Here is a 72,089-nt window from a genome sequence, read left to right as displayed (position 1 = left end):
ATTGCTAAAGTATTGGAGTCGTTCGTGCTATAGCCTTGCTGTCTAGTTTGTTTTTTTGGGCGTGAGAGAGTCGTCTATATTTCTGTTTTGCATTAGATTTGTCTTGGTTTCGTTATTATCTCATATACTAACTTGTTTCGTTATGCTCCATGTGAAACTCTGTTTGAGTCCGTTTGGGACTCTACCCTTGGTTCTTACATTTCGGGAGAGCCTCGAAAGCTCAGAAATTGGGGTCAAGTCAACCCATATAGGCGAAACTTGCCAGAATCGGAATCGCGAAGATTGAAGAATTTGAAGAAATCATTTAGAAATTTCTTTAGTTTTTGTTTTGTATTTTATTTGTAATGGGCATAAGCCCTTGTTGTTTTATTTTCTTGTAATATTTTTGTATGCTTAGATAGGACAGGTAAAAATGGGTCGAAACCCAAAAACAGGTGGGTCCAAGTTTCGGTCAAGGCGAACAGGACCCGAAAACATGGACCCAAATCTCTCTCTCTCTCTCTCTTTACTATTTGCTTATGTTTTGTTTCAAATGCCGTTAACATAGGGTTAGAAACTCCAACCCCGTCGAAACGCCTCTCTACTTTTATCAAGATTAAAATTTAAAATTGAAGCTTTGTAAAACGATTGATGTTGAAATTTGAAGTTTTGTTTAGAATTGAAGTTTGAGAGAGTTTAACTTTAATAAGAATCATAAAACAATAAATATCGTAAAATTAGTAAAAATTGTCTAGGTAAACTTTAAATAAGTTTAATTTCGAAACAGATTTGCAAAAATTGCAAGATAAACAATACATATTCAAAACTTGTAAAATTGGCGTAAAAATCTTAAGAAGTTCAAAAATTCGCAAATCTTTAAAACAAAAATAGTCAAATAGTTAATCGCCGGAAAACCATAGTAAACGGAGTGTCTTAGGTGCTTTCTTTTTCAAAACCTTCCTAAGACGCTAATAGGAATCTCGAACCCCTTTAAATATTTTCAAGACAATTTTTTCTGTTTAAGTTGTTTTGGAAATGAGTTTTCTTGATTTTTCCTTAAAAATTAAGTGGCGACTCCTAAAAGTCAAAAATACCCTTAAAATAAAACAAACTCTTTTCGAAATATATTTTTTGATAAAACAGAAATGGCGACTCCGCTAGGGAATTTGGAGGATTCTAACCCTAGGATTAACATATTTGATTATTTGTGATTAATTATTTAAGTGTTTAAATTCTTTAGATTTTTAAACTGTTGCATGCATAACATACATACTTCCGTCAAACGACACTTATTACATTTCCACTAAAGGACGATTATGCGGGTTCGCAGTCGTTCGTTAACCAAAAATCTTCTCGGGGCACCCTGACGAGTGTAGTTGACTACTTGATAGTCAACGATCGTTAATTGTCCCAGCCCAAGTAGTCTGCTTTGGTTTCCCATTCCACTCTAAATACAACCCACTCTTAGTCAAACTAGGATAGAGCGGAACCCAAATCCCGAAATAATAGTGCATTGGCCTAAGACGACCTGACACCCAAGGAGTGTCGGGCCCATTAGAAAATTCCACCTTGAGTCCAAAGAGCCTACGGCTCGATAGGACGTTCATGTTTGTTGTTTAAATTTAAAGGATGTATTGCGTGTTTAACTAGGTATTGTATTGGGGGATTGAAAATTAACTAGTTGTATGTTTTTGTAGATGTCAAGTCAGTTCCTTCACTTCAAAATGGTCACCCAGGCGCCCGATATTCTTCGAGTATGGTGGGGTAATCTTAAAGAGTGTCAGAAGCGAGAAATCTCGATTTACTTGGGTCATCTACCTTCGATAATGAACTTCAAGGTATGACCCACTTTTATCGAGGTCATCACTCGATTTTGGGATGATGAGAAGATGGTCTTCCGATTTGGAGACGTCGAAATAACACTCACACTAGAAGAAATCAAAGACTGCCTTGACTCAATTGGGACGTGTGGAAAAAGGAAAAAGCGTCCCGATCATCACATTCTCCTGCCAGATAGGCCAACCAAGACTGAACTAAGAGACATATTATTCCTAGTGAATGCAAATTGGTTAGAGACCCACGACATTACATTAATGAGATTTTTCGAGAGATGGGGGCACGACAATTATTTTAGACTATTCCCGAACGAATTCCCTGATCACAGTACTTGGAGGCAAACTCAAGCTATCGCTTTCTCTGCATGCCTCTTGGGAATTATGGTGTTCCCTAAAGATGAAGGAAGAGAAATCGACACCCGAGTAGTGATGGTAGTGAATGACATGTTCAGAGGAGTCGGTAGAAAATCTAAAGAAAAGAAATACTGCTGCTTGGCCCCAGTCATCATGTCCGACATTTACCGATCCTTGAGTCTGTGCAAGAACGGGTTCTCGTTTTTCCAAGGTTGCAACATCTTACTCCAATGGTGATTGACGGAACATTTGTGTAAAAGAGACAACCCCCAGCCACAGGAGTTGGCCGAACCGAGTCAAACAAGTCCTCTCGATAATTACGAGTTCTACTTGAGTATCCGTAAATTTCCAATTCATACCACCAGGGACGCGTGGGCAAGGGTATTTTATAATTTGAAAGAAGGAGACATACAGTGGGTTTTACCGAGCTTGAAGTCTCAGATGATAGCAGCCCAAGGGGCCAAACTGCCATTCTTAGTCCTTTCCGGCATCAGAAGACTGCGTCCTTACAACCCGACGAGAGTGGTGCGACAATTTGGAAAGTCCAAATCATACCCGTCCAAGGAGATGCCAACCCTTTCATAGTCGATTACAACGAGAAGGACAAAATACCTTTCGCTAAAATTATCCTCCAGGAATGGGCCGGACGTGTCAACATGAAGTGGGAGGTTACCGAAGACAGGTATGGAGCTGGGTATGTTGACGAATACAAGACATGGTTGCACAATGATTTGCATGGTGTAGTGGATCCAACACCACGTACGGGTCGGAAAATCGAAGACGTGCAGACAAGGCTTCAGATTAACGCATACCTTTTTCAGCAAGAGTGGGACCGAAGGGAGCACGAATTTCTTAAGAAAGAACAAGAATTTCAACAAAAGGAACGAGAGTACCAGCTTCGGGAATTGGAAAATCAGAGGGCTTTGGCTGTGACGTCACAAGAATTAGCTGACACAAGGACTTGTCTGGTGCGTTTGGACACTATTCTGGATGAGCAGATGAACACCTTACGAGCCATACCGACATCTTCCAAAGCTGCATTTGGTGAGCCATACGTGTTCACCAGTAAGTGCATTATCCGAGAAGAAGTGGAAAGGCCAGAAGAAGAGCTGGATCATCGACCCTTTAATTCCCCTGCGTGGGATTGATTTTATATGTGTATTTGCACTACATCCCCTTCCTAAGATATATCCCGTTTGATTTTGATTGTGTAATGAACGCTATGATATCTAGTGAAATTTGTTTCGGGGGTACAATTACTTGTTTAAACGGCGCAATACATCCTTCAGATCGCTAGGCCTACCCTTGGCACAAAAGGGTCACATGCATGTTTAGGACTCGATATATGTGTTTAAATGTTTTATGTTGTGTCGCTTTGAATGAGGATATCGTAAACCCACTTCTAGCCAAAGTTCCAAAGAGTATACAGAAGTCACTATTACAAATGTTCGACCAAAATTCCCAAGTCTCAAGTTTCTCACTCAAAAGTCCATCTCCCACTACAAATCCTAAATACCGCTTTATCATCTCAGGAAAGGTGAATCACCACTATGGACAGAGGCAAGAACGTCCAGACAGAGCTCACTGAGGAGGAATTACGAAGAAAGATCGACCGAATCACTCGAGAGATTCAGAAGGTCAAGGAGGAAGGGCTCAAAGTAGACATGACCACGGCAATCTACAAAGCTGTGGTCATGACTTTGGATGAAGATCTGGCGTCGCAGATGAAAATAAAGAAGGAGGTTGAGATGGAAACCAAAAGCCTAAGAAGAAGGTTAGACATTCTTCGTTTGGAGGCGCACGAAGTAAAGGCGAGAGAAGCGAAGATAGATATTGAGACCGCCGTATTGTTGGCTAGAAGTGCGGCACTCAATGAGGAGTTGACGACCCGCAGCAACTCAAAGGGCGGAAAATACCTCGCCCGTGATCAGGGAGCAGATAACAGTGGCCCCGACCGTGAAGTAATTGAGGAAGACGATGAGGAGGAAATCGTCTATAAGCCTCCATTTCCGACTGTTTGAAAGGAAGGGAATGACGCAGCCACAAGACGAGAAATCGCCAAAATGTTGTTCTAGGAATCCAATGTTGTTTTTCAATTCCCTTGTGATCGCAATGAAAGAATGAATGAAAAGATCCGAACTACGTTGGGCCTGAATTCTCCTTGTGAGATACGTAGGCAGCTTTTCCCGGCCTAGCCCCTATAGCTAAAAATTTTCATTCTCCTCCATGTTTCGGAGATACGAAGATAAGATCAACGGGCATCAAAAAGCAGATGCAAGAAGACCATAGCTCAATGTGATTCGGACTTCCCGAGATGACGCCAAAACAAGCAAATTCCTGTTTTTAAAAAAATATATTTCCATCCTCATTCGTGGGTTAAAATATCCTCAAACAAAGCGACTTGTGTGTTTTTCTGTTTTTGTGCGATATCATGTATTTTGTACTCTGAACATGCACTAACAAATTTGCCTTTGAGTTGTTTCACCTCTCAGGTACCTTTTACTGATCTGTGTCGATAAAGCTGGAAGATCACCCCTACTTCACCAGATCAAAAGGTCCCATAGATTTCTTCCCCGGACCAAACACAAATACAGACATGGGAGACAACAATGAAGAAGTCCGCCTCACCGATGTCGTGGTGGCTCAGCTCACCGTGGCAGAGCAGAACGAGCTTATTGCGCAGCTGATGCACCAAATAGCTAACATGAGGGTCGAGATACAACGAAGGCAGGACACGCCTCCACCCGGATTCGGCCCCAACTTTATCGACGCAAGACCTCCTACGTACTTCCTCTCGTCCAACTTGGATCCTACTCAGCACCGTCCATCGACGCCCGTGCACAACCCGTCCGGGATAGATATGACAAGCCAAAAACCCCAATACGCTTCAGTATCCTATCAAACTCCCTCACCACTTCCGAACAACCCTCCACAAATGCCACCACACCCCCAAAATACTTTAACAGCCCCACCACCCCAAAATCAGAGCCAAAATCCCACTGCCTTCACCTCCCAAACACCATATCCCCACTTAACCCAAAATACCAATCCCTAAAATTATCAAACTGCACAGAACGTCCCAAGCCCTTCCATAGCTCCACCCCTCCCCAAAAGAACCACATTCCAAGTCCCCGTCCCGGCCGAGCATGAGGTGCATGGCTCCGAGTTGGACCATTATGAGGAGTAAGAAATAGAGTGGAGGGCGAGGGAAGAAGTAAAGTTAGACATAAAGGAGGAGATCAAAAGAGAAATGAAAGAATTGCAATGCACTCCAGACGTCGCCGGTTAAGCTAGGCAGAACTATGCATCCACCAAGACTTGAACCTGCCTGAAGGGTTCAAGATCCCGAAGTTTGATACCTTTGGAGGGGTGGGCAACCCCATGGCACACCTAAGAGCGTACTGTGACCAACACGTGGGAGTTGGCAAAGATGAAGCCTTGCTGATGAGGTTGTTTAGCCGGAGTTTGTATGGTGAAGCCCTGGAATGGTTCACGTTGCACAAAACTCGACAATGGCCCATTTGGAGCGCATTGGCTAAAGATTTCATGGATAGGTTTGCGTACAACGTCGAGATAGTCCCTGATCGGTACTCCTTGGAGAAGATGAAGCAGAAATCCACAAAGAGCTATCAGGAATTTGCATACAGTTGGAAGAAAGAGGCAGCGAGGGTGAGGCCTCCGATGACGGAGAAAGAGATTGCAGAGGTGTTCGTACGGGTGAAGGAGCCCGAGTACTACGACTGAATCATCTTGTTAATCGGTGCCAAGTTTGTCGAGATAGTCAAAGTGGGTGAGACTATCGAAGATAGCCTGAAGTCGGGGAAAATAGCCCGAGTGTCTGCATTGCCTGGGTCTTCCGGACTTATGAGGAAGAAGAGAGAAGAGGTTTCCGCCATTTCATATGGGGGAAGAAAGGTCCCCAGAAACTTACCACGCCCTCAAGACCGCTCCAAGCCTCCACCAAAGTCTCACCAAGCCTATCGCCCACAATTCCATCCCTCCGGCCACTACAATGTCACCCCCACTTATCCAGATTCCCATATTTTGTCGTATCAGAATCCACCCCCAATTTCCCAAAATTTTCCCTCCGTATATCCAAATTACCGTCCCTCCCCCTTACCAGAATGTCTCTCCCAGCTGCGCTAATGTACAGCCAAGCTATCGAGCACCTTCTCCTGCATATCAAATACAAACTCCAGCATATCAAAGCCCTATCCCAAATTACCAAGATCCAATGCCAAACTACCAAATAAATCCCTACCCCAGAACCCAAGCTCCACGCCCAAATGCCCGCAGTTATCAACAAGTCCCTCCCCCTCAACAGACCGGGTATGATCCCCCTCGCCCCAGGTTTGAGAAGAAGCCCTCCAGAAGCTTCACCGCGTTGGCTGAAAGCAGAAGTAAATTGTTCGAAAGATTATCCGCGGCCGGATACATCCACCCTGTGGGGCCTAAGCCCGTGGATGTCAATTCCAGATTCTACAGACCGGAGCAGAGATGTGCTTATCATTCCAACAGTGTTGGACATGATACAGAAGACTGTATCAATCTCAAGCACAAGATCCAGGACTTGATTGACTAGGAAGTGGTCTCCCTTCAGCCTGCGGCGCCAAATGTCAACACGAATCCGTTGCCAAATCATGGGGGTTGGAACATCAACATGATAGAAACTGACGAAGATGAGCGTGGAACCAAGAGAATTACTCCTGTTGTTCAGGAAGACTTGGAAAGGGCTGTCGCTTCTTTGAGCGTCAGGGAAAAGGGAGAGTTCGTCATTCTGACACCTGCAAAGGCTGTTGCCTTGGTGCCCTCAAAGACTCTCGCCAAACCCAAGTTTGTTATTGAAACAGCCGTGGCTCAAGGCATGACTAGATCTGGCAGATGTTACACTCCTGACGAGCTTGCTCTCGGAGGACAAAAAGAAAGATCATGCCAAGAGACCGATCAGCGAAGCAGAAGCTGAGGAGTTCTGGATGAGAATGCATCCCAAAGATTACTCCATTGTCAAGCACTTGGAAAAGACTCCAACCCAAATTTCTGTGTGGGCCCTATTGATGAGCTCCTGGTCCCACAGACCGGCTTTGATGAAAGCCTTGGATGACACGTATGTGCCCTCAAGTACGAGCAGCGACAATGTAGCTGCTATGATTCACCAAGTCATTCGGGGACACCGCATCAGCTTCTGCGATGATGAATTGCCGGCCGAAGGGAGGGCCCATAACAAAGCTCTACACATCACCATGATATGCCGCGGAAAGATCGTCAACCGTGTTTTGGTAGACGACGGATCTGGCCTGAACATATGCCCCTTGTCCACACTGAAGCAGCTGAGGTTTGACCTTGGAAAGTTGGAGCAAAACTAGGTCAATGTGAGAGCATTCGATGGTGTGCAGAGAGAGACGTTAGGAGCGGTGAACTTGACCATCCAAATGGGCCCCGCGGAATTTGAGGTGAAGTTCCAGGTGTTGGATATCGACACCAGCTATAACCTTCTTTTGGGAAGGCCATTCATTCACATGGCTGGAGCTGTTCCCTCCACTCTCCACCAAATGATGAAACTGGTGTGGAGAAATGAAGAACTAGTTATTCACGGTGAAAGGAACCGCTCAGGCAAGCAGGTGCCGGTCTTGGATGAAACGCCGCAGAGTTTGGATTTCTACATGGTGGAGTTGGTAAATGCCACCGATAAGGGCTTGGCCCCGTAGACTCCCATGTCGGCCGTGTACAGAATGATTGCCATGGTAATGCTGCAGAGTGGATTCTAATGAGGTTTTGGACTAGGAAGGAATGCCCAAGGGATCGTCGAGCCAGTTCCAGCCCTTGCTCAGGGATCAAAGTATGGTTTGGGGTACATCCCCACAGACGATGATGTAAAGATGAAGAAGAAAAGGGATCAAGGGTTGACTAAGCCGATCCCGCATCTCTATCAATCCTTTCCAGTCCGGGAGCATGCCGAGCCTAAAGACAATGGGGAAGGAATCCGTGGCCTTTTCAAGGAGATTCACGCTGTTATCGAGGAGGAGGTCGAGCCAACTGGCATTCGTAATACTGAACCAGGGGAGATGCTACAGAACTGGACTTCCACGCCAATCCTGATGTCCTGGACTCTTTGGTAGAAAGGGATTATTTTATACATATTAAAACCGGTGGTCGTCCGGAAGAGGCCCGAGACCCACCATTTCTGCATTTTCTTAATTGCTTGAATTTTGAATTTTCGTCGTGATGTTTAAAAGGGGCGACACGGCCCTGTGCCATGACCCAAGTTTTCACTTTTTATTTGAATGAAAGCCTCCTTATTTTGACTTTGTTTATTTAATTGCTTGTTATATTTTACTCTCCTAATTTTGCCTTTTTATGATTTCAGTAACGTAAGTTACAAACCTGCCAATGGCATGTCATGTCATGAGCTAAATGAGCAAAATGAGGCAAATGACGACGAGGTTGACGACTGCAATGAAGAAAGTGGGGAACCAGACTATGTTGCAGAAGAATTTCGATAGTTCGAGAATCAACATAAACCGAATCTGGAGGAAACAGAGACGGTGAATTTGGGAAATTCAGAATGTGTCAAAGAGGTTAAGATCAACACCCACCTGAATGAAACTCAGAAGGAGAGCCTGGTTCATTTGCTTGCCGAATACAGTGATGTGTTTGTTTGGGAGGTCGGTGACATGCAGGGGTTGAGTACTGATGTCGTATCTCATAAGCTGCCTATCAACCCAGGGTTCGAGCCGGTAAAACAAAAGACTCGGAAATTCAAGCCTTAATTGAGTTTGACGATTAAGGAGGAAATCACCAAGCAGATAGAGTCTCGATTGGTAGAAGTAACGCAATATCCCACCTGGTTGGCAAATGTCATTCCGGTCGCCAAGAAAGATGGAAAAATCAGGATTTGTGTTGATTACAGAGATCTCAACAAGGCTAGTCAGAAGGATAATTTTCCGTTGCCGATTATCCATATTTTGATTGACAACTGTGCCAAACGTGAGATGCAGTCATTTGTGGATTGTTACGCAGGGTATCACCAAATTTTAATGGATGAAGGAGACGCAGAAAAAACGGCATTCATAACACCTTGGGGGGTGTATCACTACAGGGTTATGTCGTTCGGCCTCAAAAACGCTGGTGCCACTTACATGAGAGCCATGACGACTATCTTTCACGACATGATTCACAAGGAAATTGAGGTGTACGTGGACGACGTCATAATCAAATCCCGTGAGAGTTCGGATCATTTGACACACCTGAGAAAATTCTTTGAACGTTTGCGTCAGTACAACTTGAAACTAAATCCCGCCAAATGTGCTTTTGGAGTCCCAGCTGGGAAGTTGTTGGGGTTTATAGTCAGTAGAAGAGGTATTGAGATCGACCCTTCCAAGATCAAAGCGATTCAAGAGTTACCTCCGCCGAAAACGAGAAAAGAGATGATGAGTTTCTTGGGAAGGTTAAACTATATCAGCCGGTTTATAGCACAATCGATAGTGGTGTGTGAGCCTATTTTCAAGTTGCTGAAGAAAGACGCCCCGACTAAGTGCACTGAGGAGTGCTAGACTGCTTTCGACACTATCAAGAGCTACTTGTCGAATCCACCGGTGTTGGTTCCGCCGCGGGAAGGGAGTCCTTTGCTGCTGTATTTTTCTGTTTCAGATAGTGCCTTTGGATGTATGCTTGGGCAACACGACGAGACGAGAAAGAAGGAAAAGGCTATCTACTACATAAGCAAGAAATTTACTCCGTACGAGTCTCGCTACACTCTGTTGGAGAGAACGTGTTGTGCTCTGACGTGGCTTGCCCAGAAGCTGAGACACTACTTGTCTTCATACACCACGTATCTCATTTCCAGAATGGATCCATTGAAGTACATTTTCCAGAAAGCGATGCCGACTGGGAAGTTAGCTGAATGGCAAATGATGTTGAGTGAGTTTGATATCGTGTACGTGACTCAGAAGGCAATAAAAGCACAAGCTTTGGCTGATCATCTTGCGGAAAATCCCGTCGACAAAGAATATGAACCTCTCAAGACATATTTTCACGATGAAGAAGTGTCATTTGTGGTGAAGATATTTCTGAAGCGTACCCAGGTTGGAGTTTATTCTTTTATGGAGCGGCGAATCACCAGGGTAAAGGTGTTGGAGCAGTTTTACTATCAGAATCTGGTCAGCATTATCCTATGGCAGCTAAACTGCAATTCAACTGCACAAACAACATGGCTGAGTACGAAGCTTGCATTCTCGGTTTGAAAATGGCCGTTGACATGAATGTTTACGAGTTACTAGTTATTGGAGATTTAGACCTTTTGATTCATCAGGTTCAAGGAGAATGGCTGTGAAGAACCCGAAGATTGTACCTTACGTGCAATATGTGCAAAATCTGTGTAAAAGGTTTCGCAAGAACGAGTTCAGACATACTCCCAGAATACAGAATGAATTAGCTGACGCTCTTGCCACTATCGCTTCGATGATCAAACATCCGGATGCTGATTACATTGACCCGTTGGATATAGATTTGAAGGAGCATCCAGTCCATTGTTCACACGTGGAATCAGAACTAGATGGTTTGCCTTGTTATTTTGACATAAAGAGATACTTAGAGTCTGGGACATATCCAGAAGACGCTACATCTAATCAGAAGAAGTTGATACGTCGTATGGCTCTCAATTTCTTTCTGAATGGAGAAGTCCTGTATAGGAGGACTCCAGATTTAGGTCTTTTAAGATGCGTGGACATTTCTGAAGCTGTGAGGCTTATTGAACAGATACATGCTAGAGTTTGTGGTACACACATGAATGGGCTTACTTTAGCAAGAAAGGTTCTTCGAGCCGGTTATTTCTGGATGACTATAGAGAATGACTGTTGCAAATTCGTGCAAAAATGCCACAAATGTCAAGTGCACGGCGATCTGATACGGGTGCCACCTCACGAACTTAATGCTATGAGTTCACCTTGGCCATTTGTAGCTTGGGGAATGGATGTCATCGATCCTATAGAGCCGGCCGCTTCTAATGGACACAGATTTATTTTGGTTGCCATTGATTATTTCACCAAATGGGTGAAAGCAGCCTCTTACAAGTCAGTAACCAAGAAAGTGGTGGCCGATTTTGTCCGCAACAACATGATATGCAGAGTTGGATTTCCAGAGTCCATCATTACTGACAACGGTGCAAATCTTAACAGTCATCTGATGAACGAGATATGTGAACAATTTAAGATTATTCATCAAAGGTCAACTACTTATCGCCCCCAAATGAACGGAGCTGTAGAGGCCGCCAACAAGAATATCAAAAAGATTCTGAGGAAAATGATTGACAAACAGCTAGGTTGGAATGAAATGTTGCCATATTCTCTGCTAGGTTATCGAACGACGGTCAGAACATCGACTGGGGCTACTCCATACTTGCTAGTATATGGAACAGAAGCAGTCGTACCTGTTGAAGTCGATATACCGTCATTGAGGATCATCCAAGAAGCTGAGTTAAGAAACGTGGAGTGGGTTAGCAAACGGATTGATCAACTAGCTTTGATTGATGAGAAGAGAATGGTCCCCGTCTGCCATGGCCAGTTGTATAGACAAAAAATGACTCGCGCTTTTCACAAAAGAGTAAGAGCCAGAAATTTTGAAGTTGTTCAGTTGGTCCTTAAGCGTATTTTTCCTCATCAAGATGAATACAAAGGAAAGTTTGCGCCAAACTGGCAGGGTCCTTACATGGTTCGTAAAGTACTATTTGGAGGTGCTTTAGTCCTGTCGGAGATGGATGGCACTGTATGGCCCAAACCTATCAACTCAGATGCTGTCAAGAGATACTACGCGTGAAGTTTCGCTTTGCATTTTTTATCATTTGCTTATAATCGTTTTGTTTGCTTGTATTTGTTAAATTTGAATTCTTATCCCTCTTTGTAACGAACTACGTCTGACCTGAATTCTCGAGAACGAGATACGTAGGTGGCCTATGTCAGCTTCAGTCACCCCATTTACCCCCTTTAATCATTTCTTTGTATCTGAACTACGTTCGACCTAAATTCTCAAGAATGAGATACGTAGGCGGCTTTTGTCGGCCTCAGTCGGTTTCTTTTTAAATTTTATTCTTGTTAACGTTTAAGGGGAACTACGTTTGACCTGATTCCTGCCTCAACGAGATACGTAGGCGCCACAAGGGCTCGGTCATATCTCTCGTAAGATTTCTATTCCCCTTTACAATAGAAACTGGGACAGAATTTTTGAGAGGGACTCAAAAATTCTCCAGAAGAAGTCTCCTCATCAGCAAGTCAGACAAAAGACATTTCGAGATTTGCGACTGGGACAGAATTTTTGAGAAGATCTCAAAAATTCCACGATCTGTTTGGTTACAATGAAAAGATGAGCAAGATAGTAAACTGGGACAGAAATTTTGACGATGGCCTCAAAATTTCGTCATGGGTCTTCCCTACAAGTCCGGAATGCAAACTCATCAACAAGTGTCAGATTCAAAAGAGCTCGTAAATCCTGATATGACATGACTTGGCAGCGACTTTTTCGACATACTATTTCTTAAAGATTTCTCATCTCTTTTAAAAATTTTCCCTCTTATGTTTCATTTGTTTAGGCGTAAGATATCTTTTCTTATCTATCAAGAGTCGGGAAATCGGGAAATCAGCCGGAGATATCAAGACCTGGAGCAAACAACTGAAGGAATCGACACAGATCAGAATGTTTTAAAACTGACAATTTTTCTATGAATGCAGGTTTATAGCTTTGCTTTTAAATCGACCGGATTCTCCCGACGGACGAATACGGAGAGCTCCCAAAGAGGAGAAAACTATCTCCAAAACCAATGATTTTACTGAAAGCAGGAGGCAGTTCATATCGTTTGCGTCAAGATGCTTGTGAATGTGTTTGTTTATTTCAAGTCATTCCCCAATATATGAAATTTACAAAAGTGCCTGGCCGGATTCAAAGGTGAATCAAATAGGGTTTCTATAGAAGACACTATTTGTGTTGCGTTATCAAAGCAAGATGATTATTGTCGATCAAGACAATGCATTACCTCATAAGAGACAGTTGTGCAATTATTATTTTATCATTATCGATCAAGTCGATATATTATTTGGAGGTCGTCTTGCCATTACTATCCACGGGGGCGATATAAATATTCATGCATCGAGGAATTTATACTGCTGAAGAATCATGCATCGCGGGATCATGCATCACGGAATCATGCATCGCGGAAGTCATGCATCGCAGAATTTATACTGCTGAAGAATCATGCATCGTGGGATCATGCATCGTGAAAGTCATATACTACTGAAGAATCATGCATCGCGGAATTCATACACTGAAGAATCATGCATCGCAGAATTATGCATCGCGGAGTTCATACACTGAAGGATCAAGCATCGCGGAATTCATACAATGAAGAATCATGCATCGCGGAATCATGCATTGCGAAAATCATACATCGCGGAAAATCATGCATTGCGAGTCAACAATCATGCAAGACGAGAAGATTTTATGCCTCGTCAAAAATTATACATCGCGAGAAGATTTTATGACTCACTGAAATTTATACATCGCGAGAAGATTTCATACCTCGCCAAAATTTAGACATTGCGAGAAGAATTTGTACCTCACTGAAATTTGTGCATCACGAGAAAGATCCATGCCTCGTTGAAAAATCATGCGTCGCGGAAAAGTCATGTATTGCGGAAAATCATGCATTGCGAGTCAACAATTATGCACGATGAGAAGATTTCACGCCTCGTCAAAATTTATACATCGCCGAGAAGATTTTATGCCTCGCTGAAAGTTATGCATCGCAAGAAGATTCATGACTCGCAAAAATTTATGTATCGCGGGAAGATATTCATGCCCCGCAAGAGGACATACACGGATAAAGAAAGAGCAACACTTATCCATTGGCCTTGATTGCATTTTGTTATTTATTATAAAGGTAGACATCAAGAAGAGCATCGAAGATAATGACAAAAAAGACATCAACATCGCATCAACGTCTATTTATTTATTTTAGCATCAAATGAAGAGTACATTGAAGATTTTATTGCAAAACACAAGACATAAGCTTTATTTGCTGGACGCCAGACCGATCGAGTCGACGTCGATTTGAGGAAAACAATGAAGTATCGGCACGGTAAAAAGACATTGTATCCCATCCTAATTGCATTTTTAAGCTGACGAGTTTTATCTCAGTCTTTGTTGAGAGCATCCGAAAAGGATGAATTCTCCAAAAACCACAGGTGCGGACGACATCAAAAAGGATGCAGCACAATGTGGAACTTTTTCTTAGCAGCGAACTGGGACACAGTCCGAAGAGGAATGTCAAACTCTTAGGACGCGAGCGGAGGAGCGACTTCCACCACAATCGAACCACCCTCTCGAGGCATGTCGGTCTTTCTTTGGTTTTGTCAGGTTCAGTCTCGCATCCGGAAGTTTCGATTTATCGGAAGCAAGTTTCCAATCTGAGTGACAAGACGCCAAGAGTTTTGGAAATTATGTCCGTGTGAGCTCTTAATTATGGGTGTGAAGCGCGCCACATTCATGGCTAAGAGGTTACAAGCCTCCTTTTCATACTCGTTAATGTGTCACTCTTCCAAAACCGAAGGTTATCTAGCATAATAGGTTTCCTTTTCCATCGATTGAGTCGAACTACACACAGACTGATTCCGAGGTCTAAGGATATGTAGGCGGATTCAATGTCGAAAACTCAGGTGTATTCCAACATTTTGCTCTCGAATTCTATTCTCGAGCATCTCGGCACCTTCATAATTCGGTGACGGGGTGACTTCTATTTCTTTCAAATCGTGCGGTAAATCAAGCTTATCGAACTACAAGTGGCCTGAATTCTCATGTACCCTGAGATATGTAGGAAATACGTTTTCAAGGGTTCGGCCATAATTCCTAAACCCTTTGTCGATTCCTTCCTTTAAAAAATGAATGGGGTTGGTCAAAATTGGTTCGGTCAATTTCATTTTCCTCGAGTTGCTTGCATCAACCCAAGTGAAATGAGGGACATTTGTTGACACCCAATTTTTGAGCCACGTCGGTATAAATTAATTATCGAGCTTCGTGAGGTTTTCAAATTATTTAAATTAATTAGTTTTTTTTAAATCTTGCGAAAATTAAAAATATATATATATATATATATATAATACATGGATTTTATGCTACTTATCATAACTTTAGATAGTGTATATATATATTACATCATTATGTATATAGTTTGTATATTTTAGGATTATTCAAGAACCCTCTAAGAAATACACCTAAGTATATTATTAAATTAGTTCAATCAATTTATAATTATATTTTAAATCACTTTTACGATTTTGTAATTATTAGATAGCAAAGCTCCTTAATTAATCGATACGAATTCATTTTTTATTTTAGGTTTGGCCAAACTTGGATATTCATCAAACCAACCCATCCTTAACTTAGCTTGACTAGCTTGGGCCGTTCACACAATCCTCAGCAGCCCACTTCTCCCTCATCCAGCCCATACTTTAATACCCAGGCCCACTCCACTCCTCTCTCACATTCCCAAAATAAAATTACTCAGGACCAAACGTCCATCCCTCAACCCAACCCAATAAAAACCCCTCAACCCAACCCAATTATCCCTATCCGACCCAATTCATTAACATCCCAGCACACTAAATTACTTTCTAACCCGCCCCCCGACCCAGACCCTCTACCCTCTTCCTTCTTCCCCCCTCACACCACGCTAGAAACCCAGAAAAGAACAGAAAAAATGCAGAAGAAACAGACCCCAAAAATGGAAATTGCCCCTCACACCCTCGCGTCCCCCTAACGTTCTCTCCCTCTCTCCCAAACTTCCTCCCTCGCGCGAACCCAACGCGAGTCAATCGCGTCGTTTCTCTCCCCCCCTTCACCCGTACGCGCCGCAGCAGCAGGTCTGGCAGCAAGGAAGGCTGCCAGCTCTCGTCTTTGCCATGCCAAGATAACTCTACGTAGCCGCCCAAGGACACTTCTCTCCATCCCGACCATCCGCTCTGCCCTTCCTCTTTCGGAATGGGGCGAACTTTTCAGAAAAAGGATGCTGATCTGTTTAGGGAAAAGGATTTCGAGTTTGAAATTCGAAATGGGCCTGAAATCCCGCCCAAAACTCGAAACCCTAATCTTCTCTTCTATATAAACCCCAACCTTCTTCAGCGTAGAGGGTGGGGAGAATTTTTGGGTATCGGAATTTTAGAAGTTGGAAAACATTTAGCAATTTTTAGGTTGAGAAAAATCTCAAAAAAATATTCGTTTGGTTCACTTCTGTTTTGCTGTAGAAGAATAGTTCAAGCCTTTAGCTGTTCTCGCGTATTTCGGAAGAACTAACTGATTCATCGGCTTTCGACGTCATTCGGGTGTTCATGTTTCCGTTTACGGTGGAGGTCGTCACTTGTTGCTGCTCGTCCGTCCCAGTGTCTGCTACTCGAAGAAAGGTAATCCTCCTTCCCGTCACCGTCATCTTCGTTGTTGTTCTTCTTCTTCGTGTTTTTATTTTTTGTGAAATTTTTGATGCCCACAAAGCGTTAAAGGACGTTTAGGATGGTCACTATAGGTTCTGCTTGTTGTTTGTCAATATATATGCTCTTGGTGTTTCCGTTTGTTTATTCATAACATCAATTTAAAATTGACATGGTTAGGATTAATTTTAAGGTCCTTTGTCTGTCAAAGTTTAAGTCTGCCGAGGTTTTCTTTTTGGCATGAATATGATATTTCGTGAAGTGTAAATGAATTCGAATGCGAATGTATGTTGCAGTTGACTCGTTAATTCTTTCATCAACGTCTGTTACTTAGACAATGCGTAGGCTGTTCGTGTTGTTGTGCGTTTAAAGATAGTTTCTTTTTTTTGTTCCTTTCACTCGCTTCATCTTAAGTTCAATTTGATGGATGCCTTACATCGACTTAAATTCAATTTTGGTGGGGCTGGTAGGCAGTGTAAGATGTTGTTTTGAGATGGGTGTTGTTTCTTTTGTCGTCTTGCTCGTCGGGTAGCTTCGTTCTTTGCCTTGTTTGTTGCTGTTGTATTAAAATTTGTTTGGTTTGAATGAAGTTAGCCAGTCGGTTAACGCGCCAAGTGACTTACTCATGCGAGATATTCGTCTCCGAATACCCATGAATGCGTAGGATGGCGCGAGAGATAGCTTTGTGTTTTCTTTGGCTTTATTCTGCCTTACTGTCGGATCTTCTTTGTGTGATATCGAAAGGTGTAGTCTGATCAGTTCATTCCTTCTGTTGAACATCTCTGTGGTTTGCTGCTAGATATTCAAAGGTTTCAAAGCTGCGATTCGCGTTTTATCTATTTAGCAACTTGAGCAACTCCGTGATTTATTCTGTTTCTTGCTAAAGTATTGGAGTCGTTCGTGCTTTAGCCTTGCTGTCTAGCTTGTTTTTTTGGGCGTGAGAGAGTCGTCTATATTTCTGTTTTGCATTAGATTTGTCTTGGTTTCGTTATTATCTCATATACTAACTTGTTTCGTTATGCTCCATGTGAAACTCTATTTGAGTCCGTTTGGGACTCTACCCTTGGTTCTTACATTTCGGGAGAGCCTCGAAAGCTAAGAAATTGTGGTCAAGTCAACCCATATAGGCGAAACTTGTCAGAATCGGAATCGCGAAGATTGAAGAATTTGAAGAAATCATTTAGAAATTTCTTTAGTTTATGTTTTGTAATTAATTGTAATGGGCATATGCCCTTGCTGTTTTATTTTCTTGTAATATTTTTGTATGCTTAGACAGGACAGGTAAAAATGGGTCGAAACCCTAAAAACAGGTGGGTCCAAGTTTCGGTCAAGGCGAACAGGACCCGAAAACTTGGACCCAAATCTCTCCCTCTCTCTCTCTCTCTCTCTCTTTACTATTTGCTTATGTTTTGTTTCGAATGTCGTTAACTTAGGGTTAGAAACTCCAACCCCGTCGAAACGCCTCTCTACTTTTATCAAGACTAAAATTAAAAATTGAAGCTTTGTAAAACGATTGATGTTGAAATTTGAAGTTTTGTCTAGAATTGAAGTTTGAGAGAGTTTAACTTTAATAAGAATCATAAAACAATAAATATCGTAAAATTCATAAAAATTGTCTAGGTAAACTTTAAATAAGTTTAATTTCGAAACAGATTCGCAAAAATTGCAAGATAAACAATACATATTCAAAACTTGTAAAATTGGCGTAAAAATCTTAAGAAGTTCAAAAATTCGCAAATCTAAAACAAAAATAGTCAAATAGTTAATCGTCGGAAAACCGCAGTAAACGGAGCGTCTTAGGTGCTTTCTTTTTCGAAACCTTCCTAAGACGCTAATAGGAATCCCGAACCCCTTAAAATATTTTCAAGACAATTTTTTCTGTTTAAGTTGTTTTGGAAATGAGTTTTCTTGATTTTTCCTTAAAAATTAAGTGGCAACTCATAAAAGTCGAAAATACCCGTAAAATAAAACAAACTCTTTTCAAAATATATTTTTCGATAAAACAAGGGAGAGAGAGACTGACAAACAATTTGCTATGGAACAAAAATAAATCAAAGGGTAGTTACTATATTTATTTTATATTAGTAGTTTGTCATTCTATACAATTATTTTATAAATTAAAGTTAAAGGACTTCATTTGATTTTGACTTTAGACCACATATATGTTTGAGTTAACCAACTTTTTCTTGAATGGATCGGGCCCTACGGGCCCTACTAATAACTATACAAATATCTTCTTTTTTACTCGAGAAAACTTATCAAAGGTTGATTTATGTAAATATTTCTTTTAGGCCATTATTTAGAATTTGTCACATTGTTTAGTAGTTGTGAAAATATAGCTCTTTGAGATTGATAAAATATTAAATAAAAAATTTAACTGTTAGAGTAATGTATACTCGTATCATTTTCATCAATTTGCTCCAAATGCATATTTAAACCATTATCTAAATTTTTTTAAAAAAAAAATCATTTACTAAACAATAATCGCAGACAAAATTTCTGGTGATTAATTAATATACAGCTCCAATGTATTTCAACTGTCTTATCTAACATCCTTATCATTACTATTAAGAAATGGGGCCATAACGTAACATTTCTCTTGAATTTTGGCATTTTGCATTTGCCACTTGGTTCCATAGTAAAGCAAGATTAGTAGCCACCGACGATAAATGATGTAGACAAGTTACAGTACTTGTGTCTGATAAAAAAAACGTACTATTTTGAAAATTGACGGATTCAACACGCTCTATTATTGAAGTGTGCGGGCGACATAAGTTGAGAGTACATAACTTACTGCAATTGTATGCAATATGCTTTTGTACCTACAGATATCATATACAAATATACTAGTAATAACAAAAGAACATAGAACCATAAGTTATGAATCCCAGAGCTAGCTGCATTCAAGGGCAGCACTCGGGGCAACGAATCAATCCATTTTCGTTGCAATGTGGACACCTCATCGACTTCCCTTCCTCCTCTTTGAAAAATTTCTGGCTCCCATTGCAACTAGGACACGATACAAACCTCACCTCACCACAACTTTCACAAGTGAATCCATCATTCATAAACGCAAACCCTTCTAAAAGCTTAGCCAATTCTCTGGTGTCATGAAGTTATGTAATCTCTTCTAAACCACCAATGTACTTCCCTCTTATAAACACCTGAGGCAAGCTCAGTGTTTTACCTTGTAAAGCATCTTGTAACTCTTTTCTATACGATGAATCCATAGAGATATCCCTTTCATCTACACATACACGAACCCCTTTAAAGATCATATGCACGGAACAACAATCTTCATAAGTCTTCCTGATTCCCCTTAGACTAGTAAAATACACAACCACCTTATCTTCAGTACCTTTTAAGTAGATATGATCAGTATTACGCGAAAATGAGCTCAAACCCTGATCATGCCTATATTGGTTGGAAGAATACAATGCTTTTCTATAACTTAAAGTTACATTAGGATCCATTTTCACCAACAATGATTCCTCAGACAAATGCTTCCATAATGGCTTCGTACTCGGATGCTCATTAGACTTCACCAATTCTTTCTGAATATCATATACAGGGGACGGAACCATACAAAAATCTATGTCATCTAGGCCTTCCATTAGCTCCCAAGTGTTGATTGTTGCATCAGGAGATGTGGTGGGGTTGTCTAGAACTCGATGATCAAGTGATCCATAGGTAGAGGAAGTGAGTGAAACTAAGTGATTGGTGTCCCCTTTACAAAGAGGTGGATGGTGAATTAGAGGTGTCGGTAGGAAGAATGCTGTTTGAAACTGGAGATGAATGTGAGTTTGATACATCTCTAGTAGCAAAGTCATGATAGGAACGAGAAACGGAGCAACCCATTAATCGAAACACCAAAAAGATTGAATCTTTATGCAAATACACCAAGAGAAAGTGAAGCATAGTATAGGGAAGAAAAGTGAAATAAATGGAAGTGAGAAGAGCTGGTTTAATTCATATAAATTGGGAAAATAAAAGAGTGATAGCCTACCACTTGTGCTGTGAATATTTCATTAGGAAAATACGTCCACTTGAAGTATCGGGTTCAAACTCCGGATATATGAAAAAACAAAAAAAATAAATGGTAGACAATGATCAAAGATTATAAGCAAATATTAAAGGTACATAGAAGTACACAACTTTTTTCTTGAATACATCATTACAAAGTAAGTTTCCTTTTATTGTTTCGAAAACAATACCCCCCCCCCCCCTTTTTCAACAAGAAGCAAGCAACATTACTTTTCATTTACATTGCTCAGACTGCACTAATTTTAGAGATTCAATCTGTAGACATTTTTTAAGAGTCCAAGCAAAATATGGTTTTTCACAAAGACTATAACCAAATTAACAAGATATTTCAACAACTGGATCAGTCTTAAAGAAAGTGCTCCTGTCATGTTTGTTCAACGGTGCATTCGCTTCAAAACGTTTAGGCAAATCAGGATTTGCCAAAAACAAACGTCCAAATGAAACTAAATCAGCATAACTTTCAGTAACTGCTTCATCTCCATTGGTTTTATTGTATCCATCAGAAGCAATGCACTCCTTATTGATTTTAGGCAACGAGGTTTGTCCTTTGGCTCAAACACATGTAGATATAAAAATCCAAGCTTAGTGAGTTCACTAGCCAAATAAGTCGATAGAAATTCTGGGTTCGAGTCTTTTTTTCCATACACTTCAGAAAATAGAGAGAGTTTTACATCAACTCTGTCTGATCCAATTTCATCCACAACTTCTCCTACAATTTTGAGAGCAAGTCTACAACGGTTCTCAATGCTTCCACCATATTCATCGGTTTTATCATTGACTTGATCATTCAAGAACTGATCGATTATGTAGCTGATTGCAGAGTTGATCTCGACTCCATCAAATCCTTCATTTTGAGTAACAACAACATGTTATCAAGTAAAAAAGTTGCGCAATGTTGTAAAGTTGTGTTAAATTAATAGATATGTTATTACCAACTTCAATGGCATTGCGGGCTGCAATTCTAAAATCGTTGACAATGATAGGGATTTCATTAGCTTTTAGTTGCTTTGGTGTCTTCAGGTACTACACATCGTAAAGAACAAAATACAAGAACAACTCAATCACAAAAATAAGCTCAAGAACTGAAAATTGTTCAACATTAACCATACAAGTTAGCTAGCTCGAGAGACGAGGATTGCTTAAGTCCATATAAAGAGACTAGGTCAAATTACCTTCAGCGCAAACATGAGAATCTAGCTAGCATTATATTATATTAAATCCATTAACTGCATTCCAAAACATTATGAAATTGTTGAGAGTTGAATCGGATAATCGGCCCAGATGCCAAAGCTGACAAAAAAAGACACCGCCTTTGCCATGAACAGAGTCAACAATGGGCTTCCATGCCTCTGTTTGATCTTTAGTCTATATTCCAGGCACCTTCAAATACAAAAAGTAACTGAAAATAAATCTCATATATACTAACAGTGAGTTATGAATCATCATCAGTATGCAATTCAGGTCGATTAGAAGGTATAGTATAAGACTAGCTAGAATTGAATGTTGTATGTATGAAAGAAACATATCATAATGTATTTTACCAGAAAATAGATGGTTGTTGTAATACCTCATATATTTTAAGTTCAGAACATGCAGATTTATGGACCACATCAACGAGCTGTAAAAGGAACCATGGACCGTAGATGAGGGTCGTAGATCAGGTTCAGAGTTAGTGAAATTCTTGAGTTCAGAGACAGTTGGCATTCAGCCAGATTTCTACGGGTCGTAGATTGACTCGTAGATCAAAGCAGTTAGACTTGACTTTTAGCCTGATTTATACAGACCATGTCTACAGCCTGTAGATGGAACTACAGACAGTAGATTGGTCGAGTAGATCAAACTTCAGAAACTCAACTTGATTTCTACAAGATTAAACCACGGAGTGTAGATGACCCTCAAAGACGGGTCCCAACAGTTTCTAAGAGGGGCTATTTAAACCCCCAATGTTTTAGTACCTAATTTGGGGATTATATCATGGTATTACTTTCAGTATACTCTCACATAATCTTTCGCCCTAAGCATAGAGCAAGAATAAAAAAGAGCAACCTAGGGTTTCAAGAATCTCAATCAAGTTTTCTTCGAGAACTCTTGTTCTCTCAGGTATATATATATAAGGCTATAATAGTGAATGATTGAGTTCTTCCTCATGCCCTACATACATATTTCAATTAGTAAGACGAAAATCTAGGGTTTTACTCATGATCTATGATTTTCGTCTTTTGTATACTTCCAATTGTTGATCCTTGATTTTTGTGCACTGTTTTCACAATCAAAGTCTTAAAAAAGTAATTAAGAAAGAGTTCTAAGGGTATATTAATCTTTTTAAGTGCATTACTTTCACAAGAAAAGCATGACTAGTTCTAAAGGAGAGCATCAGTTTTAAAGGTAAGTTCAGTATGATCATAAAAGAAGCATTTTTTTAGTATTAACTCAATATAAAGATTTCTATGAGCGTTATTGCACTGTCTTGAGAGTAGTATTGAGCACCGAGTTAGGTAAGGTTTAAATAATCTAAGACCTATAATTGCACCGCCAACGTAGGATAGGATATGCAATTGATTCGGGCGACTCCTCATAAAACCCCATGTAAGGGGTTTGGATCATTAGTTAAGCCTGTTCTTTACCCCGGCAATGGTATAGGATGACTCTAACAACATGTGCAAGACGTTGCATCATCATGATGCTCATATTAATGATTTTTGGTTAGAGCAAAAAAACTAAGAATAGTAAATTATATTATTTTCAGGATTTGCTACTAGTACATACTTTTATGTTGTAAACCTTTGTTGTTAAAGTACACTTGCATGTTTTACTTTTCAGCTATCTATTTACAGTCTATTCCATGAGTTATTCTTTCAGTTTAACCAGTGTTTCATTTAACTATTTTACATAACATACATTCGATATACTGACGTTATTTGACATTCATCTTTAAATAATGCAGGTGATCAGGATCGGCAACAAATACTTCTCTAGGATTACTTTTTATCGTGAGACCTCATTGCTTTCGGAGGGCTCCAGATCATTTATTTCATTCAGTATTCAATAGACAGTTTTAGTAGAGTGTTCAGGTAGTTGCGGTATTGTCCCTAAGCCTGGCAGCGGAACCGGTACATACCGGATTTCAGACCGGTCCGTCCCGGTCCGATTCGGTACCGGTTAGTACCGTTTAGGACCGGTAATTTCCGATTCCGGAAAAGATACCAGGACGGAAATCGGTAAATACCGAAATTTACCGGTTTCGATAATTACCGGTCTGGTCTGGTTAAATTTTTTTTAAAAAATAGATCCATTACTAGCCGTTGGGTAACGACTAGTGGGCCCCCCCAACGACTATTTGAGTAGATTTTCATTCAATAGGAGCCCTACCCCACCCCCTAACTTTTTTAATACCCTAAAGTTTTAAAAATTATACTTTAACCCATTTTTTACTTATAAATACCCCTAAATTTCATTCTTTTAAATCACAAAATCATCTATTCATCTTTTACTCTCTCAACTCTCTACTCTCTATCTCTAATCTCTAATTCTATAATATATAATATTTTAAATTCCGGTGTTGCCTTACTTAGTCTTTGGAATTAGATTTGGAGCTTCAAAATTCAATTTTAAACTTTCCACGTTCGGCTTTCGGCGGTCATAAACGTCTACTTTTTTAAGTAGACGTTCGGTACATTCGTTCTAACTTTTATTTTACGTTTCATTTATTTTTAAATAATTATTTAATTATTTTGTGATTTATTATTTGCATAATTGCATAACATTTTTCGTATTATATTTAATCTCACATTTAATTTTTTAATATGGATTTTGGCAAAAATATTGTTCAAAAAGGAAAGGGAAAAAAAGTGCATTAGAGCGTATAAGAAATATTTGTAACTTTACATCCTCCGATAATGCAAAAACCGATAGTTCTTCTAAATCAAAAACTAAAAAATCTACTATATTAAGAATAAATACGGATGATTATACACATGTTGATGATACAGTTTTTAATATTGATAGTAATTCAGGATTAGATCCTTATCATGAACATTTACAACGTCGCTTTGGTAATTTTGATGAGGATTTGCCTAGTGATAATGATAATGATAATGATATTGATAATTATACTGATACGCCTACTTTTGATGATCATGATGATGATGAAACTGATCCACCTACGGCTACTAATACTCCCAGTCCCGCTCCCTTTTGTTGTCCTGCCCGAGTTCCCCCACTACATCCTAGGGCAAAGGTAGAACGTGTTAAAAAATCGGTTGTTTAGCAATTTATGACACAAAACGAAGATAAAACACAAGCTATTTGTAATAAATGTAAACATATATTAAATCATAAAATTGTTGGCAAATCTGGCGGGACGGGACATTTGAGTAGTCATTTAATGTCTTGTTGTAAAAATGAATTTTTGCATGCTAAAGCGGTAGCGGAAGATAAAAAAACGGTACCCCCCCTTCTTGAAAATGTAGGAGTAGGCGGCTCTAAAATGGTACAAACACAATTAAATCCGTCTAATGTTTCTGGCTCTAGTTTACTACCTTCATATAGTAGAAAAAAAGATCTTGAAGAACTAGCTAAAATGATATGTGTTATGGGTTTGCCATTTAGTTTTGCTGAAAATCCCGATTTTATACATTACATTCAAATTGTATATAATCCAAAATTTAAAGGTTTTGCTAGAAATACAATAAAAAAGGTTGTATTTGATTATCATGCACAACATTTTTAATATCTTCGTTGTTTATTTTATTATAATACTTGTAAAATAGCTATTACTTCTGATATGGGTCGTAGTGTAAATGGTAACGATTATTTGACTGTTACTGCAAATTGAATTGATGAAAATTAGTATACGCAAAAAAGAATTTTAGGTTATAAATGTTGTCAAATGCAAAAAACCGGTAGTTATATTGCTCAAACTATTTTAGATATTTTACAAAGTTATGAAATATGTGATAAAATAAGTAGTATAACCTTAGATAATGCTTCAAGTAATAATTCTGTTGTTCAATATTTAAAAACTACACTTTGTCCTTTCTATGGTGATAATTATCATATTAGGTGTACTGCACATATATATAATTTGATGGTTAGAAATGGTGTAAATATGTATGATAACGGATGTACGAAAGTTGAAAATGCATGTCATTTTATATTTAAATGTCAAGTTAAGTCTCGGCGTAAAGATTTTCAAAATCGCTGTTTTGAAAATAATCTTCCACCTAGAAAATTTTCAAAAAAACAATGGCTACTAGATGGAATATTTTATATGAAATGCTTGTAGTCGCTTATGAATATCGAATATCCTTACAAATGGTTTGGAATGCTCATAATTCTGATATGACATATAGACTAGATGATAATGATTAGCGTGATATAAATGAACTTATAGATTTCGTAAAAGTTTTTTACTTAACTATAAAAAAAATATATGTACTTTATAGTCCATCAATTTGTACTGTTTTGCATGATATTTGTATGATTTTTTCAAAATTATATAAATTTAAAAATAAACCAAGATTTCAACAAACCATTGAAAAAATGATTATAAAATTTAAAAAATATTATATTTCTATTCCTCAAATTTATTTAACTGCATGTTTGTTACACCCTATGTATAAAGATTTCAGTTCATCAAGAATGGTTGAAAAAATATATTTTAACTTAGATATCAATGATGAATTAGAAGAAATTCCTAGTTGTCAACAAGTTAAAGATAACTTAAAAATTGAAGCTAGAAAATTGTATGATTTATATAATGCTAATATAAATTTATCAAGTGAAAATGAACATGAAAGCTCTAGGGTTAGATTTGATGAAAATAATATTGATAATTATTTAGAGGATTATCTTGAATTTTCTCACGATAATAGAAATGATTTTGATGCATATATTAATCAAATTACAGAACCTACTAAAGATATTCTCAAATGGTGGAGAGATCGCACCAAAGGATTTCCAAAACTAGTACCGATGGTTCGAGATATATTAGCAATGCAAGCATCGTCGGTAGCTTCGGAAGGCGTCTTTAGTGCAGCAAGGTTTCAACTTGGAGGGTTTCAACTTGGAGAACATAGGCATTCACTAGCAGCCGACAGCTTGGAGATATCGATATTATTTCGAGATCGGATTAATGCCGAGGGAAGAAATTTGGGTCGTTAACCACTACCGACAAATTTCAGGATGACGTTGATGAAGTAATGCAGGATTATAGTGACGACGGGATTGAAGCAATGGAAGATCTTTCTATTCAACCTATTCCCGGACATGTTACTAAAGAAATGTTGAATGATTTACGAAGGGATTTATATGGTGGCACCAACTATTAGTAAAAGTATGATAATTCGATATTTAATTCAAACTAATATTTTTGTAAATGTAATTGTAATATTAAATTAATAAAAATATAGGTTATTCGCCTTAATTGTTTTTTAATATTGTTGTATTAAATTTAATTTTTAATATAGTCAATTTTAAATTTTATAACTTTAAAATTTAAATTCAAAAATTTCAAACTTTAAGAGTTTGAAATTTAAATTTTATAAATTTAAAATTTTCAAACTTTACAAGTTTGAATTTAAAGTTTGAAAATCTAAATTTGAAACTTTAAAATTTAGAAAATTTTAAATTAAAACTTTAAAGTTTGAATTTAAAATTTTCAAAATTTAAGAGTTTGAAATTTAAAGTTTATAACTTTAAAGTTTGAAATTTAAAATTTAACTTTAAAATTTGAATTTAAAATTTTCAAACTTTAAGAGTGTGTTTGGTATGAAGGAAAATATTTTCTGGAAAGTGTTTTTCAAATTTCTCATGTTTGGTTGGGGCAAAAGTTTTGGAAAATGTTTTCCAAATCAACTCATTTTCCTCAAAATTAAGGAAAATGACTTCCCTTCAAAAATTAAGGAAAACATTTTTCAAAGCTCTCCTTCAATTTTAAATTACATTTTTTTAAAAAAAACATAAATTTTTAAAAAAATATTTTCAATTTCAAAATTTTATTTTTTCACCGATTTCTGACCACCCTCCCCCTCCCCGCCTCCAACACCACCCCCTCCCCAAAAAATTAATTTTACTTTTTAAAAATATTTTCAACTCCAAATTTTTATTTTTAAGCTCCTACCTCCCCCCCCCCCCCCCCGGCCAGCCCCCTACCAACCCCAAAAATTTAATTTTATATTTTAAAAATACTATCAACTTCAAATTTTTATTTTTTCATTCCTACCTCCTCCCTCTGCGTCCCCCTTCCTCCACCTCCACTACCCCCACCCCTTATCACCACCACCCAAAAAAAAATTATTTTTAAAAAATATTCCTCAAAAATATTTTCCATTCATAAATCAAACACTAAAAATCATTTTCAAAAAATATTTTCTACTCACCAACCAAAAATGAGAAAATAAGTCTAAAATCTACTTGTTTTCCAGGAAAACATTTTCTAGGAAAACATGTTTTCCATGGAAAACATTTTTCTTCGTACCAAACACACCCTAAAAATTTGAATTTAAAGTTTAAAAATTTAAATTTATAACTTTAAAGTTTGAAATTTAAATTTTTAATTGCTTAATTATTATAATAAAAATTAGATTCAATTAAAAAAATTAATTTTTTTTAAAATACCGGTTCGTCCCAGTTACCGATCCGGTCCGATCCGGAATACTACCGGTTCACTTCCGGACCGGGACGGAACATTACTAATTTTACCGATTTCCCGGACCGGTCCGGTACCGGTTTCCCAGACCAGTCCAGTACCGATTCCGGAACATTACCGATCCACACAGTACCGGTTCCAGTAATTACCGGTCCGGTTCTCCCGGTTCCGATAATTACCGGTTCCGGTACCACTGTCAGCCTTAATTGTCCCTGACACCTATATATCCCTAGTTCAATAAAAGCTTCATAAACATGTTAGATAAGTCAAATTGAATTATATTTCAACAGTTTCTCAAACATCTCTACTTTCAAACTTATTATTCATAAAATTACTTGAGTCATGTTTTCTACATCGGTTGTTTAGATTATCTTATAAAAACTTCCGCATGGCCAAAGGTTCGCTTGGGACCAGCAATAATTCTGAGTGTTGGTCATGCTCAGGGTATAGACTCAAGGCATGACAGTTATGTTTTTCCACAAGTATCTACTTGTTACGGAATATTCAAATTATAGACTTTATATAGTAAAAAGGGAGAAAGAGAGATATAATTTGCCCATTGGAGATGTCAGAGGCACTAGTTGATTCAGAAATGACAAAGCCCCCCTTAGTAGCTCTTTGAACATAATATTCAATAGCATGTGGATGTGGGGTATTGTTGTATGATCTGTTCCTTGTCATTGGTGGCATCACTACTCTGAACATATAATACAATTTCATAGTCACACAAAAACAAATAAAACAGTTTCTAGTAACACAATTGACAAATTTACACAGTACCTATGAGAGAGCTCAAAACTTCCCATTTTGTAAGGAGTAAGGAGAGGAATTGGGCTGGACTTTGCTGCCATCTCAATCTCAATGAACCTTTTTTCTTGTTAGCTTCACTAAAAACTACTAGCAAATATCAAATTTGTACACGAGTTTGGTCAATATTTAAATGTCTACTCTCACTAAAATATTGTGCTAACCACTAACAACTTGTATGAAAACTATTCAGAATAGATGACCTAATTAAGAATATAAAAGTGCTTAATTAACTTTTAGGTATCTTTACCATTTGAAGTGGGTGGAATAATAAGGGAATAACATATAAATATGTTTTCAATTTGGCTTTTACATCTAAGTCCTCTAATTTTGGGTATATACAAGTAGACATTTAAAATTGTTTAAAATTAAATAAGTAAACGCACTCATTCTGCGTGACATAATATATATAGAATATCATGCGTAAGATATAAAATTGTCATGTAGGATACTACGTAAGACAAATGTGGCTATTTGTTTCGTCTTATACATGCAAGTTTAAATATCTACTTGTACACACCTAAAGTTGGAAGGCATAGATGCAAGTTGAAGCCAAGTTGAAGAGCACATTTATGTTTGGCATAATACATAAATATATCTTTTAACTTGGCTTCATTTTACATTTATGTCACTTAATTTTGGGAGTGCACGAGTAGACATTTAAATTTGTATAAACTTGAGTAAGTAGACATATAAGTCCTACATGACATAGGATGTCACATAGGAATCAAATTGTCATGTAGGACATGTGCGTCTATTTATTCAACTTTATATAAGTTTAAGTGTCGAGTTGTGCACACCCAAAGTTAGAGGACAAAAATATGAGTTGAGGCCAAGTTAAAGGGTATATTTATGCATTATGGCTTTATATTTTATGCCAAAAAAATCAAAGCTTAAAAAGGTAAAGTGCTCTACCTACATAGAGGTGTGCCAAAATTGAACCGATCAATATATCAGACCGATAAAAATATTATTGGTTTATTATTTTAAGTTATTGGGTTAACGAATTTTAATGGTTTTATTTTAAAAAATAAACTTATCGATTAAGTTTTTATTTGTTAATATTGGGTTATTGGTAAACTGATTTTGTGGTTTGTACCTTTTCTTATTAGCCTTGATCAATTCACATTGTTGGTCTACTTCTTGTATGTGTGTTAGACATGTATAGTGCTTTTCATTCTAGTTATTACTATTGCTATTTTATGGTCATTATGTGAAGTTACATTATCATCTCTTCGCGTTAAATTATTGGAGAAGTTATATATTTGTTTGATGAGCATTTTCTTATTGGTTAAACAAAAAACGGAATCATTAAGGATCAAAAACCGTACATCGAAAATCGATAAAAAAATATTTTAATGGTTTGGCTATTGGTTAGCATATTTAAAAATCGGCAACTGATAGAACGAATTGATAATACATAGAACTGGCCGATGCACACCCTTATCCAGGATTTCAAAAGGATCGATGAGAGCACTATTACGAAAAAAACGCATCTAAGATATAAATTTGATCAGTTTGACCTTTAGGTTCGCAATATGAACTGTTAAATTTTAAAAATTATAGGTCCAAATACATAATATTGCTAGTTTTAAATTTTAATATACACATTTGATTTGATTATATAAATTACTTTTAGAAATTTCAATGTAACACTCTTTATCTTTGAAGTATTAAAGAAAAAAAATAAAAGAAAAATTAGTTGAAACGTCAAAAGTGTTACTGAAACAACTAGAAGAGGTGTTACTCAAAAAGGAATATAGATATAAGATTTTAGATTTCTATCTTGACTTAGAGATGACACTCAATCATCATTGTATTTTTATATTGTACTTTGAATGTGGGTTCATACATTTGTATTTAAATATTGTTTAAAAAATATAAAACTACTATAAATGATCTAGAGAGGGGAGCATGGGTTCAGTAAACCACGGAACTCCCTTTAGATACGCTTCTACCTATATACACCCTCTCGATGTCTTGGAAAGTATAAAAGGAAACTCAACTTGAACTATGCATTCCAAGAAAAGTTTTTTTTCCGACAACTTATATGGTAACTTTCCGACATACCAGTTGTTTCTTCCACAAGCCATAACTCATCCTTGAAAGTATGAAATCCTTAGTTTTCCTCCTATCACACAGTTTGGTGTACTCTTATAAATAAACTCGAAAGAGGTTATACCGACTCATTATCTCTGATCTAAAGGATTAAGAAATAGCAATGTATGAGCTGAGCTTAATACTTTATAAAAAAACATTGGCTTCCAACAAAGCATGTGTCCCAAAGTCCAAGATAGTTATCATGCAGATGAAATATGTAATGCAAGTTGAGACTTCAACGAGATAATTGGTCTTTGCCCACGCAGTTAACATGCATAAGGGGCGGCTAATTATATAAATTTAAGAAAGAAATAAAGACTTTCAATCGATAAAATTATTCTATAAACCACATTCATTGAAAACATAGATGTTGGCAGGTCAAATAAGATGGGTGGGCTGATTGACATTTTCAATTCAAATTTTGAAAAATATTTGCTCATGTTCTCAAATATTTAAATTAATCATATGATATATATATATATATATCACCTCATGTAATTATACGCATCAGCTTAAATATGAAATGAAGTCTTACAACTTATTGAGGCTAATGCTTAAAAGACTTGATTCTATAGTTATACGGTGGGATGGACTTGACTCTAGATCAGGTTTTGGATTTGAGTTTTTGGTACGTGAATAATCTTGTAACTTGTAAGGGAGCATTTTCCAGTAATGAGCCTAATGCAGCCCTAATTAATTGAAGCCCTAATTAGTGTTATCAAAGTAATGTTTTAAGTGCGTTAAAGCTCTAAAGCAAGACTCAGAATATATTGAGTGTTTCACCTTGCTTAATGTGTTCTTCAGTGTCATTATCAAGGTTTTAGACTTACTTTTCTTTGTTGACGAACCTCTTCTGTAGAGATGACACTAAGCAATTTATATTTTCACTTTATCGTGATTATTTTTCTATTTTAATTCATATAGTTGTCATTTATGCTTCCAAATTATTCTTGGGCTCTCTCTCTCTCTCTCTCTATATATATATATATATATGTGTGTGTGTGTGTATATATATATATATATATGTATCTATTTTTGTCTGCATTTAAGCTTTTTTTGTTAAAGTCCACACTTAATTTACACTTTGGCTTACAGCCTCAACAAACATTAAAGTTTTTTTGTGTTTTTTTTGCTTTTGATAACACTAGCTTCAATATGAGTATCAAACACCGCATGAAAAACCGCAAAAATATGCGATAATGGTCAAGAATATAGGTACATATGAGTGGGCATAATATGGCTCATATAAATAATATTATTTTGGTGTTGTTTCAAATTTATTTTTCTCTACCTAAAAATTTTGTTAGAGTAACAAAGTAACAATAACGAAAGTGGTGAACGATTGACCACAAACAAGTAGATTGTCTATAAATAAATTTATTTATATTGTTGTCGTGTACATTTTAACGGTCTTAACTTATTTATAGGTAATATTAATTATCGAAAACTGTCACATAATTTTTTATACAAGGAGTTATTCTAACGATAAAATTATCGGATTATATATTTTCATGTAAAAAATATAGAAAAAATGATATTAAATCGCTACATAAAAACATCACCTCAATTTTTACAAGACAAATATATCATCAAACGTATATTATGATAAATTATGCAAAAGATAAAAATGATTAGATATCAAAATACTTTTTATCATTCATTATATATTTACAATTCTTGAGATACGTGATAATGTCAAATCATTAAATTTCTATTGAAATGTTCTTAAAACCTACTAAAATTTACTCTTTTTTCTTAAAACAGTCAGACTACTGAAAAAAATTATTCAAAAGTTTAGAAAGATTATTTGTGCCCTCACGAAGTGTAGGCAAAGTTCCTAGGTTACTTCATAATTTGACATACACTCCCACAAGCTGCACAAAGCTAACTAGTAAATCATCATCATTTATCTTACCAAATTACAAGATAAAAGTTATGTTATTTACGCTCTTCAAAAATATTGTCGATGTCTATTTTTAAGGCACATATTTCAAGAGTCTAAGCAAGAAATCTAGGATAAAAGTACTGAACTTCTTGCATACATCATACAAAGTAAGTTTTCTATTTTGAGAAAACAACAGCCCCTTTATCAACTAGAAGCAAGATCTTTATCTTTCACCAAGATATTATAACCTAACAAGCAATTTCAAGTAATGGATAATCAGTGTAGCCCAGAACTGGATCAGTCCTATAGAAAGTGCTCTTATCATGCTTGTTTAATGGTGAATTCACTTCAAAACGATTAGGCAAATCAGGATGATTTGCCAAAAACAAACGGCTCAATGACACCAAATTAGAATAACTTTCAGTAATTGCTTCATCAATCAGTTTTATTGTATCCACCAGAAGCAATAAGTGTCCCTTCAAATGCATTCCTAATTGATTTTAGGCAACAAGGTTCATCCCTTGGCTCAAACACATGTAGATATAAAACTCCAAGTTTAGTGAGTTCACTAGCCAAATAAGTCGACAGAGCTTCTGGGTTTGAGTCTTTTCTCACGTACACTTTGGAAAACAGAGATAGTTTTACGCCAACTTTGTCTGCTCCGATTTCTTCCACAACTGTTCCTATAATTTCCAGAGCAAGTCTACAACGGTTCTCAATGTTTCCACCATATGCATCGATCCTATCGTTGACTTTGTTAGATTTGTATATAGATGATCAATAACTGCAGAAACTCCATTAATGGAGCAGAGCATACATGTGAGAGATGAACAGAGCAAGCAATTGTTGAGTTTGGAAGAAATGGAAAATGTGTGTTCTCTATTCCCATGCTTCTAGTATTTATACATGTACATACAATGAACTTCTAACTAACTTCAACTAACTAACTAATTAACAGAATTCAACTAACTAATTAACAGAATCAGCTAACTAACTCCTTTACAATAATATAATTAGTTGAATTAAAGTATAACTAATCTCAACACCCCCCCCCCCTCAAGTTGGAATGCATATGTTGTCAGACAACTTGCGTAAAATAGTTGAATACTTTGGTCCAGTGAGGCTTTTGGTTAAAATATCAGACAGTTGTTCATCAGTAGGAATGTGATGCAGAATCACAAGTCCTTCATGTAGTTTGTCTCGAACAAAATGGCAGTCAACCTCTATGTGCTTGGTTCTCTCATGAAACACAGGATTGTTTGCAATATGGATGACCGCTTGACTGTCAATAGGTCGAGAAGGTTTTTCACCTAATTCACAAAACAAACGTTCAAGCCAAACCAACTCTCCAACTACTTTTCTTATTACCCTGTACTATGCTTCGGATGAAGAAAGTGAAATAGTAGTCTGTTTCTTGGATTTCCAACTTATAGGATAGTTCCCCATGAGTACACTATGTATCCACTCACTGATTTTCTGGAATCGGCGCATGCAGCCAGTCTGAATCGCAATAAGCAGTGATGGTATAGTTAGGATCTTTGGATAGATAGATTCCCAGTGTATGACTATTCTTCAAATATCTCAATACATGGAAAGCAGCCTTCAAGTGAGGCTCTCTAGGTGTTTGTAAAAACTGGCTGAGATGTTGTACACTAAATGCAATGTCCAATCTAGTATTTGTAAGGAAATTCAACTTTCCCACTAATTTCCTATAGTATGTTGGATCAGTTAACAGAGTTCCTTCATGAGACTTCAACTTAATCACACTGTCGAGAGGAGAAGTAGTTGGACTATAATGTGAACAATAAAACTCTTTGAGTAAGTCTGTGGTAAATTTCTTCTGTGTGATGAATACCCCATCTTGTTTGTAGAGAATCTCCAACCCCAGAAAATAATGAAGTCTTCCTAGATCCTTAATTTTGAACTGGTCATGTAAAAATGACTTTAAGGATGTAATCTCATCTAGATCAGTTCCTGTCAATATTATATCATCAACATACACTGCTACAAAAACCTTAGTTGACTTATCCTTCTTGTAGAACAATGAGTAATCACTGGTAGAATGTGAATATCCTCTTGAATACAATGCCTTTGCTAATTTTTCATACCATTGCCTACTAGCTTGTTTCAACCCATACAAAGACTTGTTAAGTTTACAGACAAGTCTTTTTTTATTCACCTGCAGTCCCTGTGGAAGTTCCATATATACTTCTTCATTCAAATCTCAATGTAGAAATGCATTATTCACATCCAGCTGATATAGGTCCCAACCTTTCTTAACAGCTAAACTGATTAATAGTCACACAGTGGTCATCTTTACTACTGGAGAGAATGTCTCATTATAATCAATACTAGCTTGTTGAGTGTATCCCTTGACTACAAGTCTAGCTTTGAATCTTTCCACAATTCCATCAGCCTTATGTTTAATCTTGTAGACCCATTTGCATCTAATTGGTTTCTTCCCTGCAGGTAAATGAACTAAACTCCAGGTATTGTTAGCATGCAAAGCTTCAAATTCAAGTGTCATTGCTGATTGCCAAGCAGGAATCATGGCAGCCTCTCCATATGTACTTAGCTCACTATCATGAAATATGTTTTCAATTAACTGCTGACTTTCAGTGTTAAAACTGGTAAGAGAAAATTGTTGATCATTGGTGTTATTGATGCTATTAGAAGGGTGGTAAATTGATGATTGAGGTTGTAAATTGGGAAGGTTATATATATATTCATTTAGGTATTTTGGTACAGAATGTGTCCTACTTGTTCTTCTAGGTGTATTGGTTGATCTTTGTGAACTGGAAATGGTAGTAATAGGTTGTTGTGAACTGGAGGTAGAAGTATTAGAAATGGTAATATGTGGAGATATTTCTGGATTAATTGATGGAGTAGTATTATCAGTGTGTGGTAAGTTGGCATTAACAGAGTTATCTGTGACAGTAATCAGGGTGTTTTCGTTCAAATCATGAACATTATTCAAAGGACTGTTTGTGCAGTTCAACAATTCAAAATTAACATCAAGACACCTCAATACAGAATTAAAACTAGAATCAGGAAAAGAAAGAGCGAAAGGAAAGATACTTTCATGAAATAAGACATCTCTTGAAATATGTATTTTCTTGGTGCTCACATTTAAGACCTTGTATCCCTTTGTGTTGAATGAATATCCAATGAAAATATGAGGAACTGATCTAGATTCGAACTTATCCTTGTGAGTTTTAAGAGTGATAGGATAACAAAGACAGCCAAAAGATCTTAGGTGTGAATATGTAGGCGGTTTTTGGTATAATACTTCAAAAGGAGTTTTGTTTTGAATGGCTTTGGATGGTAGTCTGTTCACTAGATAGGTTGCAGCTAAAATGCACTCTCCCTAATAATTCATGGGAAGTTTGGACTGATACAATAAACTTCTGGCAATCTCAAGTAGATATTTATGTTTTCTTTCTACCACACCATTTGTTGTGGTGTGTATGGGCAAGTTTTTTGATGTATGATTCCTTTGTTTTGCAGAAAATTAGTTGTTTCTTTATTGACAAATTCCATACCATTATCAGTTCTTATTGTTTTAATGGTGATATTGAACTGATTTTCTACCAAGGATGTAAAAGCTTTTATGGCTTGGAGGGTGTTGCTTTTGCAACTGATAAGTTGAGTCCATGTTGACCAGCTATAATCATCAACTATTGTGATGAAATATTTGATTGTCATATGTTGGTGTGTGATAAGGTCCCCATAAGTCTATGTGGAGAAGATCAAAAATTTTTGTAGAAGAAGATGTTGAGTTTGATGAGAAAGGCATTCTTGCTTGTCTTGCCATGGGGCAGACTGTGCATATAAAAAGTTGTTTGGGTGAGAATTTAAAAGGTATAGTGTGGATACCCTTCATTTTAACAAAAGGAACATGTCCTAATCTAGTGTGCCACAAGTAGTCTACATTATTTTCATGAGATGTACATAATGAAAAAGATTTAGTGGATTCAGAACAATTAGTAGAAGTAACAGATGAATTCATGTTACAACAAGCTGTTTTATTTCTTGAAATGACAGATGAGGAAATATGATGTAAAGCTTGTTCACTAGGAGCATGTGAAGAAGAACAATGAACATTAGAGGCATGTGAAAAAGGACAATGAGATAATGGTGTAAATGAGGTGACAGAATTAGGACACCTTGAGCAGACAGAATTAGGACACCTTGAGCAGAAGAAGTAAAGGCCACTCCTTGATGGTCTGACTTCTCATTGCTTCTCCTCTTGGACTAAAATAGAGAAGGCTTGTGACATAGTTGGCAGTGGGTTCATCATTAGAATACTCCCTCTAACGATAGTATAGACCTCGTTAAGCCCCATTAAAAACTGGATAAGCTTCCTATCCTGCTCCGCCTTGTGCATTTTGGTCTTACCACCACAATTGCACAAGCAAGTACATTGAGTATTAGGATCCAGAGTATTAAGCTCTTCCCAGAGTCTTCGAAGCATGGAATAGTACCCTATAATGTCCAAATTTCCTTGGGCGAGATCATTAATTTCTTGTTGAAGTTGATAGAGTTTCGCACCGTTTGTCTGATCATACCTATCTTGCAGTTCCTCCCACAATTTCATTGCATTATTAACATATTGCAGGCTATCAGCTAAATCCTTTGATAGAGAATTGAGGATCCATAATGTGACCATATCATCACAACGTTCCCATTGAGCAAATGTGGGTGAATTTACATTTGGTTTCTGCACTTTGCCATTAATAAAACCTACTTTGTTTTTCACAGATAATGCACGAAGAACTCCACGTCGCCATGATCTATAACCAGTTCCGTCAAAAATCATCGAAATTATAGCAGACCCAGCACTTTCTCATGGATGCATGTACAGTGGCTGACTAGCATCGATGACTTGCCGGTTTGGGATTGGAGGAACATCTGCATTTTGATCCATGAGTTTGCAGGATGTTGATGGAAAAATTGAGCTAAACCTTTGAGATCTAAGTACAGAAATCGAAAAAGAAAAATTCGAGAAGATGAAGAAGATGAAGAACAATTATTCGTGAAAGAAATGAAGAATGAATGAATGATGCAGAAGATGAAGAAGAGATCAGTGTATGTGCTCTAATACCATGTTAGATTTGTATATAGATGATCAATAACTGCAGAAACTCCATTAATGGAGCAGAGCATACATGTGAGAGATGAACAAAGCAAGCAGATTGTTGAGTTTGGAAGAAATGGAAAATGCGTGTTCTCTATTCCCATGCTTCTAGTATTTATACATGTACATACAACGAACTTCTAACTAACTTCAACTAACTAACTAATTAACAGAATTCAACTAACTAACTAATTAACAGAATCAGCTAACTCCTTTACAATAATATAATTAGTTGAATTAAAGTATAACTAATCTCAACAGACTTGATCGTTCAAGAATTGATCGATTATGTAGCTGTTCGCAGCGTTGATTTCCACTCCGTCAAATCCTTTAATTAGGAATGCTAACATGTTAATTAAGTGATCATTTATCAAGTAAAAGTTGTGCAATGTCCTAAAGTTGTGCTAAAATAATGGATAAGTTACCAGCTTCAATGGCATTGTGGGCTGCATTTCTAAAATCGTTGATGATGAGAGGGAGTTCATTAGCTTGAAGTTGCTTTTGTGTTGGTCTGAAGTACTCACCATCGTCAGGTACTACACGTCGTAAAGAACAAAATACAAGAGCATTCATTATTGTTATTCCATTAGGTTAATATATCAAAAATTGGATCTTGAACATAACTCAATCGCAAAAATAAACTCAAGAACTGATAGATGTCCACCATTAGCTCACAAAGGCAGCACAATAAGCTAGTTAGCTCACGGGACAAGGATTGTCTAAGTCCATATAAAGAGGCTAGGCCAAATGATCTTCACAGCAAACGTAGAATCTAGCTAGCAATGTATCAAATCCAAGTTAATTTAATGAATTTATTACCTGCATTCCAAGCTATAAGGAAATTGTTGAGAGTTGAATCGGATAGTCTCCCTGGATGCCAAAGCTGGCAAAAAAGACACCACCTTTGCCATGAACAGAGTCAACAATAGGCTTCCATGCCTCTGCTTGATCTTCAGTCCAAATTCCAGGCATATTTGGGGACCTTCAAATACAACAATAATTAAAATCTCAATCTCAATATACATAGTTAGGGTCGGCTTTATGAATTATAAGGTAGGTACATCTTTATGTCAGAACACATTCCATTTCAAAATTCAAAAATTTGGAGTTCTCTAACACTATATATTGTGCATGATATGTAGTGGCTTAAAAATTTCTACAAACAGCATCTGAATGAAAATACTTAAGATATAAAGTTTTTCATAAACAGAAAAACATATACACAGAAATTAAAACTATTTACCCATTGGAGATGTCCGAAGCACTAGCTGATTCAGAAATGATAAAGCCCCCCTTAGTGGCTCTTTGAGCATAATATTCAATAGCATGTGGCTGTGGAGTATTATTTTATGATCTGTTCCTTGTCATTGGTGGCATCACTACTCTGCATATCACAACATGATACAATATATGCTTCAGTTTCTCAATCAAATCATCATCACTAATTCTTAATTAGCTGTCTCCGCAAAGTGAAGATACATATTATAATGCCAAAAACAAAGACCAATAATTAGTTATTTGAATGTCATTGAGTAGAGAAAATCGAAAACAAATCAACTTGAGATTTAACCTTGGTCCCTAGTATGAAGGAGTATCTACTGTGCTTACTAGTAGGTATTATTAAACTCGTGCGGGTATCTCAGAAAAAGGCCTTTATCTTAATGCTAGAACCTTTTCACGAGTGAGCCCGGGCATGAGACTACCTTATAAGAACAAAAAAATGGGGTCCAGCATACTGTATAGGGCATCATATAATTAAAATAACATTTTTAATTGACAATATTAGGAGAAGAACACCAGTAGTGATATTCATAACTTGAACAAGAAAAGAAGAAGAGGGAACAAAAACTTAGTAGATAATAGGGAAGTCCTCTACCTCTGAAGAATCATCTATTGGTGAGCAAACCAGTCCTTTTCATTTTCATATGAAGGTTTCCAAGTAATGAGTGAATAACCTCAGTTTCACAATGAGATGTATCACCAACTAAAAATACATGAACTCTGTTCTCAACTGCTATCCAGCTACAACCTGGTTGCTTCTTCAATCCTATGTCCTTCATTTGTGTCCTCAGCTTTGCAGCTTCTTTCCACTTTCCATTTGAAGCACACAATTTTGACAACGACAAATAGGTACCCGAACTTTTAGCTTCGATCCCTAATAGTTTCATTGCAGCCAATTTTCCTGTTTCTGAATCTCCATGAAGATTACAACCTGAAAGAAGAGCTCCCCAAATGAACGCTGATTCTGTTCTTGGAAGCTGTTCAATAACAACCAAGGCATCTTTGAGTCTTCCAGCTCGGCCGCAGAGATCTACAAGGCATGTATAATGGTCCTCTCTAAATTTTATGGAATCGTCTCTACAAAGCTCATCAAAGTACTTTAACCCTTCCTCCACCAAACCTGAGTGGCTGCAGGCAGCAAGCAATCCCACGTAAGTCACATCGTTTGGTTTGAACCCCAGTTGCAGCATTTCTTTGAAAAGATTGATTGCATCTCTTCCAAAACCATGGTGAGTATATGCTGCAATCATAACATTCCAAGAGATCAGATCTCTCTGGCCTCTCAGGCCATCATCAAATATTTTCCTTGCAGTTGCTACGTCTCCACATTTTGAATACATGTTTATAAGTGCTGATATGACAACTTCATTCATCTGATATGTTGTTTTGTTAATTACTTGGTGAATTTGCATTCCCTCACTAAGACCGGCTAAGTCACTGCAAGCACCCAAAACACTCACAAAAGTTCCTTCATTTGGTTTCACCAAAACATCCATTTGCATTTCACAGAAATTTCTTAGTGCTTCTTCACTTCTTCCCTTTAGCATGTAGCCATTAATCATTGTTGACCAAGAAACCACGTCTCTCTGCCTCATTTTATCAAACAATATTCTAGCTCTGCCGAGTTCCCCATTTTGGATGAATCCCATGATCATAGTATTCCACGAAGAGACGATCTTTTCTGGCATAATTTCAAACAGTTCAAACGCTTCATCAAGTCTCGAGTTTTGTGTATACCCAGTAATCATTGCATTCCAAGAAACCACATTGCGTTCAGGAGTCCTATCGAAAAGTGTTCTAGCCTCCTCGACTCTCCCATTCCTTGACAACCCTGCTATCATTGTAGTCCAAGACACCACATTCTTCTCAGGCATCTGATCAAAAAGCACTCTTGCCTCATTGATTCGCCCATTCTGAGCCAATCCTGCTATAACCATGTTCCAAGAAACCACATTTCTCTCCCCCATCTTCCAGAACAATTCCAAACCCTTATCAATTCTACCATTTCTTGCATACCCATCAATTAAACTATTCCATGAAACCACATTCTTCTCAGGCATTTCATTGAAAAGCATCTCAGCCTCAAGAATCCGATTCATCCTGGCATAGGCAGCTACCATAGCTGTCCAAGTTACAACATCTCTCTTTGCATCAGTCCTGTCAAATAATTCCCTTGCTTTATCAATCTTCCCACATCTTATATAACCTGAAATCATCGCTGTCCATGACACCACATCTGGTTCAGACATTTTATCAAACAGCTTCCTTGCTTCATCAACCTGACCCTCTTTGCTTAGCTTTGAAATAATCCTATTTGACCTGGAAACATCTTGGTTACATGTGTAATCTACTCTGGGAAGTAAAGAATAATGCTTTATGGATTGATTGATGAACTGAAGTTTCGTTTGAAGCTTTAAAACTGAATTGCAGAATTTGACAAAATGTCTGAGCTTTACTGGAGCAAGAAACAGCTTCAACATCTCAATCTCAAGCCTTGGCACATTGGACTATTAGATCAATTGACTAATACAAAATATAAGCTAGCTCTAGAAATCTCGAATCCAAAGCCTAGGTAAAAATTTCGAAATATTCTGATATGAATCCAAATTTAATGGTGACAACAAGTGAGACTAGTTTGCTTTTCATAATCCAACATTAGTAATGATGTGGTTGGTTACCTTATTCATACCTGCATAAATCAACTTTACAATATGCCTATGTTAATTGTCATTTTTGTTGCCCATTTGAGTTTTGAAATGGCCAAATGATCTATTTAGATAAACGAACACACATTTTAATCCACTAGTAAAGTACCGACACTTATATTAACTTTTGAAACTTGTGATCATAAAGCACTTATACGACTGCTAGAGCTAGTCATTTTTGATAAATAATATCATTATTAGTTTGAGATTGGTAGTGTTCATGCCTTCCATCTTTGTTTATATTTAGCATAAGTAAAATGAAAACAAGACCAGAGAACAGATTAGTCCCCTCAAAGAAATTAAATGGAAAATACAAAGGCAAAACTTTGCCATTTTCAAGGATTCAAAGTACAGATGACACATCATTTCTCCAAACTAGCCTAACTTGAGATCCCCATTTCCCATGCACTAAGCACTGCTATTCAGCAATTAAAAAAATGAACTAAGAGTCACAAATCTGCTGTCTAGTAAAACCATCCTGTCATCAAGTGCCTTGGAATGTTGTAAAGATAATGAGGGACTCGAGCACTTGATAGTATTTTTAGGACTAAAGAATTGTGTACTCAACTCTTTGGATCCCTGTAATAGTTTACATGACATTATGTACAAAATAAAAATCTACTATCCTACAACTACTAATTTATCCCAAGGTAACACTTCTCAGAAAGGATGTTCTCCAGCGAACTAGTATATGCATTTTGTGTTTACAGTCTGTTTCTATAACGAAACAAAGACACAAGATGGACGGCTTGAACAAGTTGTGTGTATGCTGCAATTTACACGTATCCTAAACTTGGCTTTTCACAGGTTGCCGAGAAACTTCCTTATCGGCAAAGTGAAGCAGTCTCCGAAGCCTTAATACCATGTCACAATGTAAAGGCAAAGCAGATCTTCTCTCCAAGTATGCCGGACTTACAGTCATCCATGATAAAGCATGGAGCTCTGCAGCTATGTTCTCAAGAATCAAGTGAGCTGCTATTTCAACATCTCTTGTTTCCGAACCTGTACCCCTTCCCCCAACCTTACCAACACCCTTCAAAAACTTTTCATGGATGACGTTGCTGCCACCATAGTAATCAACGAGGCTGACAGAAAGAACTGAGGGCCATTCTTCTTTTGAGATACTCCTTACATCTCTCCTCATTGTAGGTACAGCTTTTGAAACCACAAAACCTGTTGAAAGGGGAATGGCACATCCCTTGCTGTGGAGAAGATGGGCAAGTGGTGGTGATTCAGCAGTCAGGCAAGTAGGAAGCTGAAGACTGACAGGAGGTAGGAATCTCATACTGGGTGACGGAATTAGAATGTAGGAGGTGGACGTAGAACCAAGGGACTTAACTGGGGTATAACCTTCAAGATAACCTGGCTGACTCATAATGCCACTACTTTGACTTGTTCCTGCAAAATTTATACCATGCATGAATATGAAACAGAAATAACCAGGCATAAAAATGTCAACTGATGACAAATCAAAAGAAAATATTTTTTTAATGGATTCTCATATGGTAAGCCCCAACATCACCACTACCCAAAAGAAGAACCTGACACAGAAGTGCAATGGTAACCCTATCCCACTTTACTCCCTTGGTAACCCATATCCCAACGACAATTCCTTAACCTACACTATTCCTCCCTTTACTTCATATAATCTTAGTATCTCCTCTACAGCCCATATTGTAAATAAGAGAATCTAAAAGAAAGCCACAGTCAACTCTATCAGAGAACAGGTAGTCTGAAAAAAAAAACAAAAAAAGAAGAGAGGAATTGTAAGGAATTGTACCATGACTTGTCGAGTCCGCTTGAATCATAAGCTGTAAGGAATGGTCAATAGAAAGAGAGACAAAACTAATGCTTTGCACCAACTGAAGTAAGCCCCTGGAGTTGTCCACTACACCCTGTCCGCCAATTAACTGCTTCCTTGTGGATGGTTGACCTAAGCCACCTTTCATGAAAGAGGAAGCCTTTGAGTGAGAACTGTACAATGGACTAGGGGAGGAAGGAAGTGCTCTTTCTTGAATCAGACCTATTTCCTGTTGCTGCAAGGATGTCCCATTACTACTTGCAGTCATTCCATCAGGCACAGATCGCCTTAGCTGCAGAGACCATTTCTTCACCTCAGATCCCCCAATTGAATACAGGGCTTTCTGCCATTCTGCGTCCAGAAAATTGCATTAATAAGATAAGCATGATTGATAAATCAAACAGAAACTTCATTTTAGTCGCTCAAATCAAAACCAACCAAGGTTATACTTTATCAAGATATTCATCATATCCCACACAGATATATTAGAATTAAATTGTTTGTGTTCCACAGCCAAACCAAAAAATAAAAAATAAAAAAAAATAGATCAGCTAAAACTTTGTCGCAATTAAAGACGGAGACAGCAAGTCAGATTCATCAAAATTCAACACCAATGAGTATTATGATGTAACAAAAGTAGACAGTAAGCACAAGATATTGATGACAAATGTTTACCCTGGCATTCAAGCTCAAGGAAGCATCCTATACGAGCAATGACAAAATCCCTAGGCTTGGCAATGGCAGCCTCAGGTGGACATGACTGAAGGATCTGACATCCTTGTTGCAGAATTTGCACAAACAAAGATTGCAGACCTTTCGTATCCTGCCTACTACTTATTCCCCCAAATGGATATATATGATTATCAAGCAATTCTCCCCTGGAATCTGTCCATATACACACCAGCCAGCGCCAATCTTCAGTCCAACCATAACAACAATGCAGGCTTGGAAGTGATTTTTGATGTGCAGATCCAAAACCATCTGGTACAGATGTTTCAGACTGAGTGTTCAGTCCAGTGTCTCCACCACCTGAAGAAGCTGAACTCTGCATAAAACTTCCACTTGTACCATCATCCAACAAAAGCTTTGAAGATTCAGTCATTGGATTACCCGACATCGGAAATGAAAGTCCACGATCCAATGAACCTGGTTCAGCAAGAATGTAAAGGGGCTCAAACAAATAACGAATTTCATCCTGAAAAGAAAAATCCCCGATCCTGTTTGGCTCACATCCAAGACCTCCCCCTCTTGATGCTTGCCAGTTGTCCCAACTACCAGGCCTTAGGTTTGCATCAAGGTCAGCTTCTCTCTGAAGGGAAGTTCCTATGCCTCGAGGACCAACACAGTCCTTCCACATTCCTGGAACTGGGGAGTTCATTTGCATCAGAACTGGATGAGATCTACCGGGCATGGATGACGACTGAACCATGTCACTGGGGGACCCTCGAGATATTCTGCGGGCTTTGTTATAAACTGTGAAAGCAATTTCCTTCAGTATGACAAGCTCACTCAGAGCAGGGCTTGTAACCCTAAAAATTGCATCAACGGTGACAATCTGCAATACCAGTTTAGGGATACAAAACCCAGAAAGTGTTAAAACATTTGAGAGTGCCTCATCCACAGCTGCTGAGTAACTTAAGGCCTTCCCGACTTGATTGTGCAGCGTAGACCGCCTCTCTTTATCTGAAGAAAGAACCCCAGATCCAACAGCAATAGAAGATTCAATCACCGTCTGTAGAACCGCAAGAGGCTCAGGGAAAGGGCAAACCACGTATACCACCTGATTTGACATTCAAATATACAATCAGATATAAGCTTCTCTTAACTACCTTAACATATAATACTCTGCTTAGATCAGATATTCTACGTTCTTCTAAGATTTTTACTTTGAGAATATGATATTCGAAGGATTTGCAACTATGGAATATGCAACACTTGGAGCACAGAAAATAACCTTAGAACAACTGCCCTCAATCCTGAACTAGTAAGGTCGGCTATATGAATTCCAGTTATCTCTTTCCACCCCAATTGGACCCAAGTCCCAACAGAATAGCATGTCGAATTCTCATTCAAGGCCATTATATTGTACTGATACCGCATAAAAGTTGATAGGAATATAATAAAGATATTCATATCAGTATATTCAAAGACAAAAATAATGAAATAAGTGGATATCCTAAACTAAGAAAAAAGAAAACTATCAGCAAGTGTTGCTTCAGAAATGCAACCAGAAGTAGAAGAGCCATTTACCATTAGCCAGAGTTGCCTCATTCTCTTTTCCCAAAAAAAAATGTGTGTATTACTTAAGCTTCTCAAACATTGAATAAATTCATATATATAGAAAACTTCTGATTATTGGTGTGTCTATTGAATCCAATGACTTCTGCTGCTGCTCTACCTTAGATTTTTATCATTTTGGAAGTTGACTAATCCCTTTTAACAGATGTATCTTTCTATATAATATTAATCCCTATCTAGGACGAAACATATATAAATATCCCTTATTCTATTTGCTCATCCAACTAGTAAGTGTTTCACTAGCCTCAGGTAAATGTGACCTACTCGACCAGTGCAAAAGAAAATACACCTTGGAGTAACTATCATAGCACACCAAGACACTAGGACATCGTGCAAGTCATTCTTTCACTATCAACTTAACACTTCCGGATCCCAAGGTTTGGCATCATAAGCACTATAATTAAGCCCAATCATATTAAAACAAATGGATATGTAGTGGAGGCACCTAAGGCAGTGGGAAAGGTTCTACTTTGACTGTAGTTTCTAGTTTTTCCTTTTGCGTTCTCTTTTCCAGAAGTAAAATTACTTATGAAGCATGTGCCAAAAAAATACTTATGAAGTACATGTGCCAAAAAATTAATACGGAATCACTCTTTTGGCTTAATCTACTCTTCCCATTTTGCTTTGCCAAAAGAAGGTCAAGTATACAAAAATGCCCCCTTATCAAGAGAAAGTGGTAGACTGCCCTAACATCGAAAACCAATTATCTCCACCAATCAATGATGGACTCAACGAAGTTCACTTTAAAGATGCATCTTCCAGTTTTAGTGCTAATGAGAAAAAAGAGGGAGAAAGAGGACAAAAGCAAGATAGGGAAGAAAAATAGAAAAGATATAAAAAAGAAACAAAGAGGATCACAACTTACCGTACATGGACCAGTACTTCCTTCTTTCGGATTCATGGTCATGCATGAACTAAGTTTTAAATTTCTGAGAACTTTTGAGAGCGACTTCAAATAGCTTTCTAAATCCCATCCATTGGAAAGGGACAGAAAGTAATCACTGATCGATCCCAGCATAGATGCACTACTGCTGTCTATCTTCATTGACTGGGGGCAATCAATCAGAACAAAACCAGAAGATGCATTCTTGCCAGAATCTATCTCCATCTCATTTCCCATAAATTGAGGCGAATGAGTTCCCAGTTTGCATGTCTCATAAACTAAAAGAGAATAGTCAATCAAAAAAAAAAGGGGAAGTCTATTGGACTGCGGATAAGTCATTCAAAAAATATCAGGTAACAAAATTTCATGACACAAACATACCACTATCATTATCTATGTCAAGGACAGTTACGAAGCTGGATTTGTATGAGAAGCAATAATTTAATCACTTTTTTCTAATTAATTCAATATCATTTTTCCATCTCTGATCTTGTCCATATCTTCAAAATGAAAGAGTCATGCAGATTGAGTTACAAAATACAGCAACATTAAATAAGAACTGGCCAATTTGTGAAATTAGTGCAGCTTTACACTTTTAGGATACCGAATATTTATCTTCTTAAAGCACAAAGCATCTACTATAATTTTGAGTCACATAAACGTAACCGATACACTATCTTCTGTTTAGTATGATAGTTAAGAATACTAACCAGTTCCAAGCTGTTGGAAAAAATCAGTTGCAGCTGTTGTTAGAGCATTGATGTCTGGGCAGACAACGTGATATGTCATCTGAAATGTTGGGGAAAATGGGTAAGGCAATATAATAGTTGAGGAGATAAGCAAGAGAACAGCCTGAAGTTATTAAAAAATTTACATGCTTGGGCATCGCATAAGGCTCAAAAGGTGCCTTCTCCCAGAACTGAAGAGAACTAGGTGACGTCTTAAGCCAATCGTCTTGATATCTGCAATGTCAAAAGACATTATTTCTCCCTTCAAATAGCAAATTAAGGCCAGAAACAGAAAAAGTAGTTCAAATAAATTTAGTATCACAAATACAATGTCTGGAATGTCCTCTACACTTGTTTTGTACTGATTAGTGAGCCCTTCACATTAAAAAGTGAAAAGGAGAACCAAATGCAGCTCCATCATGCTTTTATTTAATTGAGTAATCAAGGTTGAAGCCTTAAAATTAATCCATTAGAAAGTTCTAGAACTAGTAAGTGATGACAATTGCAGAGCTATATTGCAACCACACACACGCACCATTGTGAATATGAAATACAACAATAACAACAATGCCTCAGTCCCAAACTGTATAGTGAATACAAACTGTAAAGCAAAATACAAGAAAGTAGCGAGAGGAGTTTCCATCAAAATAGTTATTTTATGCAGTGCACAAGTTGAACCTGCTTGTTGTGAAGCTGACTTCATAGTGGAACATAGTGAAACATTTCAGGGATTTTGTAATACTCAAGTTGGTCATTGCAAATTCTTGAGACAAACACTAGAAGATTTCTATCTGTCGTTCTGACACTAGGTGATATTAAAAGGCATATAAGAAAAAGTGATTATGAACTAAAATCATAAAGCAGATAAGAGAAACTACAGAACTGGAAGGTGTTATTTAAGAAATTCTAAGACAAAAAGGAAAATATTCATTCTTGGGAAAGTAATCCCAGAGAGGATCTGGATTTCGATATTAAAGTCCCTCCAAAAAGTTGCAGCACAACAAGGTATGTGGTAAATAAGCAATCATCTATGAGACAACTTCAAATATCACAGCATAAAAAGTTATCTCACAACAAAAAAGGCCATGCCTTTTCTTATTGAGACTGCTGATAGCAAAGCAGGGGTAAATAAGACTAGCATAAAAAACAAAGAGATATACTGCTTTGAAATATGGAGCAAAGACAACCTGTAATGCTCACTAATCCAAAGATAGGATTGGATAAGGATCAACCAACTTCAGTAAAAAATAGCATACCCAACAAGTATAGCAGGATACGGTACTGCAGCCAATGTTGCCCTAAGCCTTGATCCTGGAAGCTGCTCCGACTCTGATAGACAAGTGTCTTGGCTTAATCTGCGCTCACTTGCCTCATCCACCCTAATTCCATCTGAGAACAAAAAAAGATTTTATCAAAAAAAACATTGTGGACAGTGACAGTATGACCATGATAATCCATACCCCTCAAACTAGATGATCCACCAGCAGAGGACTGAGATGGACTTATAGGTTCTCCAACAGACAATGATATGGTACTCGAAGAATCTCGACATTCACTTGCACTTGCAGTGGACTCTGCAGAAAAACCATCACCAGATATTCCCCCATCATTTGATTGACTGCGACCTTTGCACCAATCAACAACAGATAAAGGACCTTCCATTGTACTGAAAGCAGATTTCAGAGCTGCTTTTATATCATTCTGCAGCAGAGTGAGGGTAAATGATGCCTGAACCTGAACGAAGAGGTCTCCATATTAAGTATGATTGTGAAAGGACAAAGATATGTAATGTGCAAAACTTAGCAACATCTAAAATGCATCTTCTGACCATTCAAACTACAATTTATTTCGGGTGTTTACCCGAGGAAGCTACAATTAGAGCAGTCACATGCTAATCGATGTGAAGAAGAAACAAAATCACAATTGAGGAAGAAATATCCTTTGACTAAGATGCTAACAAATGTGACACCTAAATTTAATAAAAAGGAACACTATATGTTGAGAAATAGAATTATTAAGGAAAATAACAAATTTCTACACTATATGTCATTGATGAAAAGTAATCACCCTCATCTAGAGAAAAGCACTGAGATAACAATACACGGATAGACAGACTGCAATTCATTCATCTCCTATGCAGCTACACTCAAGGAGATTTATGACAATCTCATTTAACTGTTCTTTTCCTCAAGATTATCAGAGAGCACACCCCATATCACAATGATGAGTAACAAGTCATCCGTGATATTGTTGCATTCTCACAAGACTTCACAGCACAAGTACAAATAAGCCACTTTAGCCTAGGGAAGTAGATAAAGCAGGCTAAGAAAATGTTTCTACTAAATAAGAAACTTACATCAGCTGAAAGTGGATCAATAAGCTCCACACCAGCAATATCAAGCGAATGACAGGAAGCCAATACTCCCCCACAACCTGCATGAACCATGGATGGTCGACATGAAAAGCCACGCCTCCACTGCTCCTGCAGTGCGAGCCAACCATAAGATCCATCATTGTTATCGGCATCTAGTGCAACATCAACAAAAGATGTAGCTTGCTGCACAAGTAAAGCCATCCCATCTAGGAGTTCCTGAAGCGGTTGCCTTAGCCCATAAGCTAGCATACTATCCTCAATGAAAGAATTATGCTGAACAGAGTGGCAAGATTCTAGACCAGTTGTTGGTTGCTTCGTTCCCTTAGAAACTCCAACAGTGCGCCACACACCAACTGGCGCATTAAGAGTCCCATCCAGTAATCCTCCATCAATATCACCAGCTATCCTAACTGGTATTATTTCTTTCTTCATCTCAGATTTGCTTGACATATTGTCCACAGTGACCACTGCTTCACCTTGTGACTGGTTTCTATTGGTACTCCCTGACATCCTGCTCATGCCTACAGGAAGGCAGCCGCTTGAAGATAATAGTGTATGCCGTATCTTACACATAAATGCCTGGCACATAAGGCATTCAACTTCTGTTGCTAGCACAGGTTTTATTGATTGACCAGAGCTGCCTGCTTTTAGTAGCCCTTCACTGGCTTTATCGGTTTTATTGTGGATATATTTAACAGAGTTTGTCGAATTAAAACCAGAAAACGGAGACTCTGCTACTTGAGTCTCACGTGTAGCACAACTACGTACATAAACAGATACCTTATCGTCATTTTTCTCTTTTCCACTTTCAATATGAGTGTAATATTTCTTTGATTGAACAATGGAGCTTGTATCATGCCTCCCGGTACCTGTTTTGAGGTTTACAGTCACACTGGACTTCTCCTCACATGCATCAAAGCAAGGCGACAAAGGTGGGGTTGCTGAGTAGAAATAGCTGTTTGAGCTTGAATTCGCAGTCTCCACTTCCCGAGACTTCGGAACATAGGGATTCCTGAAAATCGAATGGGAGCTCTCCCCTGTAGGGGTTTCAACTGCTCCATACTCGGGAGCAAATGACATGAGAGCTTCAGCTTTAATTAAGTGATTGAATTCATCAGCAATAGATGCTGAAGCACTATTTACTTGATTAGTAACTGCAGCACTTTTTATAACTTCCTGATGTTTGCTCAGTGAATCATCCAGAATTGCTGGGGGTGGTGGTTGATTAAAGCTATCAAAGGATGAAAAACCTACTGGCAAAAGAATCTGATCTTGCACATCCATCATCGAAGGACAGGGGCTGCTACTAACATCCACACTATCTGCTGCAGGAAACATAAGAGCCTGAGCCTCTGCAGTTCCTGGAGGCTTCAAGAATAAAAAGAAAAATCAGTTCATTTCCTGATTAGAAAAGCAAAAGAGAGAGAATATTTACTACAACAAGTTCATTTCCTGATGAGAAAAGCAAAAGAAGAAGAATATTTACGACAATAAGGTAACTTGTATTCATCTCGCAAGATGCAGGCTTTTACTAGTCACCACAGTCTTGTATATAAATATCAACTAAGGAATCAACTAGTTAAGTTTTTGCAATGAAATTACTGGATCATTCCTACACCTGAGAAAAGTGCTTGGGTTTCCAGAATTTCATAGATTAGCACAGCCTTCCATCTGATACAAAAAGCTTGGCAGATTCACAAAAATAAGCCAGCAATTTCAACAACAAAAACATACCCAGTATAATACCACAAGTGTAAGCCCATCAATTTCATTACATTAAATTCTGACAATTCTCAGATTTTGAGATTTAACTTGTATGTTTAAAAGTTGAGGAATCATAGATACGTATCATATATGATGGAGATGATGTGATCACAATTATCATTCGTGGACAATATAACTACCTCTCCAAATGGCAAAGCATCATTCTCAAAGAAGTCACCAAAATCTCCAAACTCTGAGAGAAGTGCCTGAATATCCATCCCTGCATTTCTATCATCATCATCCCAACCCCACTGAAGCCCAATCTGATCACTTCCTTCAGTAATTGCAGAATTATTAGCATCCATTGAGGCATAATCACTTGTTGATGGATTGATCACTGCTCCTCCCTGACTAAATGACTCAGAAATTCCAGCTCGCGACCTCTTAAAGCCCTGCGAAGAAAGTTGAAATGTTATATTTGCCAATTCTTTTAAAAAAGAAAACACACCATAAGAATTGAGTGGAGAAGATCAAAAGAACACTTAGCACATGCTATCATTATAAATAACTGGAATTGTGCATGTTTTTAGTAACAAGCAAGAAGAAAAGCACTAAGATTACATTTGGTTGCCAACAATCAATAAGGGAAGTGTGGAATGTTGACTTCTTCGCAGTATTTTGTGTGATTAGTAAGCAGGAAACTAGTGCCAAAAGCAATACAAAACTTTCCTGCGGGGGACTTTGCTTTAACCTGCAAGTAGGAGATTCGGTTTCCTATTTTAAACTTTCCTTGTCCTTTCAAAAGTTCATGCCAAAAAATTATAAGAGGCAGACCCAGGGTATGAACACTATCGGTTCGTGTTTTGGGTTCTATCTCGGCCCATTTGATTTACTAGATTCAAAATCTATTATTTGTACTTATTTATGGTTTTTTAACACATATAAAGGGTCCGAGCCAAAGTTATTGGGTTCAGGCACCTGCTAGTCAAGTCTAATTTCAACAACATGGGAAATCATAAAGGAAACTAACCACATCAACAACTATGCATCAGTCCCAAACAAGTTGGGGTTGGGTATAAGAATCCCCATTTCTTCGCTTAACCTCATTTCATATCATCATCATACTATATAAAATAAAAGTGAAAAATAGAAGAAAGCTAACCAAAGAATCTTAATTTACTTGCTACAATTAGCTACAGATCTAGGTCCTGCTTTACACGTTATCCTCTGAGAAAGAAAAGCCCTATTATGATGGATTCTTAAATGATAGACAAGACTTTATACAAATGGTTAGCTTACTCAAAAAATGATAGACAAGACACTTAGATATTTAAATACATGTACCTCTTTGAAAAAAATTCATAATGAGGAGATAGCAAGTCGTTATAACAAGTCTTCAGATCACTAGCCATAGCAAGTTAAAGAAGTTAACATTGAATCAAGAACTACACATTCAAATAAAAGATAATGCATTCAGTTCATACAGATATAAATTATATAGAGAACTCAATTTATACAAGAAGCATACCGTCTTAAGATTGTCATTTTGAGATCGATCCAAAGAAGATAATCCAGACTGCCTACACATCAAAGAATCAGCATCTGCTTCAAGATCACCAGTTCCTGAGGTCTTGTAATCACTATCACTAGAAGAGGTACTTATGCTGCTAACACTACTACTATTGCTGTTACTGCTACTGTTATAACGCCGATTAGAGCGTATGACATTTGCATCAAGCCAAGAACCATCCACCGAATTGACTTTGGCATCGCAATGAAAATCAAAACTGCAATATTGTGCATTAGATGTATGAGATGCAAGTTTAACCAAAAGATATAGAATGAACTGCCAACAAGAATAAGCTGAGAGTACCAATGCATAAAGGAGGATGTAAAGGACAATGAGGGCCCAATCCAGTTCTGCAGCCAAAATCTGTAAACATAACAATGTGTAAACTTTTCAGAACTCTTTAGGAAAAGAAATGAAATATTAATTCTCAAGCATGTTTGAACTAAAAACGCACCCTAGTCAACACAAACAGCACTAATATGCACTTTTTTGAGTAAATAGTCGCGCACGCGCGTGTATATATATATATTGAACTGGTACTGACGTTAGCTTGTCAAACTTACAAGTTTCAACAAGAAAAAAAAGTGTTAGCTTGATCCTCAGCAAGGGATCAAGGATAAAACAACTGAGCAAAAGAAACACTAAAATAATCAGCCAAGTTTCAGTTTGAGCATAATCCCAATCCCAATATTTACTAGTTGGATCAACAGAAGAGATTCCTGTATAGAAACTTGGGTTTCACCATATCCTAATATAGTAGAAACCTCAGAAGTGCTACCCTTCGGGGTGGCCCGGTGGTCTGGGCTGGGACTTCCATGTTGGAGCCTTGGAGGTCTCAAGTTCGAAACCTCATGCCAGCGAAAGTAAGGGGTTTGCCTTATGGGTTAAGCTCGTCGTACAGGGCTTGTCTAGTGCGGGTTACCTCTCCTATGTGGTTTGCGAACTATTACATAAGAGTGGGGTTTTACCCTGTGCGCACCCAAAGAAAAGTGGCTGCGGGTTTCCCTTGTCATCAAAAGAAAACCTCAAAAGTGCTTTGGGGAGGACTTCCTGAATTAACTTAGAGCCTGTTCGGCATTACTGTTGGGAGGACAAAAGTGCTTTTTTTAAGAAAAAAAAACACTTTTTTTGAAAAATCAAGTGCTTGGCAAATCCTAAAAACTGCTTTCAAAAAAAGGAAGCAGAAGCAACTAAAATATGCCTTACATATATATATACTATTTACCAATATATCTCTTACTAATAATCTTTTCAAGTTTCATTCAAGAATTATTTTTTATTTTTATATTCTAATTTTATTATTATTTTATGCTTATAGATTATTTTTTCTATTTACATTTTATATATTATATATTATTTCATAGATTAGTTTACAGAATTAGAAATAAAGGTAACAACAATATTTTTGGAGGACTAAAAAACGATAAAAAGTAAAACAAAAGTAACAAATAACAAATTTTTCTTTTCTTAATTTACGTATTATTTTTATTTTAATTTGAAATGTTTTTAACTGTAAATGAGGTATAACAAAAAAAAGACAATAGCTAAAGATTGAATCCAAGAAAATAGGTAACAAATAACAAAAAGATTCTTCTTTTCAATATTTTTTCAACAATAGTTTTTGCAAAAATTTAAAAATAATGAAAAAGTAACAATTAAAATAAAAATTTAACTAGAGTTTTTGTATTGGATATTTAAAACAGTTCTATAGAATAATCTTAATATTAAAAGCACATGATACATGTCCTTTTACTTAATTTGACTCTCAAAGAACTTTGTAAAAAAAATTAGTCAAACATCATTTGCTTATGAAAAGGCACTTTTCAAATGAATTAGTCAAACACAAATTGTTTTTTTTGAAAAGCTATTTTTTAATAGAAGTGTTTCTAGATATGAGCAGTTTTTTAGCAGCAATGCCAACAGGCTCTTAGTAACCATCTCAAAACAAATATAAAGAGACAGAACCTATTTTAGGGGATGGAGTGGTTATCTGGCCATTACTTCGGTGAAAATGTAAAAATTATAAATAGTAATTTTCTGTCATTGATGTGGAAGGTCGCAGATTTGTGACTTCTCTTCCAGCACAGACCTTCGACAGGATTGAAAGTACACTAGTTTACTATTATTATTTTTATAGAAGTGTACTCTGTTTTTTAATCAGTAACTAGTTGAATGAAACCTTCCCACATCAGCTATATGTAAACTTAATCACAAAAAAAAAGGTAAGGAGAGAGAATTTATCAAATTTACCTTTTCAGAGATGATCTAGCACACGCTGTTTGCACCACTGGGACAAGAACGGCCTCGGGCGGGTAAATAAGCACTCTTCCACAGTTATCTGGTATTTTACTCTGAACAAAATTGGCCACTGCAGAGGCTTCTGTCATGGTAGGCCTTGATGAATTATTTTGTATGTTCAAACTTTCTTGTATATTGTTGTTTCCCGGTGCAGTGGAACCAAGGTTAACTTCAACATAGCAATTATGTCCCTTAAGCTGATAACTAGATTGAGAAACATTGCATGGTAGCCCAACAATACCATTTGAAGCGCTAAACTTGCCAGAACTGCATGGCAAGTGAAATATGAATCACAGTAAGGCTCCACATTATGACGAGCTCTATCACTTTGAAATAATTGTGTACAAACCCAGAGGAGGGAGAGAGAAGGATGGAGTTAAAAACAACCCAGAAAAGAAAGAAATAGAGGGGCAAATTTGACCTGAGATACACTTGTTTCACAAGATCAGCTGGGCAACATCCAGTTAGCCTCCCACGCATTCCATGAGGTGAGACAATAACTGGAAAAGGGAATAAAATGAAAATATCAGTATACCATGAATATTGTGTATCATTTAAGCAAAATTTATAGCTTAATCATATTGTATCATTTAAGCAAATTCTGGCAAACAGAAGATATCTATCTTGATAGGTTTCAAGCACTTCTTACAACTCACAAGCCATAAAAGTTGTGCCGACGCCAGAAAAGAACATCCCATATAAACTATACCCCCTCAAATTCCATATTAACTGAATTTTTTGGGGGATTTTTAAATTGTTCAAAATAATTGAATACCCTCTATTTGATATTAACAGAAATTTTTGGGATTTTTAAATTGTTCAAAATAATTGAATTGTTCAAAGTTCAAGATAAATGTTTGAAACTTTTTCCATATTTGCTCTTTCCTTTAATAAAGTTCTACATTTTCTAGGAGATAAATTGCACTACTTTTAAAGAATAACTTGGAGGATAAACAAAAGGATATTAGGAAAAATATGGTTTAAATTACGTCCTTGAATGTTTTTCTTAATAGGTGTGCATTGCCTCACAAATTCAGTTAATATGGAACAGAGGGAGTACTGAAGATCCTTGAATGTTTTTCTTAAAAGGGGTGCATTGCCTCACAAATTCAGTTAATATGTTACAGAGGGAGTACTGAAGATCCTAAATGATATGTGTCACAGTCTTCACAGATGAGATAGTTACAAGTTACAACACATCTTTGCTCCTTTCGCACGTCATGAATCAAATTTTAGAATTTTGTAGAGCTGTAAACATTTTGGAGGTCATTACTGTCGAGTCTAAAAATTGACTGCAAACCAAGATAAAGCAAGGGATTATTCCAATCCACAATTGCAGACTTAGCAAATTAAAAAGTCAAAAATGTGCAACTCTCCACAACACTCGAGGCATTAAAGCTGATTTTCATGTAAGATCACATAATGGGGTGCAACAACAATATTCATGTTCTGTCACTGGGTTTACGCCCAGTTTCCTTTTTTGTTTAGCACTTCTAGAAGAATCTATATTTAAGATCAGTTTGTTTCTTCAGCTCCTCTTTTTTTTTATGACAGTGGTGTCCAGGCCAGCTTTCGCGCACCTCGACTAATTCCACAGGGTACCTCCCACCTCCAACAGGTACTAGGTAACTTTGTCCACCAGGCAAGGACAATTAGAAGATCAACTAGTGTTTTTTTTTGTCTCCAATGAGTTTTGTACCTAAGACCACATGGTTTTCAACCACTTCATTGACCACTATGCCACACCTTGGGTGGTCTTCTTATATTCCATTAGGTTACCAGTTTTTGATAGCAAGAATTGCACAGGTTCTGTAAGAACCTTTTGGGTGATGAACGAAATTCACATCCAAGCATTTAATTGTTTGTAAATGCAATCAGTTCTGCAAAGAAACCAACCTGGAAGCCCCTCGACAGAGACATTAGATGTATTCTCTGATATTTTATCAATGTCACCACTTGAAAGTGCTCGTATATGCCTATAGAAAAGCATGAAGAATAAAAACATATTACAGGGCCACCAAGAGATTGTCAGAAGGACAGATTGCAGCCCCTCCCTCAAATTTAGAATGTTAGCACGGGCTAATCAAACTTACTTTGCAGATATAATAACGTGGACAAAGATAGCCTCTTCGGTAGCAGCAAATACGAACTCAACCACTGGTTGCCCCTTCCTTAAAAAAAGCACCAATTACAAATTAGATAGATGTAGGAGCTAACCATAATAAAACTGGACTCCTGGCTTATTTACCACATAAGATACAATCTCCCTTTTTGCGATACAGAAGAATACCTTCAGCAACTAGCGTACATCAAGGAAACCAAGAATGCAAAAAATAACACTTAGACTATGATAAGTATCCAATTTTTTAAAAAAAATGAATTCCAGGCAGCTTGTGAACTAGCCAAAGAAAAAAGATGTAAGCCGATACAAGAGCCACACCCAGAAAATACTGGCAAAATATTGTTTCTCAGACTTGTAACAGTACATAAAATAGAACAACTATATTGGTTGAGGAAGATAGTTCAACCACTTAGGCCAACAAAAAATGTAAGTATTGATAAACATACCTGAACAACTCTTCATTCTGTGAAAATGGACGGTATTTTGTAAATACATCTCCATATCTAACATATGAAAGTCCCCTGAGTGTTCTGTCATATCAAGTAGCATATATACAAGTAAATCAACAATAGATCGCGGAAAACTCTAAGCATGTGAAATAATAATCACTACCTTTCCATGCAGTTCCTTAAGGCCTGAGATAGCGCAGCAGCAACCTCTTCTGAATCTCCAGGTGCCACCCAGAGACCTGATGCCAGAACTGTAGCAGAAAGACAGTTGAAGATTATAAAAGCAAAGTACAATACAAAACAAAAAGGGGGTTGAGATTCAAGTGCTACTCAGTAACAAACAATGACAACTGGTCAATCAGTCCATCAGCAATACCTCAATCCCAAACCAGTTGGACCAGTAATAGGTGTAGTTTGTGTATTCCACCCTATTCAGGCCCATAAATATTAGCAAGTAACATGTCTCTTGACACAAGTCCCCAGTTCTCTAAAATTGGAGGTTCTCTAAATTTTGTGGGTAAGTCACAGCCGCATCTAGGACCGCTATCTAAGCAACAATTGGAGTAAAATAATTTAAGTTCAACCGCAGAAATAATCGACTCCAATCTCGTAACTACAAAGTTAGTGAGTGAGCTTTATAAAACTTCAGACAAGAAGTATAAACCTGAAGAAATTAATACTGGGAGAAACAATTTGCAGCAGTATAATTGTTGATTTTTCACATTGCTTTTTTTTCCATATACGTCCCATATTTATACATGCCATACACGACTAATTAGAGGAAGTTACGCAAAAAAGATGAAGTAAAAGATCCTTTCCACTAAACAAACCACTAAATGGAGGAGAGTTATGCAACAAAAAAATATAGATGAAGTAAAAGACCCTTACCACAAAAAAATCATTAACTAGGGGAGAGTTGAGTTGTTTGACATCTCCTAAAATTCATTTGATTACTTAATACTTCCGTATATTACAAGATATGTGTAGGAATTGTATAGTGTTCATCTTGAATTCCTACGTTTTGGGACTCACAGCAGATAGCCTTGGTGTAGTAGGACTATAACAGCTCGTTGCTTGATATTTTGACTCTTGGGACTCTCTCTAACACAACATATTATAATCATAAGAAGGAGCAGTTTGTCAGAGCAGTTTGTCAGAATTTTACTCTGTAGGCTAAAGTTTAGATACTTCAAAAAAAATGGGAAGGCTTTAAATAGGGGTGCTCAAAGCAGATACCTGATGCAATTCCTACCAAATTTTACCCTTGGCCTAACATGACCCAAGTCAAGTCACAAGTGCAACAACAATAATTAAATTCTTAATCTAAACTAAAGTAGTTGGCAGTGCCTACATGGATCCTTTGCTTGATAGCTTTAATTGTATTATCTATTCTAGGCTAAGCCTGCATTGATTCCTAAAAGTTGCAGGCAATTTAAGACAATTTTCTTCACGTAATTTTAGGTCTAACTCACCCGCCTTCTTTTGAACCTTCACTATTCATGCAGACATTTAATGATAACATACCTCTCAATTTGGATATAGCTGACTGTGCCTTTTCAACAACAGATGAATGTTGCCCAGGGAAAAAAAGCCAGAGCTTGATCTTCTCATCTGAAAACTAAAAGCAAGCAGAAGTTAAACAACTAAAAGGGATTTACAGTTTAACTACTTTGCTGACCATCTATACCAGGGTTGTAAAGACCCTGAGATGGGTCCCAAGGTCCAACAAAAGAATTGGTCCATGTGCTGAGAAATCCTTCCTTCTGCAATTGTAGATGCGATGAGAGCACGAGCCATGTGGCAACGTCTTTCTTATCCGGTTTCACCCTTTAAACAGATCGAAAAACACACAGAATTAAATATGATTTATACGTAGTTCCTTCAAGGGAGATGGACTTTAAACTGCTCAAATAGCAAACCTCTTGTCCACTAGAGAGTTAACATCAGATTCATGAGGAAGAAACTGAAACCAAGATATTTGATGTAAACCACCCTGCAAAATAATATGAGTTCAGAGGAAATATACACAATAACAATAAGCATCACAACTTCGGTATTGTTCAATACTACAATATTTCCCTGTAATCCAGAAAATCCAGTACAAATGGCATGAAAAAAATGCATTAAGAGACACATATTTGTTAGGATATATCATCAAAGCAACAGATAGTTCCTCAAAAGTAAAAAATCTAGAGGACTGATCAATTTCCCGAACAGCATAAGAAATTTCCATTGGTACTGCACTCGTTATATATGAACTGGTTTTTAGATGAGGTCAAACTTTTGGGAGCACCTTTAAGAGAGCACCAGGACGAAAGATCAAAGCCAGCACCTTGGGTAGATATTGATTCCAAAAAAAAAAAAGGCAATGAACTGTGACTATTACCATTGAACAAACAAAAAATCCACCTAATAAGCACACTAGAGAGACAGGCCACCTTCCAGGAAGGGTACCAAGCTCCCTAAGGCCTCCAAGAGAAAAACATCTAGTTACAAATTTTTATTGTCAATGCAGTAATATTATCTAACTACAAAACTGCTGAATCAAATAGACATTAGAGACATCTATGAGTTCGTCATATGTTCAATCTTTTCTTTGATCTCTTTTTCTATCTGTATATTTGCAGTCTTCTTATCTACAACTTTGGCCTGGAATTGTTTCCAGTTCCTTCCCCGCCATGTGTGATGAATCATAGCATCCCAAACTGCAACTGCAGTCTCCGTCTTAATTTGTTTTCGGTGCGTCCTTTTTATCCATAGTAAAATAGTTCAACATCACCTATTTGCAGTCTAATCCCTGACCATTGCTCAATATTCTCTTTCAAGCTGATGAACCATCTGCATTCAGAGAAGATGTGAGTTTGAAATTCAACCTGTGCCTCCTCACATAGGCAACAGTTATTACCATCTATGTTCATATGCATTCTTGTCATTCTTTCCTTTGTGAGTAGCTTCCATTGATTGGCTATCCACAGTATGAATATGCGTCTAGGTACTAAAGTAGAATTCCAAACCAACTGTGCAGTCCACTACCTTGGTAAGCTTCCTAACAAAGCATTATAGCTGCTAGAAACAGAATACTTGGCATTTGGTGTTAGAGGGTGTTTGTATTGGCTTAAAAGTTGATCAAACCTACTTTTAAAACAGTTTTTTACTTGACTTCTTAAGTGTTCGGCAAATATAAAAATAACTTAAAATAAGTTTAAAATGACTTAAAATAAGTTGGGGAGTGTTTGGTAAGGTTAAAATAACTCACAATAAGTTTAATATGACATAAAATAAGTTAAAACCCAAAAGTAGGTCTCCCCTACTTTTTATTTTTTGACTTAAAAGTCATTTAAGTTTACTTTTATTTTACTTAAAAGATACTTTTTAAGTCAATCCAAACGGGAGCAGTATGTGACATATTGAAACCAACCGGTCATTGTACCTTTTGAGTGAGTTTAATTTCCTTGAGTACCAGGCTACAGCCTACAGCCTCTTGGTGGTTTATCGTTTCAGAAGTCTTGACTACTTTTCATACACTAAACATCCACCCAATTGACCCATAGCAGATCCTTTTTCATAGCCAGTTACCAAACTAGTTTGCCAATGGAAGCTAAATTCCAATTTCCGCAGCTTTTAATGTTTAACCCTCCAAATTTCTTTCGCATACACTACTTCTCCCAAGAAACTAGAAGCACTTCCCTTTTCTCATCTGAGCTACCCCATTGGGAGTGGTGTTAAGCTTTTTACTATAATATTTTCTTACCCTTCCGCAAAAAAAAAAAGGAAAAAGAAAGGCACCCATGAAGTCCAAAGTGAATCCAAAACATATACATTGTTCATCCTACCAAAGAAGCAAAAAATATGAACACATACATTCAGTCGTCTACAGCCTCAAGTTGGCCCTTAAAAATCTGATTATGACCATTCTACACACTTCATATTATATAATGCCGAAACATACTCCAAAGGTTTTCATTGCCTTGTTAATCTTCTTACCTGCCAGCTTTCAAAAGTACTCATTTATTTTGCATAACACATTGTACACCAAATATATTCAAGAGCAAGCACCAGATCTACCAGTAGCTTTTTTCCAAAAAGTATTAAAGAATTTTAATGGGTTTCACACGCTTTGACCCACAAAAAGCATCTGCTACATATTTATGTTCTTTTTGTAGTTGTCACGGTCTAGACGTGCCTCATGTGTTGTGATCGTGCAAAACAAGCTACTTTTTGGGAGCCTTGCTATCCCATAGGATTTCCAGGGCTTCTGCGTACTCCCTTCAGAAGGATTGTTCAGCAGATCCTATTCAGAGCTCACTGTGAACTTCCCTTCTAACCATTCTTCCAGAACACTGAATCTACTGCTGAAGTTGAGCCTTCAATATATTCCAGTTCCTTATAAACTCTGACCTTTCCACATCATAACCTTCATCAAAGCTTCTTCTAAAACTTATATACCAGCACTGACAACTCCATCAACCAACCATGTACATGTCATGGAAACTGACTATTGAGGGTCATGTCATAGCCATCCATAGTTCCAAAATCTAATATTTCTTCTGTCCCAACTTCCAATCTTACCAAATAATAGGACTCCTCCCATATAGCTCCTGATGTACTTATTTACAACTATAGAAGTGTCTAATATCGTAAGATTTGGCGCACCATTTTCCCCAGCTAACTACACTTTTGGTTTTACAGTTTCTCTTCAACAATTCTTCCTACTGATCAACATTGAACCTTGACAACCTAATACTTTTGTTTGATTTATTTATATATCCACTAACTGATATGATTTTGCTGGGAAAGAAGAAAACCAAAACTCGATAACCATTTAACAATAAGGCTCTTATATTACTATTTATTAGTCAGTCCATACAGTAAGTTTTTTTCTTTACATAGAGTCCAAATGAGTGGCAGGAGCCATTATAAAGTTCCAATAGCGATTCAGAGCAAAAAAATGGCGCCAGGCACCAATAGGCAGCATAACATGATCACGTATCTAACATACAAGAAAGAAACAATAAAAAAAATTATGCATTAACAGGTAGATCAATAAATACTTAGGTGTGCATGGTCCGTGTATATATAGTCAAATTTCCCACAGAAGAGAGTTGAGAGTTTCCTGCAGAACTTGAGAGACAATGGTGAAGACATCATATTCTAGGGATCCTGTCTTTTTTGGCCGTCAGTCAAAGAAACTTGAAAAATCTTTTAAGTGATATTAGAGAATAGGACAAGTTCTGGAACTCAGAATGGAAGGATTTTACTGGAGGAGAAACTCAGAAACAAAAGGGTGATAATGAAATTCATGGACGCTGTAAGTTTTTCAATAAATCAGCTGAAAGCAAACGAGTGTGTGATGGTAAAGATAGTAGAGACTGCAATATGAAGTTCTTTTTTATCGTCTAGCAATTGCTAACTGAAGAAGAAACTGTGTACATTTAGTGAGGTCGGGAGAAGTGTTAGAGAAAGAAGAGGTCAGGGAGGCAACTGAGGGCTTCTTTGTTCTCTCTCTTTTCTTTTTTCCTTTTTCTTTTAATTTTGGGAGAGGTAGTTCATTCTACCCAAAGAAAAATAACAGTCTAGTAGGAAAGGAAATAAGAAAATGCATGTTAAGTTAGCTATGTGAATTCCATAAAAATGGGTTATAAGATTAACACAATTTCATTACTAGGGTTTCCAAACTTGTAAAATTTATCAAGCAAAATGGTAAACCATAAAAACCTTCAACTTAACCCTCACAAAAATTGTAATATCACAACAACGGCAGGTATAATGAAGCATAGAACAATACGAAGGCAAGAAACATACGATCTTGAACACATTTGTCCACATCACTAGATAATTTTGACGCCTGATGAAGTAAGCACGTGCACTTCTCTGCAATATGGATCTTAAAGTAAACGACCTATATCAGAGGCACCAAGCATTTCCTTGCACAACAAAGGAGCTGCACTTCCTTCTAACAAAACATAAAACAATAGATTATTGTTCGTAAGCCAAAGTTGAAGGAACTCAATAAATATCAACCAAAAAAAAGTAATCTTTAATCTTTCTAGAACAAGTGCAAAGCAAACAACTATTCATATGTTAATCGAGGGTTCCTTTTAGCTAATGTTAGAGCAATCAAACACACACAATTGAAACATCAACCCCAAATATTTCCAGTATCCATTGTAAGTAACACGAAATTCCATTAATCAAACAAAAGGGGCAACACCAAAATACAAAATTACCACTTTGCATTATAGTAAGACTAGTTCAACCCTAAAAAAAGGTGTTCATAATTACAAATCCCCAAAAGTCGAAAGAACCAAAAAGCCCCAAAATTCAGTTCAAAAACGAACACATGTATATACATCGAAAGCACTTCTTTTAAGTAAATTCGATCACAACAGAACCGAAAAGCAGGGAGTAGAACAGAGAGATGCATACATAGAATCAGATCTGATGAAGGCGATGTAAAATGTTAAACTGTGAGAATTGAGAAGCAGCGTAGTAAGCAAAAATAGCAGAATGAACGCCCAAAATACTCCGGCGGCTGCTTATACCCCCTTAATATACAAAGTAGAATGTAGATAATTACTATCAATGGAAATTTTATAATTTGTTTAATTCACTTTAATTTGAATAAATTCATGTTTTAATATCAACTTTGTAAGATTGTCTTTAATTCTTTGAGATATCTCGATAGACACTTTTCGATTGAACGAATTAGATTATCAAATGGTTAAAGTTGAAAAAATATATATTATTATAAGTTTAAATGCCTTCTAAGATAATAATTACTACAATATTAATGGTTTAGATCTATTTTTGTAATCGAAAGTAAATACGAGATATTGTACAAATAAAGTAGAATAAGTTATATAATATTGTAATAAATCAACTAAAAGAATTGAGAAATTAGGTACATAATAGAGTTATGGGAGAATTTCGCCGATGTAATTTTTGAAAGACAGTAAAATAATGAGCTTTCTTTGAAAATCACAAGTAGGGTTTGAGATTTGCGAGAAAGAGACCTATTGTCTTTCGTATTAGAGAGAGTAACACCCACAATTTCATTTCGCATTTTCATTATTTACCTCAGGCCTCATTTAGTTGCAACTAATGGAGGTCTGAATCTTAATCATTCCGATTCAACTCATTAAGTGCGTTTGATTTTTATGTTTGAATTTGAATCATTTAGATTCAGCCATTAAGTTCATTTATTTTTTATAAAAAAACACTCTTAATGAATATGAAGAGGTCTCAACAAATCAAATATTGTAACAACCTGTTTAGTCAGTTCGAGCAGTAGAACTATTTTTGATAAAAACTGACTGGGTCGACGGATCACGCGACGGACCATCATGGTCGCGACGGACCGTGATGGACTCCGTCGTCCCATACTTGTGTAATTCCTTCTGTTGCTCTCCTCATTACTCTTGACGACAGGTAGGATGAGCCGTCATAGGCACGACGGTCCGTCAAGGGCCTTCGTTCCAAAACACTTCAACTCTGAAATCTGGGTACTGGGATCAACTCTCTGAACTTTGTGACAGACATGCAGGACGGACCGTCGTAGATACGACGGACCGTCACAAGCTTCACTACTGAATTTAACTCTCTGAACTTTGTGACGGACCTGCAGCACGGACCGTCGTAGACACGACGGACCGTCACAAGCGGCGTAACCCCGACTGGTCGGATTTCTGCTAAAAGTTTTAAAGGGGTGTTTTGGACTATTCATGATTATAATTATGGAATTAGTGGGGTAAGTTTAATAATTTATTTACTTGGGGGTTTAAAGAAGTTAATAAGGGAATAAATAGTGGGTTACTTTTATCATCTTTTATAATTGATTATATGACAATTAGGGTAAAAGAAAAAGAATCTGGAGAAGAAAAATAAAAAGAACAGAGAGGGAGAACGAGCGAGAAAGAGAGAACGAAGAGGAAAGCAAAGGCATTGAGAAGGTAGCGTGCTTGATCAAGATTCTTCGGTGGAGGTAGGTTATGGTTTATTTCTATGTGATAGATAAACTCTAAATAGCGATCAATATGTATTGGGTAGTATTGTAAAGTCTCTATATGCTTGATTGTGTGTTTGTATGTTGTGATTGTGTAATTGTGGTGGTTAGAATGATGAGACTGTTGAATCTTTAATCTTAAATCCTCTCTATTAAGATGGCGCCTTGACATAAAGAAGGCTTGATGAACTAAAATAATGAGATAAATGGATCGGGTGTCACGTACCGACACGGTAGTATTAGGGGATCGGGTGTCACGTACTGACACGGTAGTATTGGGGGATCGGACGTCACGTACCGACACGGTAGTATTAGGGGATCGGGTGTCACGTTCCGACACGGTAGTAATAGGGGATCGGAGTGTCACGTTCCGACACGATAATGATAAAGAGAATGAATCTTGAATTATGTTAATATGCTCAAATTCAAAGAACCTATTTCCCAAATGAGTATGGTGTGGAGGCTTGAGTCCTCATAGGTGTGCTTGGTGTTGTTGTCACTGGCTCTTATACTTGTTGATTTTCACCTGTTGAGTATTATGGTTGATTTTATATTATTATTCAGTATATATTGTTTTCTATTTTGAGTTGGCCGATGATACCTACTCAGTACGTGTTCCTTGTACTAACCCCTACTTGTGATTTTCTTCTTTGTCATTTGTGGAGTGCAGCAAGTGTGCCATCGACTTCGACTCGTCCTCAGGTCTAGCCAGTCTTCAGCCTATCAGAATTAAGGGTAATCTATTATTCCTAGCTCGTGCTGGATCCTCTCCTTCACGTCTTGATGTCTTGAAGTCGAACATGGACCATCTTTTACTATTTTTAACTTTTTAAATACTCTTAGATTTAGAAATTCGAGGATAGATGTTCGTGGTGTGATGACTTCCAGATTTTGGGAATGATAAGTATTTAACTTTAGAAGTTTATTTAATTGATTTCGTTAATGAGTTTTGGAGCTTCCGCATTATTTATATTATTTATAGTTGAACTATTGGTATATGTTGGGGTCTAGATTTGTTGGTTCGCTCACCTAGGAGAGTAAGTGTGGGTGCCACTCGCGACTCATTTTGGGTCGTGACAAACTTAGTATCAGAGCATTAGGTTCGTTGGTCTCATCACACAAGAACGAGTCTAGTAGAGTCTTGAGGAACGGTAGGGGGACGCCCTTACTTTTCTTTGAGAGGCTATAAGACTTTAGGAAAATTCCATTCTTTCATTCTTTCGTGCTATTACTTGGATCCAATTGGTATCTAGTTGATACAAATTGGTATCTGACATCCTCACTCTATTTCACAGATGGTTAGAACTAGAGCAACAACTGCGCCAACACCAACACCGGCAAGACAGGGTGCATCTGAGCCAAACATTGGGGCTGTAGCTCGAGGAGGAGCAGTGACAAGAGGCCGTGGTAGAGGTCGCAGAGGGACGTCCTCTAGAGGTAGAGGACAAACACCTGGTCCGGCTAGTAATAGGGCGGTGACTCTTCCACCAACTGATGAGGTAGTAAGAGATGGTGAGGAAGAGGAAAATGAACAGGTGCAAGATGAGGAATTACCACCCCAGCCTACCCCAGAGATGATTAACCAGGTTCTCACTTATCTTAGCGGGTTATCTGATCGGGGCCAGACACCTCCAGTGTTTCCTGTACCAGCACCTCAGGTTCCGGGAGTACAACATGCAGCTGTTGTGGCTCCCCGCATGGATGCCTCATTGGAAGTAGGCACGTTTCCTCGATTGACTATAGGGTCTATAATGACGAGTGATCAGCATGAACTTTTCACTAAATTCTTAAAGCTGAAAAACCTCCAGTCTTCAAGGGTGCTGAATCTGAGGATGCCTATGATTTTCTGGTTGATTGTCATGAACTGCTACATAAGATGGACATAGTGGAACGATTCGGTGTTGAGTTTGTGACCTACCAGTTTCAGGGGAATGCCAAAATGTGGTGGCGGTCGTATGTTGAGTGTCAACCAGCACAGGCACCACCTATGACCTGGGCATCATTCTCCAACTTATTTATGGAGAAATATATACCCTGGACTTTGAGGGATAGGAGGAGAGATGAGTTCCTGAGCCTAAAGCAAGGAAGGATGTCTGTTGCTGTTTATGAGGCCAAATTTCGTGCGCTATCCAGGTATGCCACTCAGCTTTGCTTCAGTCCACAAGAGAGAATTCGCCGCTTTGTGAAAGTATTGAGGTCAGATTTGCAGATCCCAACCTTACAGGTAGCTGCTGCAGCAAAATCCTTTCAGGAAGTGGTTGACTTTGTGATAGAGGTGGAGGGGGTGAAGCCAGACAACTTCACCATGGCGTCGACCTCTAAGAAGTTCCGTACGGGAGGTGAGCTTAGTGGTTCTTACTCCAGAGGACAGAGTTCAGGAGGTTACCCAACCCGATCTATTCAGTCTTCACTACAGGTTGTAGCTGGGGGTCCATCGCAGACCAGTCAACATTTCTCTGAGTTTGGAGATTATCCCCAGACTTCGTCATTCTCACAGAGACCTATGCTATACTCCAGAGATTGTTATGGATGTGGAGAGACTGGACATATTAGGAGGAATTGTCCAAAACAGAGTTACAAACCCCCAATAATTAGAGGTAGAGGTGGTCATGGGAGAGGCCGCCATTCTGGAGGACGTGGTGGTCAAGGTAATGGTGGTCACCAAATCAGCCGAAGTGGCGGGCAGGTTGGAACTACTGCAGCACAACATGGTAGGGGCAACGGGCAGACAGGTGATAGGGCCCATTGTTATGCTTTCCCCGGGAGGTCTGCTTTACATCTGATACTGTTATCACAGGTAATCTTTTGATTTGTGATTGCATGGCTTCTGTATTATTTGATCCTGGATCCACACTTTCATATGTATCTTCCTCATTCGCTACTAGTCTTGATTTACATTGTGATTTGTTTGACATGCCTATTCGTGTCTCTACTCCTGTGGGTGAGTCTGTGATAGTCGATAAGGTGTATTGGTCTTGTCTTGTGACTTTTGTGGGGAGCAATACTCATCTAGATTTTATTATTCCAGAGATGGTTGATTTCGATGTAATTCTGGGTATGACTTGGCTTTCTCCAAATTTTGCAATCTTAGATTGTAATGCTAAAACTGTGACATTGGCCAAGCCTGGGACAGATCCACTAGTGTGGGAGGGTGACTATATTCCAACCCCAGTTCGTATTATCTCTTTTCTTCGTGCTAAGAGGATGGTTAGTAAGGGATGTTTAGATTTCTTGGCCCATCTCAGGGATGATACTTCCAAAGTACCTTCGATTGAGTCTGTTTCGATAGTCCGTGAGTTTTTGGATGTGTTTCCTACAGACCTTCCTGGTATGCCACCAGATAGGGATATCGATTTTTTTATTCATCTGGAGCCGGGTACTCGCCCCATTTCCATACCCCCTTATAGAATGGCCTCAGCTGAGTTAAGGGAGTTAAAGGCCCAACTTCAGGAGTTGTTAGGTAAAGGCTTTATTAGACCAAGTGCATCCCCTTGGGGTGCTCCTGTGTTATTTGTGAAGAAGAAGGATGGAAGTTTTCGGATGTGCATAGACTACAGGCAACTGAATAAGGTAACTATTAACAAGTATCCTCTTCCTCGCATTGATAATTTGTTCGATCAGTTACAAGGTGCTTGTACCTTTTCAAAAATCGATTTGAGATCTGGTTATCATCAATTGAAAATACGGGCAGCAGATGTGCCAAAGACTGCGTTTCGAACCAGGTATGGGCATTATGAATTCTTAGTAATGTCTTTTGGGCTTACGAATGCCCCTGCTGCGTTCATGAGCCTGATGAACGGGATTTTTAAGTCACATCTGGATCTCTTTGTTATTGTATTTATTGATGATATACTGATATACTCAAAGAGCAGGAAAGAACATAAGGAGCATTTGAAAATTGTCTTGGAATTATTGAGAGAGAAAAGGCTTTATGCCACATTCTCCAAGTGTGAGTTTTGGATAGATTCGGTGTCCTTCTTAGGGCACGTGGTTTCCAAGGATGGAGTGATGGTGGATGCATCTAAGATTGAAGTAGTGAAGAATTGAGTAAGACCTACTAATGTTACAGAGGTAAGGAGCTTTGTTGGTTTAGCTAGCTACTACCGTCGATTTGTCAAGGGATTTTCTTCTGTCGCTTCCCAATTGACAAATTGACTAAGCAGAATGTTCCATTTGTATGGTCGGACGAATGTGAAGAAAGCTGCTTTCAGAGCCTCAAGACCTTGTTGACTACTGCACCAATTCTTACCTTGCTAGTGGAAGGTAAGTATTTCATTGTTTATCGTGATGCATCTTATTCTGGTTTGGGCCCAGTGCTAATGCAAGAGAGAAATGTAATTGCTTATGCTTCGAGGCAATTGAAAGTACATGAACGTAACTATCCGACCCATGATTTGGAGTTGGCTGCAGTCGTGTTTGCATTAAAGCAATGGAGACATTATCTATATGGGGTTAAGTGTGAAGTCTATACAGATCATCGTAGTTTACAGTATGTTTCTACTCAGAAAGATTTGAATTTGAGGCAGAGGAGGTGGATGGAACTACTGAAGGACTATGATATTACTATTTTGTATCACCCAGAAAAACTAATGTTGTGGCAGACGCTTTAAGTTGAAAAGCAGGGAGCATGGGAAACCTAGCCCACTTACAGGTTTCTAGGCGCCCATTGGCTAGAAAGGTTCAGACTCTGGCTAATGACTTTATGAGGCTGGAAGTACTAGAGAAGGGAGGATTTTTGGCCTGTGTGGAGGCAAGATCTTATTTTCTTTACAAGATTAAGGGAAAACAGTTTACTGATGAGAAGCTGAGCCGAATTCGAGATATGGTATTACGAGGAGAGGCTAAAGAGGCAATAATTGATGAGGAAGGCGTCTTGAGAATTAAGGGAAAGGTATGTGTGCCCCGTGTTGATAATTTGATTCACACTATTCTTACAGAGGCTCATAGTTCAAGGTATTCTATACATCCTGGTGCAGCCAAGATGTATCGTGACCTAAAGCAACATTTTTGGTGGAGTAGAATGAAGCGGGACATTGTTGATTTTGTTGCTCAATGCCCGAATTGTCAGCAGGTAAAGTATGAACACCAGAGGCCCGGAGGAACACTTCAGAAAATGTCCATTCCTGAATGGAAATGGGAAAGAATTGCAATGGATTTTGTGGTTGGTCTTCCCAAGACATTGGGTAAGTTTGATTCTATTTGGGTAATTGTTGACAGATTAACTAAGTCTGCTCACTTCATTCTAGTCAAGGTGACTTACAATGCAGAGAAGTTAGCCAAACTCTATATCTCAGAAATTGTTCGATTGCATGGAGTTTCACTTTCCATTATATCAGATAGAGGTACACAATTTACTTCTAAGTTTTGGAGAACATTGCATGCTGAATTAGGTACTAGGTTGGATCTTAGTACTGTATTTCACCCTCAGACCGTTGGTCAGTCTGAGCGAACGATTCAGGTGTTGGAGGATATGCTTCGTGCATGTGTGATAGAATTTAGTGGTCATTGGGATAACTTCTTACCCTTAGCAGAGTTTTCATACAATAATAGCTATCACTCAAGCATTGATATGGCCCCATTTGAGGCACTGTATGGGAGGAGATGTAGGTCTCCCATTGGTTGG

The 72,089-nt window shown here is 37.7% G+C and overlaps 3 protein-coding genes, 1 long non-coding RNA gene and 2 pseudogenes across 12 annotated transcripts; all 6 read right to left on the bottom strand.

Moving 5' to 3' along the window:
• Positions 1–19,387: 19,387 nt before the first annotated feature.
• Positions 19,388–20,598, bottom strand: LOC101262204 (uncharacterized protein At5g39865). The gene is given in 1 exon segment (XM_010321361.3): positions 19,388–20,598. A coding segment is annotated over 1 exon segment (927 nt). The 5' UTR covers positions 20,461–20,598; the 3' UTR covers positions 19,388–19,533.
• Positions 20,599–20,859: 261 nt separating this feature from the next.
• On the bottom strand, positions 20,860–22,378 carry LOC101261909 (12-oxophytodienoate reductase-like protein; annotated as a pseudogene).
• A 6,225-nt stretch (positions 22,379–28,603) lies between these two features.
• On the bottom strand, positions 28,604–29,253 carry LOC138348270 (uncharacterized). The gene is made up of 2 exons (XR_011220587.1): positions 29,103–29,253; positions 28,604–29,019 (listed from the first exon to the last, which is right to left on the bottom strand). It is a non-coding gene; the product is annotated as an uncharacterized lncRNA (long non-coding RNA).
• Positions 29,254–33,148: 3,895 nt separating this feature from the next.
• On the bottom strand, positions 33,149–33,891 carry LOC101261611 (12-oxophytodienoate reductase-like protein; annotated as a pseudogene).
• On the bottom strand, positions 33,149–42,444 carry LOC101261318 (pentatricopeptide repeat-containing protein At2g35030, mitochondrial). Of its 4 annotated transcripts, none has more exons than XM_019213488.3 (5): positions 40,128–42,444; positions 39,495–39,635; positions 39,071–39,233; positions 38,677–38,787; positions 33,149–33,898 (listed from the first exon to the last, which is right to left on the bottom strand). In XM_019213488.3, the coding sequence occupies exon 1, from the start codon at positions 42,010–42,012 to the stop codon at positions 40,138–40,140; it is 1,875 nt and encodes a 624-aa protein (XP_019069033.1). In that variant the 5' UTR covers positions 42,013–42,444; the 3' UTR covers positions 33,149–33,898; positions 38,677–38,787; positions 39,071–39,233; positions 39,495–39,635; positions 40,128–40,137. The 4 variants fall into 4 exon arrangements, with proteins under 4 accessions (XP_019069033.1, XP_025886453.1, XP_019069034.1 ...); XM_026030668.2 differs by lacking the exon at positions 33,149–33,898 and adding an exon at positions 37,102–38,087; XM_019213489.3 differs by lacking the exon at positions 33,149–33,898 and adding an exon at positions 37,102–38,025.
• Positions 42,445–42,518: 74 nt separating this feature from the next.
• On the bottom strand, positions 42,519–65,073 carry LOC101261015 (mediator of RNA polymerase II transcription subunit 13). 6 transcript variants are annotated; one of them, XM_010321359.4, is made up of 24 exons: positions 64,891–65,073; positions 64,267–64,417; positions 60,384–60,457; positions 60,152–60,291; positions 59,989–60,075; positions 58,628–58,715; positions 58,462–58,545; positions 57,987–58,064; positions 57,790–57,869; positions 56,315–56,393; positions 55,846–56,160; positions 53,899–53,958; positions 53,554–53,812; positions 52,226–52,477; positions 50,304–51,689; positions 49,408–49,681; positions 49,204–49,336; positions 48,094–48,181; positions 47,930–48,008; positions 47,202–47,497; positions 44,714–45,818; positions 44,261–44,389; positions 44,018–44,179; positions 42,519–43,635 (listed from the first exon to the last, which is right to left on the bottom strand). In XM_010321359.4, the coding sequence occupies exons 2-24, from the start codon at positions 64,288–64,290 to the stop codon at positions 43,025–43,027; spliced, it is 5,883 nt and encodes a 1,960-aa protein (XP_010319661.1). In that variant the 5' UTR covers positions 64,291–64,417; positions 64,891–65,073; the 3' UTR covers positions 42,519–43,024. The 6 variants fall into 6 exon arrangements, with proteins under 6 accessions (XP_010319661.1, XP_069153179.1, XP_010319659.1 ...); XM_069297078.1 differs by having other exon boundaries at positions 64,267–64,414; positions 64,891–65,035; XM_010321357.4 differs by having other exon boundaries at positions 44,018–44,389.
• Positions 65,074–72,089: the final 7,016 nt, after the last annotated feature.

Source organism: Solanum lycopersicum, chromosome 4 (genome assembly GCF_036512215.1).
Source record: "Solanum lycopersicum chromosome 4, SLM_r2.1".
NCBI lineage: Eukaryota > Viridiplantae > Streptophyta > Magnoliopsida > Solanales > Solanaceae > Solanum > Solanum lycopersicum.
Note: the sequence above shows the minus strand (reverse complement) of the source record. Positions and strands in the feature narration are given on the sequence as shown.

Excerpts from the sequence above, each read along its gene's own strand:
- LOC101261318 (XM_019213488.3), bottom strand. The coding sequence starts at position 42,012 with ATGTTGAAGCTGTTTCTTGCTCCAGTAAAGCTCAGACATTTTGTCAAA.
- LOC101261015 (XM_010321357.4), bottom strand. The coding sequence starts at position 64,290 with ATGTGGACAAATGTGTTCAAGATC. Across the intron at positions 56,394-57,789 it reads CTCTGTCGAGGGGCTTCCAG|TTATTGTCTCACCTCATGGA; the intron begins GTTGGTTTCTTT and ends TCCCTTTTCCAG. Across the intron at positions 49,682-50,303 it reads TTGATCCACTTTCAGCTGAT|GTTCAGGCATCATTTACCCT; the intron begins GTAAGTTTCTTA and ends CTCTTCGTTCAG.